Source organism: Ylistrum balloti, unplaced genomic scaffold (assembly GCF_031769215.1).
Source record: "Ylistrum balloti isolate Yb309-2 unplaced genomic scaffold, AGI_CSIRO_Ybal_v1 Utg371448, whole genome shotgun sequence".
Lineage (NCBI taxonomy): Eukaryota > Metazoa > Mollusca > Bivalvia > Pectinida > Pectinidae > Ylistrum > Ylistrum balloti.
The window spans coordinates 168,226-240,314 of record NW_026782759.1 but is presented as its reverse complement, the minus strand read 5'-3'; the positions used below and the strand labels follow the sequence as shown (position 1 = coordinate 240,314).

Genomic DNA, 72,089 nt, shown 5'->3' with positions numbered 1-72,089 from the left:
TGTACATTGTAATATCTTCCGGGTTTCAAATGAAAAACTAAGGGAAAAATGGACGAGATTAAAAAGTTCAGAGGTAAGTAAAATTTGTTTGACTAATAAAAAAAGATGATGTTGCCTAGAAATATACTTTCCAACCGAATAATGCGTAAAAATAATTAAAATTTAATTGTTTGTTTATTAGTTGTTTTTTTTTAAAACTATATCGTTACGCTCAGGATATTTGTAAAATAATTGTTGAAGTAGATACAATAGGTGTTGCTTTCGTTTCATCTATTTAGTATAATATTCTTTTGCTTTAGATTTACATGAAGAGCAAGTCAAAATTCTGCTAATAACATTAATGTTATGAAACGGGATGAGGTAACAGAAAAAATACAATGGGTGTTATAAGGAGTATTGGTGGACTAGTTTGTTCAAATTCGATACTGGGCATTTCTGCCATTAATCTCGACTTTTTGGTTTTGTTTCGGAGATTAAGAAACATAAACATACCAACAAGTCAACATAATCATAATTCAAACTCACATTCAATAAAATTAGGGTAAGATATGAACAAATGAAAGATTTACACGAAGACCCATGAAAACGTACAAGGAGAAAAAGTGTAAACATTTGTTAATCCACAGGAGCAATGTCACGTTCTCAAATGAGAACATAGTACATGGCAACGGACCAGAAGAACCAACTAGCAAACATCAAACACGTCTAGCTTCATATCACACAAAGAAATAGACTATTTCTTACTGTGATCACTATGACCGTAAAACTTCCCCGTGTTTTTAATTCTTGTAAATATTGTGTTATGTAATGAATGACGACTGTGAGGAAATGTATATGAATTATAAGTTAATTATCGTATCATCTGTAATCATGAAAAATCAGGATTACGGACGGATATGTCTAAAAATTACTGTCACCAGAGACATGTATGACACATATGTGATATATACTTCTCTACTGTCGCGTAATATGTTTGTGTCGTTATAGTTGCATGATAATCTGCGGTGGTGCTTGTTGGCTGTGCATATATGCCCCTCATACCTGTCCGACTATATTGTGTCACAAGACACTGCGGCTTGGCTCAGACAGTATGTGTGCGATTTAAGCGATCACGCAGTTAATTTCTTTCCGAAATGGTAATAGAAAATCTCAGTGACATTTAAAGTACTTATTATAGCCCTGTCATGTGAAACGCCAAATGATATATCGGACATTTAATTGAGATCTGTTTACATTTGTAACCGGTAACCATGTTTGATAATTAACGTTACAACAAAAACACACACACAAAAAAAAAAAAAAACTTAAAATTGATTATAATAAACGATCAAGAGTATCAATGTTAGGCTACAAACAGAGCACACGAGTGAAACAGTGGATGGAAAACAAGGAGAGACGACGGATCGAAATCATAAATAAAACCAAAGTGAAACGTAATTTCAAAAGTAATTTTTTAAGTTAAAAGAAGTTTGACATTATCTGTAACATATTTGGCCATCGCTGTTAATAAAGGAAATATAGAAACAGAGGAAACACATCTAAAGTTGTTATTTTTATATATAAAAAATGTCCGTGAATTTCAGAGATAATGCATGTTTAATGGAGAATAAAGAAAGATTAGGATTTGCTGTTGGACGTTTAGTCACCTAGTTTTGTAGTAACCTGTACGTCACAATTAATTTGAAAAGTGACATTTGTCAGAATATACATATGTATTTGATGAAGATTACGAAAAAAATGTTGAAATATGGAGCTAATGTTCTTCCCTCTCTCTCTATATATATATGTATATTTATATTTAATTCTTTCGAGCAATTTTGGTTTTCTGACTTTTCGTTATTTACTTGGATTGATTTACATAGTGGGTGTCGCCGATGAAGCAGAAAACGCTTTCTCTTCCAGAACAACTGGTCTTATTTTCCTTTTACTTTTTCAGAAGTCTCAATGTAAGTCTGTCTTTTGTTCGTATTTTGTCCTAGTGAGTTTTAGATTTTGATTATATAGAAATGTTGGTATTTTCTTGATTTTTTGTCTTGGTTTTCTTTTATCAGTAGATACATAAAATAAGTACATCATTTCATTAATATCTGCATACTTTCAGACCCCGAGCTAGACCAAATCAGACGAAAGACCGGGTCGAAGAACAAAGGAACATTAAAACTGGTATCGTACTCTCGTGGAGAAGGACAAGGACGTCCCTCTACATTTGCGTACGACAACTACAGTATAAATGAAGACATTTCTGATGGAAAGGACAACTGGAACTTAACGGCAATTAATCCAAAACAGCATTGGACTAAGGCAAAATGGCTGCGGGTAATTTTCATTACATCATGTTGTGATATTTATATAGAGTCCGGATAATATATCAGGAATTAGGGGGTGGGGTGAGGGTTGCATAAAACACATAATTCAAACTAAAATTGTATTTGGTAAATTATTTATTACATTTTTGTCACTGAAATACACGAACGGTTTTGTCTTATGTCAAGTCTAAAACCATTTTTGCAAGCGATTCTCACTAGATAAGGGTATAAAGTAGTAAAAATCCTTTAACAAGATGCCTATTCACAACGATCCTATTTTGATTTCAAGCGTAACTCCAAGGGACGTGCTTATATCTCCCAAGTTAATTGTGTTTGAATCGGATCTTATCTCCCTTAAAAACGAAATTAAAACAAAATTTAATTGTTTTCCGTTACATGTCATGTACATTTAAGGAGTAGACATAAAAAAATGTTGCGTACAATATTCAAGAAGAAAGTGCCACAACTGATAAGAAGTTGCATGTTGCATGCTTATTAACGGTAAACACTAAATAAACCAGAATGTTCCATCATATCTTATATCGAAACTCACCACATAACACCAAACATACGACACAGAAACAAAGGAAAAGTCAAAATATCAATGCATTCTGAAGGACAAACGCCTTCTGCTTCATTCACGATACCAGCGGATCTTTATCAATCTCAGCAAGTAATGTCACATTCCCAAATGGGAATAAGGTTAACAGCATCGGAACCATAAAACACTCTGACAGACATCGATTACTTACAACGTCACATCACATGAGAGAATAAAATCATTTACCGAAGAGATCGTTGTGTCGGCTTTAAACATATCCCCATCATCTTTATCAACCTACATCTCACAAACCTTTTGTTGTGGGATTATATGTCAGCTGCCATCTTACAAGGAATCGTGATGTTGGGAACATGTCTTTGAATAAAAGATAACATGTGAACACAATAGGTCGGGGAAGCCGGCATACTACAATCTAGGAATGAAATGTTACAATAAAGAAATCAGAATGATTCTGTCTACAATATAACTTGGTTGGAAAGTTGATTTTTTGGAAAGGGTCGTTATAAGAGGTTATAGAACAATCCGTTATCACATTGATTTCCAATTGGAATTACAATAATTACAAGCATTACATTTTGGTAGATATGACGGGAATAGGAACAGTATACGTTGAAAGTATAACTGGCTATCAGCAGTGACGAATCACTGATTATTTCAAAATGCAGAATGGCTGTCAGTTTAAACTAGGTATGTGCATGGTATGAACGTCTAAGTGAGCTTGACATGGATATCTTGCCTTGAATTTACAACAATTGTAGAAAGAAACATAATCAGGTTTACTTTTTTATAGAAATTTAGGTGGCCAAGCAGACATTCCGATGACAATAACGACGATGAACACAAAGAACAAGTTTGTCATTGTCCTCGTCAAACGTGCAATGGACAACGGAGTATAATAGTTTTGGCCCTTGTACTATGTATAATAGCCGTGGCTGTAGCGACTCCACTTCTGATTGTCTTCCTCTCCAGAAAAGGTATTGTTACACCTCGGTTGTGTACCTGTCTCCATGTAAACCTAATATATAAATCTAATTAGCAGCCATAACATTAACATCACTTCGCTGAAAAAAAAACTATAGATTATTTGATTGCAAGTGTTCTTTTGTCAAATCCCGAGAAAATCTCTGGTTGATAAGTTGTTTGTGAAAAGGTCGAATGCAATCGTACGAGTAATTATCTCATTTACAATAATCCTTTCTTCGTCTATATTTACAATCATCCTTTCTTCGTCTATATTTACAATCATCATTTCCTTGTTTATGTTTACTATAATCCTTTCATCGTCTATATTTACAATAATCCTTTCCTTGTTTATATTTACAATAATCCTTTCATCGTCTATATTTACAATCATCCTTTCCTTGTTTATATTTACAATCATCCTTTCTTCGTCTATATTTACAATCATCCTTTCATCGTCTATATTTACAATCATCCTTTCTTCGTCCATATTTACAACAATCCTTTCCTTGTTTATATTTACAATCATCCTTTCATTGTCTGTATTTACAATCATCCTTTCTTTGTTTATATTTACAATAATCCTTTCCTTGTTTATATTTACAATAATCCTTTCATTGTTTATATTTACAATAATCATTTCTTCGTCTGTATTTACAATCATCCTTTCCTTGTTTATATTTACAATCATCCTTTCCTTGTTTATATTACAATCATCCTTTCCTTGTTTATATTTACAATCATCATTTTTTTGTTTATATTTACAATCATCCTTTCCTTGTTTATATTTACAATAATCCTTTCATCTTTCATCATTTCTTCGTCTGTATTTGCAATAATCCTTTCCTTGTTTATATTTACAATAATCCTTTCATCGTCTGTATTTACAATAATCATTTCTTCGTCTGTATTTACAATCATCCTTTCCTTGTTTATATTTACAATCATCCTTTCTTTGTTTATATTTACAATCATCCTTTCCTTGTTTATATTTACAATAATCCTTTCCTTGTTTATATTTACAATCATCCTTTCATCGTCTGTATTTACAATAATCGTTTCTTCGTCTGTATTTACAATCATCCTTTCCTTGTTTATATTACAATCATCCTTTCTTTGTTTATATTTACAATCATCATTTCCTTGTTTATATTTACAATCATCCTTTCCTTGTTTATATTTAAAATCATCCTTTCCTTGTTTATATTTACAATCATCCTTTCCTTGTTTATATTTACAATCATCCTTTCCTTGTTTATATTTACAATCATCCTTTCATCGTCAGTATTTACAATCATCCTTTCCTTGTTTATATTTACAATCATCCTTTCATCGTCTGTATTTCCAATCATCCTTTCCTTGTTTATATTTACAATCATCCTTTCCTTGTTTATATTTACAATCATCCTTTGCTTGTTTATATTTACAATAATCCTTTCATCGTCTGTATTTACAATCATCCTTTTATCGTTTGTATTTACAATAATCATTTCTTCGTCTGTATTTACAATCATCCTTTCCTTGTTTATATTTACAATCATCCTTTCATCGTCTGTATTTACAATAATCCTTTCATCGTCTGTATTTACAATCATCCTTTCATCGTTTGTATTTACAATAATCCTTTCATCGTCTGTATTTACAATCATCCTTTCATCGTTTGTATTTACAATCATCCTTTCAATCATCTTGTTTATATTTACAATCATCCTTTCATCGTTTTTATTTACAATAATCATTTCATCGTCTTTATTTACAATCATCCTTTCCTTGTTTATATTTACAATAATCCTTTCATCGTCTGTATTTACAATCATCCTTTCTTTGTTTATATTTACAATCATCCTTTCCTTGTTTATATTTACAATCATCCTTTGCTTGTTTATATTTACAATAATCCTTTCATCGTCTGTATTTACAATCATCCTTTTATCGTTTATATTTACAATAATCATTTCTTCGTTTATATTTACAATCATCCTTTCCTTGTTTATATTTACAATCATCCTTTCATCGTTTGTATTTACAATAATCCTTTCATCGTCTGTATTTACAATCATCCTTTCATCGTTTGTATTTACAATAATCATTTCTTCGTCTGTATTTACAATCATCCTTTCCTTGTTTATATTTACAATCATCCTTTTATCGTTTATATTTACAATAATCCTTTCATCGTCTGTATTTACAATCATCCTTTCCTTGTTTATATTTACAATAATCCTTTCATCGTCTGTATTTACAATCATCCTTTCCTTGTTTATATTTACAACAATCCTTTCCTTGTTTATATTTACAATAATCCTTTCCATGTTTATATTTACAATAATCCTTTCATCGTCTGTATTTACAATAATCCTTTCATCGTTTGTATTTACAATAATCATCCTTTTTTATCATCCTGTATTTACAATAATCCTTTCATCGTCTGTATTTACAATAATCCTTTCATCGTCTGTATTATATTTTCACATTTATAAATCCTTTCATTGTCTGTATTTACAATCATCCTTTCCTTGTTTATATTTACAACAATCCTTTCCTTGTTTATATTACAATCATCCTTTCTTTGTTTATATTTACAATCATCCTTTCTTTGTTTATATGTACAATCATCATTTCCTTGTTTATATTTGCAATAATCCTTTCCTTGTTTATATTTACAATCATCCTTTCCTTGTTTATATTTACAATAATCCTTTCCATGTTTATATTTAAAATCATCCTTTCTTTGTTTGTAGCGAGCGCAACGAGCGCTTTTTGGTATTTTGTGTGTGTGATAATTCAACTCCAACAACCTGCCCAACTTTAAACGGAAGTGTGGCTGGAACCTCATTACCCACTAAACACTTGCCGCAGCACGCAATGAAAACTGCCGACCCGTTGAATGGAGTAAAATTATTTTGACCAACAAAATGTCTTTTTAAGTTTCCATATGGAAGTAAAATCATGCTAAAAAACTTAAATAATTCAAATGAATTTAACAAACATATACATTAATGGTTTGAAAACATATAACAAACTTCTCCGCCTTTACAAATTCAATTAAAACTTTAATATATTGTCGTTCACCATATTTTGACTACAAAATCCAAAGATGATAGATAGTCCTCTCTGCAATATCTGTAACTCTAAAAGAGAAACTCTAGTGCATTTATTTTGAAGATCTTTTTATCAATTTTTATCAGGTATGTTGTCAAAGCCTTTATTAATACATTATTATTACCATTGAAACCTATAACCATCACAAGTGTTTTGAGTCAATACTATGGCAAGGTAATTGCTCAAAACTTTTTACACTTATTAAGCTAGTAATATCTGTTGCTATGGTGAAGTTCTCCATTTAAATAATTTTTTATGTTACCAAGGAAACAGATAGGCCAAATCACAAAGTTCAGTTTTCTGACCAGTTCCCTTAAACTATTCAAGGTAATTACCTGTTACTCAAAGCCTTGTACAGGCATCAACCTAGTACTCTTGCAGAAGTTCTCAATTTCAATACTTTGTATGGAACAATCAGAAACAACAAATAGAAATTAACTTGTTATAATATTTACATATATATATTTATGTATATATGTGAGATTGTGTGCCTTTCTTTCAAACAGTTGAGCAAAGGGAAAATGTCATGTTTTGCGTTATCTTGTCGTCATTTGTTATGTTCTTATTTGTCTGCCATCATGGTGTATGATTGTATGTGCATGACCTACTTACGTATGGAAACTTTATTGTTTCAACTTATAAAAATCACACTTGTAAGCATAAGAAGGTTCTAACTCTGGGAGGAAATCGAACCCCGAACGGCTAGGTGAAAGACAAGTGTGTTACTACTGTTGTCCAACTTGTGCTCGCTTTTAGGCAGTGCCTATTTCATATTATTTATATTAATTCTTTCTTTGTTTTTATTTACAAATAAATCCTTTCTTTGTTAATATTTACAATCATCATTTCTTTGTATTAACAATCATCATTATTGCTTTATATACTTGTTATTATACATCATTATCTTCTATGGACTCATTCTATCATACTTGAATGTGCAATTGCCACTAAGAACACTATTTTTATTTCAGAAAACAAGGTCACAGTAGGTGAGTTCCTTATGAAATATTCGAAAAAGAATATTTGATATGTGTCGATATAAATTAATACATAAGGATTCGCATCCATGTACAACGAAATAATGACATAAGATTTTAATCTGAATGTATTTAATAAGATTTTGTGAAAATCCCAATTTTTGGCGTTTCTTACATGCTTTACATGAACTATAAAACTATTGTTGAAAATCAGGAAGAATAAAACTGGAGTTAACACTGGCTAACCGGTATCAACCAGGCATGGAGAATTCTACGTCCACCATGTTCCAGTCGACCGAAACGGAGCTCTGTACGGAGGTAATGTAACGTACACACACCAGGAAACGAATAATATTCTTAGAATACTATCACATGAAAACGAATTTTCTAGATGTCCTAGATTTCTTCCATTCTAATTTTTGTTTTGTTAAATTATAGTTACAACCGATATTGCCAACACGTCATCATAATACATTTGTTTATAGATACTTGTATAAGGAACATTTTGAGACACAATATTGTATAAATGAAGAGATCTTCTCTTGTGGTTTTAGACCGATTTATTTCCATTGTGTTTGTTTGTGATTCCCAAATAATATTTTTATTGAAAAATCTTATTCTGGAATTTGCATGTTCATTTCGTGCCCATTTCGTTGGATCTCTAAAAGCTTCATCATCACCAACATCATCATCAGAATCATCAATATAATCACCACTACCACCACCATCATCATCATCATCATCATCATCATCATCACTAAAACTACCACCACCACCATCATCATCATTATCATCATCACTACCACCACCATAATCATTATCATTTTCATCATCATTATCATCATCACTACCACCACCACCACCACCACCATCATCGTCGTCGTCGTCGTCGTCGTCGTCGTCGTCATCATCATCTGTAGTACGTTATATTACCCATTATAATGTAAACATGACGAAAGTTCCTAGTATTAAGAATGATACCTCTACAGGACAAATCTTGTTCCTATCATTATGTACAAAACCGTTCATCACCATAACCTCATCCCATGCTACATTGATACTGACCAGAAAATGAACATATGTTGCTTATCTAATGTCAATTCATGATTTATATATATATATATATATATCAGACAATTTGTACAAAAACAGGTGGAGCAGGCATTCACCACATCAGGGTACTTTCCAGATGATACCATCCTCAGTTGCAGCCTTGAATCACTCAAGTAAGCAACCATTATATTTTACTCTTGTAAAATGGCAGTACATGTATGAGTCGCTTGTATGCATGTATGCAATGATCAAACGTAAGTGTCAAGAAACCGAGAGTCGGACTTGATTGTGCTTTTCGTTATGAACAAAGCGTGATTTGATTTTAGCCGTTGTACGTTTTGCATCAGTCAGTTAAACAGATAACAGAATTGTAAACAAAGTAATTAATGGACATTTTACAACTTAATTCGTAAATCTTAACACAGAACAAATGTTTGTATCCAGTGTTCATCTATGCCAATACAACGAAGAAACAATGCTGTCGTTTTAAAAACTAAAACATTTAATGATTCCGTTGATTTTTGTTCTTCTAGAAATGGCAGCATCATCGCTGAGCTTGGATTCAATATTTCCAGTCAACACACTATACCAGACGACGACAAGTCTGTCCAGGCAATCATGTTCTTTGTCGGAGATTCTGGGAAGCTTGGTTCATTTACTCTTGCAAGTATAAGAGTTGTCAGCGCTTCTGCAACAGAAGAGGTTGAATTGATGAGTACTGTAGAAACAAACTTAGAACCAAATCTTACACAATCCAACAACCAGACAAATCCAGAACGCATAACTACGTCAGTCACTCTTGGATCAGCAGCAACGCCAACAGCTGTAGTGTCAAAAGCAGCCACAACGACTTCTCCAGCGTCAACATCAACAACCCAAATGCAAACCACGACCATAACCAATCCAGATAAAGCGATAGTTGACCCAGCGCGTACTCCACCGACAACCATAACGCTTTCCAAGCAAGCTCCAAACACGACCACCCATACAACATCCACAACCATTCCGGTGCCAACGACTCCAGTGCCAACTAAACCGATAACCACTCCAGCGACCACCACCATAATCACCCCAGAGCCAATCACAACTACAACCAACACAGCGCCGACCACCACGACAACCATCCAAGCGCCAACCACTACGACAAAATCCCCATCATCGACCACAACGACAACGACCCAAGCGACCACAACCACGACAACCAAACCAGCGCCAACCACAACTACAACCACCCCAGCGCAGACCACAACTACAACCACCCTAGTGCCGACCACAACTATAACCACTCCATCGCCGACCATCACGACACCCACCCCTACGCCAACCACAACTACAACCACCCAAGCGCCGAGAACCACAACAACCACCGCGACAACCACTCCAGCGCCAACCATAACTACAACCACCCTAGCACCGACCACCACGACAACCACCTTAGCGCTAACCACAACTACATCCACCCCAGCGCCGACCACAACTACAACCACCCAAACGCCGACCACCACGACAACCACCCCAGCGCCATCCACCACGACAACCGCCCCAGTGCCAACCTCAACTACAACCACCCCAGTGCCAACCCCAACTACAACCACCCCAGTGCCAACCACAACTACTACCACCCCAGCGCCGACCACAAGTACAACCACCCCAGCGCCGATCGCCACGACAACCACCACAGCGCCGACCACCACGACAACCACCACAGCGCCAACCACCACGACAACAACCACAGCGCCAACCACAACTACAACCACCCCAGCGCTGACCACAACTACAACCATCCTAGCACCGACCACCACGACAACCACCTTAGCTCTAACTACAACTACAACCACCCCTACGCCAACCACAACTACAACCACTCCAGCGCCGACCACCACTACCACCACCCCAGCGCCAACCACAACTACAACCACCCCAGCGCCGACCACAACTACAACCACTCCAGCGCCGACCACCAAGACAACCACCACAGCGCCGACCACAATTACAACCACCCCAGCGCCGACCACCACGACAACCACCCTAGCGCCAACCACAATGACAACCATCTCAACGCATACCACCAATATTTCCGGCTTTTCCCCGCATGGTAAATATGATCTTACTTTTGAGTTAATTCGGTCTGCTATATTAAATCGTTTAACTGGTGCTGTTTCTATTTCTTTTTATTCTGTGAATTATTCACGCCGAACTACATACGCAACGTAAAATAAGTTACGTCAACTTAAAAATGCATATTGACAATCATGTCGAAGCAAAGATATATGATTATTTCAGCGACAAATATAATTCTTTGTTGATATAAAAAAAACAATCATGAAGTTGAAAGAAATAAAAACGTGCAGATGAGCAGTAAATCAAAACACAAACTAATATATGCTAAGTGTATATTTAGTGGGAAGTATGCATGTTATTGCTATTCTACATTAACTGGGAATGTTATGATGAAATTTGGTTTTAAAATGAAATCTAGTCAAAGATTAAAACGAACAAATAATAGTGTTGTCATTGAGATTGTCTCCCCTCCCCAATTTCGCTTAGTAGTACATGTCGTCCATGGACAGGTTAAAGATGTAGCCTCGTCCTGCTGTTTTTTCTGTGGGTGGATCTCTTTTAATTGTCAGATATATTACTGATATTGAATACTGTCATGATCCGTATTTTGATTAGTAATGTTGTAATGATAACGGAGAGGCTACAATGTTTTTTTTTCTGGCTAGGTCATACAAATGTCAATAATACACTATTTGTCTAGTCTACAGTCCATTGATGTATTTTTGTGTTGGTTTTTGCAGACTGCAACGAAAAAGTTGATGTTATATTTCTGCTTGACGTATCTGGAAGTATAGGAACTGCTAATCTTATATTTATGAAGTATCTCATCAAAAATTTTACGGAAAATATTCCACTGGGTCCTAACACTACCCAGATTGGTATTACAACATTTTCAACAACTCCCAGCACTGAATTTTGGCTTAACGAACACTACGGAATTTTAACACTTCACCAAGCACTAGAGAATATCGTTTACAAAAGCGGAGGATCATACATAGCCAGAAGCTTGGAATATGTAAGGGCGTATTCGTTTGCAGCTGTTAATGGCGCAAGACAGGACTCTAAAAAGGTTTTGATTCTTATGACAGATGGAATATCGCATGATAACTCGACAACAATCGCCACTACACTGAAGAATGATGGCGTTCTTGTAGCATGTGTCGGAATAGGCAGACACGAAATAGACATGGACGAGTTAAACGATATTGCTTACAACTCCTCGTATATTTTTTCCGCGTCTGATATTGATTTATTAAACCATATCCAAGATATTGTGAAAAGCTCGCCATGCGAACTCGCCGACAACACTTAGAATATGTGTTGGAGATTGGCTTTTACATCATGCGAAACTTAAAAATAAAGAAATATTTTTTTATTATGAAAAACAACGCCCAGTCTAGATTCTAAAATCTACATTCCTTTTGATTTCCTTTCATTTGATTTCCTCAGTCACCTTCTAGATTCCAAAACTGTAGACCCTCGCATACACCCGCTTTCAAGATGGCGGCTTACTTTATGTTTATCAAATCGGCAGAGGAGAGCACATATTACGTCCTATACAGACATCAATTACTTATGGTGAAACGTTTTCAACTTTCAGCTACCTACATTATAGTTGATGCTTTATCGATAAACTTGTAAAACATTGAATTTGACCGATCATTAATCACAAAAGGAGGCACGTTTAAACAAACTGAATGGTTACATTACCTTTTCATACCTTATGAATAGCGTCCTTGCAATGAATGTAGATTGAAAATTAATTAGGCACTCTCTGTTAATGATGTTCTAAAAGGCGATCAAAATGGCGAATGATGGTAGACACAACAGCGAGTGTCAGTTAGTGGTAATTTGAAGATAATATGTGTTAATACATTGTCTTTCTCAAAAAGTAATATAATTTTGTGAATACTGTAATCATAGGTATTACAACGCTTGACTGAAATCAAATTCACGGATATACCTAGTCTTAAACGTATATAAAATATAGTGTGATTTTTTGTATTATCTCTTATTAAAATGTGGTATATATATAAGTATATAGTATATACATGTGGTTTTTTTTTGTTTTTAACTAAATATCAAAAACGTCTTTGTAAGTGTAATAATATACAATATCGGACATAACTAACCAGGAATACGACATTTCGCTAGCAGCAGCAGTTGTAGTTGTAGCGTAACGGGAAGAGATATATCGAGAGTTGTGTTCCCGTATGCAGACAAAGTATATCTGTATATTCATACCTAGTGTTCAAAATATAAGTAAACTGTTTAATGTTAGATTGTATATTATTTGTCAAGAATAGAATGTGTGGCATATGTAGTTTGAGAGCATTTTTGTATTTTAGAAGCATTGTGAGTAAAAGTATTTAGGTTGTATGTGTTGTGAAAACGATTTGTACTTATCTATATGTGCCATTGTTTTGAATGTGTGATTGTATAGATGTGAAGATGTGCTGACAACTGTGGAGGAGCCGAGGGAATTGGGAAACTGTACTGAAGACTGGTATATCCTCATGTTATATGTATGCTGGTACTCCCTTGTTATCTAGTTACACTGAATACATAACAAGTAGGAGTTGTGTGCCTCCAGTGTTGCGTATGTCTGTAGAAGAAAAAAAATGACCAATCACAGGCTGATAAGCTCCTTTTGAATAACAAAAGAGCGACATCTAACTTCAAATCCATTACAATATACCGTTATGCGATCTCGAGATTCGTTTGATGCACAACAAGTTATTCTTTTCGTCTTGTCTCATATGGAACCGTCAATTTTGCCATGACATGTTCCAGGGGTGCAGAGAGCGAAAAGGATCGTAACCCCTGGAGTATCGAGGATGGTTTTTTTATGTAGGCCTCGATGGGGCGGTCAACATAGGACGTGTCTTTTTAGTTCAAGATCACCGCCTCGAGACAATAAAACATCCCTGGTCTGATGTAAGTGTTCCACAGATGACTTATAATTTGTGGGTTCACTGCACTGTAACCATGTAGACCTGTCTCATTACCCTGTTCCCCTAGCAAGGTGAACCCTTTCTTCTGAATATTCATGACAAAATACTTGTTTTTTGTGTGATTGGTTTATCTACAGGTATTTGTAGTTTGGAACAATATACAGGCTCATGTTGTTGATGTCCAGCTTGGGTAGTCACTGCCGTACATATATGGCAAAGTGTAGCCGAATCGACTACTGTACATATTTACCGTCTTGTGCTTTTGTATTCTGTTATCGGTTTACCATCTCGTCACATTATTTTCGGCCTAGGTGTAAATACGTTAGTGCTAATACGCTTCACAATGTTCATTTTTCTTATCATGTGACAGTGTAGTCATCGAAACGTCATACTTATAGGTCATCTATATATCGATTGGTTCAATTGGGAAGTATTCTCTCGGAAAGCATGCTTGAATTTCCATTTCGTATCTGATCTGATATGTAAAAAATATTTTCAGAATCTTTCGTTTATTTCTAACCTTTGGGCGAGGAAAAAAAAACATGTGACAAGCTAGTTTCGTATATCTTATAAGAATTAAATCAAATGTAAGTTTAAGTGCATTTCATAGTTTATATGCTTTAGTAAGCGTTTGGCTTAAAACGTTTATTTAATATATCTATGGTAAAAACAATTCAGGAGATGGTTTTACATAAGCTTCAAGCTTGTTACTAAATCCCCTTGATTAAGTTTTGAATTATATGTATATTTCAATACTAACGTTTATTTTTTTTAACTGATACAACATTTATTATCCACTCCATTTCTCATTCTTTGCTGACGTCATGCATGTGACTCCATCAAAGTATGTCGTCAGAATTGCAACAGAGGAAGCCGTCAGCCAGTCACAACTTTGCTAAATGTACACATGTGATCACGGCACTTACTCTATGGATATTTGATGATAAAAAATGAAAATAACTACACGTGTTTGTACGTGGCAAATACGATTTTATTAGCGTTATGAAAATATAAATGAAGTTCAATAGAAAGATGAATAACATACCACGTGGATTCGGAAAACTATAATCAAACTAACAACTTACTACAACTAGCGACATTCACACTTCAAATGGCTTTTCGAGTTTATTTTTGAAAAGACATCATAATGACGTTATAACTGACTTGATTTCACTATATACCTAATATAGAAAATTGAATTAACGCATTTACTATGGCTTGTCAAGTTCATAAAAAGTAGATATATACTTTTTTCTCTTTTGTTTTATTTTTTTAAAAAAATCTGTAATCTCATCGAAGTGTATTACATTGGTTCGGTAACTACATAATGTTTGTAGAGCGAAAAGATCATGTTAGACCAGAGACATATATAGCACATATATGTGATATATACGTCTCTAGTTAGACTGAAATACGAAATTATGAAAACCGGATTTAAGTTAATTGAGTTCAAGAAAAAAGTCAAGAGTCATTTCTGTCGTTCTTTTCTCTTCCCCCCCCCCCCCCCCCCCCCCCCCCCCCCCCCCTCCCTTACAATATAAAACTGATCACACAGAGGTACCTCGCTTTATTTCATGTTATTAGTATTTATAAAATGAAAGCTTAAGCCGATGGGTGAAGGGGGAAGTTGGGAGTAGGCGAAACCGGGACACCCATTGTAATGATCATAAAATTGGTAAAGTGCGCCCTTAAATTGCCACTTGGAGCTCCTCTAACGTTTTCGTTATCGATACCGAGAGACTCGAGTCTTCCGGGTTTGTTGACAAACGAAAACAAAATGCCTGCTGTGAAACTGTGGTACGTATACGTTTGATCGGGAATTAAATCTGTCTACCTCATGATATTGTAGAATAAGGGGATGCATGGTAAAGTTTCAACCTCACTACATCTGATCGTTTTATGTCAACGCGCAATCAATATTTTGTAGAAATGTATATCAGTATCAAACTCCAATCACGGGTGCACGAGGATCATCAGTAATCTTTTCTGGTGAGTCGGGTAGGTTAACAAAATTGGGGCGAGCCCCAAGATAAGCAAGAAGTCCAAGGGTATCACTCCCCCCGGGACACCCATTAGGTATACCGGGAGTCCAGGACTCAAATGTTTGACAGTTTTGTCAAAAAAAATCACTGAGCATGCAAAAAATTAGAACGCTCACAACTACATAATACACGCTAGCGTGATACTGATAGCTTGATATAATTTTCAATGCTGTTGTACATATTGATGACAGCCTACATGAAGTGTGCGTATACACTAACATATTAAGGTTTAGACCGAAAATTTCTGTGTCTTGATTAACAACTTATTGCCTATATTAACTTTTGTTATGCTGTTACTGATGTTTACATTTTTAGTGACTTAAATGAGCATCGTTAGTAAAAATGTAAAGAAAATAAATATGGACACTGGAATTAAATTATCATTTTAGAGACAAAAGTGTTTGGTCTAATCAAGCTTTTATCAGTGGAAATCATTGTTAGGCCATATGTACTTGTCCTAAGTTATGGTGCAACGCAAATGTCCAATTCCTGTGCTGTAACACACCTCCTCAATTCAGATTTTTAATATATGTATATATTATATGAAAAAAACCAGTTCATGTTCATACAACTGTAAACGTGTATAATTATATATTATGCTAATTATGCTGAAATTTGACATTTTGTATACAATTATTGACATATATTTTAACAACACAGAACACATCTAGTCAACAGGGTTATGTTTTCCGTGTGACAAGGTGTCATTAAATTGTACTGTTGACAAGCTTAAGCTTGGGTGTGTTTGGATATATTTTAACTTTATTCACTTGTTAAGCTGAGTTGCTCACAGTGTTACTATTTTGGACCAAGAAATGATTTAAACACAGCTTGTCAAGACACTTATGTAAAGGTTGTACGTTGTATATGTTTTCAGACCTAGAGAGTGCACAACGTGTATATTTGAGTTCATCTTGCGGGCTATTCAGTTCTTTATGTGACATTGGTCAAGATTAATTTTCCAGTTCACTTTCACAATATGCGATTGAATTGTTTTTAAAGTTACAAAGACTGTGTTCATGTTAATCATACAAATCCTAAATTTTATCTGTAAAAAGACAATTGAATTCAAATGCAAAAGAAATGAAAATATGCATGTATATTTTGTATAGATATTGAGTCTGTACTTGCCTAACCAATAAAAGGGAAAAACACTTTGTATCTACAGAATCCTTTGATTTACTTCCCCCAATCATTAAAAGGAAGGAAGAACTGCACTGCCATCTGTGTCAACGAGTGTGCAGTAATGAGTCTACATTTAAGTCCTGAGTCCTGTACTCATAGATGAAACTCATAGAATGTCTTGAAAATACTTAAATTTTATACTTTGGGACCCATTGTTTGTAGTAATTAAGTTGAAAAGGACTCATGAAAACAAAGATTGATCACTGAGAGTGGAGAAGCTGATATAACAGTATAACAATCTCTCTGGGGGTAAAATGTTCATGTAGAATGTAAAACGATCATCAGGTACACATTTATAGATACCCTGATAGATTAAACAATAAATGTGTACCTGATGATCCTAGTTATTTCGGGAACTTTATGTTACAGTTACCCGACACTGCCAAGAGTTGTGCAGAAATTACGGCTGCTGAAGATATATCCATGTCCTAATGTGTCTTCTGTACATCTGTGCTCATACAACCATCCACAAGGATATACAACCATAAAAGAGGGTAAATACTAAGGCAGAGAAGAAAGCAATGTCTTCTAAGCTGGAAGTTGTGACACAATAAAATTATGACTTTTGCTTGCTTAATATACTTAAACATCAGTTTTTTGCTTATACAAAAAAAATTGTCTTTCAACGGCCTTAATTTGCACTGAAACTTCGAAGCAATTCCGTCATTATATAATGAAAGAAACTTACAATCTCTCGAATCAGACAAACTAGTACAAGTAAGTGTGTAAGAAGTCTTTTAGAAAAAAACCAGATAAAATGGTATTTTCTCTTTTGCTGGCTGCAATATTGATATCATACGTAAAACTATTTATCAGCAAACACAATATTTTGGAATATGTTGTCTAGCTTTTATACCACTGTCTTAGCACTTTATAAATCCTAATGTCAGATGAAAAACAGGTCTATTAGAAGGTTTTACTTCCAAATGTAGATATACACCTAGAAGTCAGAGCGATATTTGTGTCGTTATGTACAAGCAGTGCTTCATTACTTACCTCAGCCTAGCCTGAACACCAGAGTTTCAGTGTTCAGAAGATTTTATTCTGTGAAATGAGAGGATGTATTTTCTCAAATCCTAGGATGTTTCCACCCTGTATACAAGTAAAAGATCAAACCAAATTTGTATAAGTCTTAATCGGATCCAATGATAATCGTGGCAGATAATAGGGTACATATATCTGTGAATCGTCCCTATAAGATTGCTGATTGGGTTATACGTATTTATGTTTACAAGATATTGCAATTGGTTCATCTCTTAATGGGTTTTATCATACACTCCTACAATATACACAATGCAGTGAAACATTGACATCTGATGAGTTGTATATGTTTGATATCATACTCTATGTCACCTAAATATTTAGACCACAAAGTACTGAATATCTTACTGTCAACTTTCTAAACTAGAAATGTCGGATGAAGTAATGTATGTTGAAAAAAAACCATATTTAATCTTTAAATTCAACAGCTCTTATATTAATAGGTCATAAGTCGTGCTCTATAATTGACAAATTAGTTGATAGTGGTGCAATATTACTGCTTTGATTTTTGTAACATGCATATTTAAACTCAATATTGCTGCAAGGTTTAAGAATTATAACGCAACCAAGTACACATACAAGAATACAGATCAGACAGATTTCTGTGGAAATAGATAGGGTTGCCAGGTGTTCTAACTACATGAACCTGGAAAAAACATATCAAGTGAAATATCTTATTCACCTCTCTGTTTTCTAGCAAGAGAAAAGCTGAAAGATCTAGTAGGAGCTCAAAAGATATGGGGGTAAGTAACAATGGCTTGATATTTTTTCTGTATTTGTTATGATGCAACATATTTTAAACTCTTGAAAGGCATCCATTCCTCTGTTGATGTTTTCCCTGACCTGGTTTGCTATGAGTATCCTTTGCTATATACAGAACACAGACAGAAGTTTCTGGCCGGCCTCAGATATCCTTCACACAAGAGGACTTGCCAACGAGAACAATGAAAGACAGCTACCAAGAAGCAGTTATCCCCCTTGGATCAAATCCAACTACCAGAGAGAAATATATCAATTTCTATGATGGGATACGTTTTGGTAGAATTTTGGAGGATCTTGATACTTTTGCAGGTACCAGATATAAATGCTTTGTAACATTTTCTCTTGGAAACAGCTCAGAGAAAAACAAAAACATGATTGCCCAAACTTGCATTTGGTAGTACATCTGTAATGTTGTGTCTTGATTTTCCACTTTAAAAACCCTATGTATGTCATGGCCTAGCAGATAAGCAAAATAGAATATAATGCATAGGGTGATGTTCTATTGTTGTAATTATTAGCAGAATGATATTAGATGTACTTTTTGTAGTTACAAGGAATTTACGACAACATCAAATTATCTAAGTCACCACTCACTCACTGACTTATAGACAGAAAAACTGAAAGAGTTCTAATCTATTTCATGGATTACAAAATAATACCTACAATATGATTATTTAGTGAATTAGTGTTTAAAACATCTAAGTGATCTTGTTTGTGTTTTTTTTTAAAGTTTTTATCAGTTACACGCACACCACACATGATGATGAGACGTCGGACCACAAGTCTCCAATCGCCATTGTGACTGCCTTGGTGGACAGAATTGGTAACATCTCGGAGCTTACTATAAAACATAGTTATATTATTCATAAAACAATTATAAGCTTATATAAACATTATCAGTCTTCAAGAAATTATGTGTAAAGATACAGAAATGTGTGTTACTATACTTGCTATATACAAGAAAGAATAAATTGAGGTAATGAACATTGTTGTCAGACATACATGTGCAAAACCTTTGGTTTTATTGTAATATTAATGTCATCATGCACACATTTTACTCGGTGAAGACGGGAAGTTGTAAAATCTCCTTAAACCCGGATATATAAAATGTACAAAATAATGTTATTCTTTTGTTCATTCATAATGTATACTGTAAAATTATTTTCATGTTGATCAATTTTCTTAGCTTTTAAAATAAATAGTTTTATGAATATGTGGTTCATGGATAAAAAAATCCACTTGTTTTGATTTTAAAAGATGATGGACATATGAATTACGGATTAAGAGTGTCCTTAAAATTATCAAAAATAAATTTGCAACAAAAAATTATAATTTTATTACAGTAGTTTACATTTTATGATACAGCTGTAACATTTTCTTGTTGTCCTTGGTAGATAGCAGAGACATAGATACTTATTAATTCTATATAGGTCTGGTAAAGGATTTGAAATATCAAGGATTGATCATGAAGAGCCAATTTCCCCAGACATTTTGTGAATAACATTGACTAATAAAAAGTTTCAAATCAAATATCATTCCTGAGAGAAAGTGGTTATGATTTATTTTCAGGAGTCTTTTTTTCAACTAAATTACTAAAATGTATGGGGTTTTCATGTAAAGTTAAATTCTTTCATAAATTATATGAGTCTCATCATCTAATGATAAATGATTACTTTGTCATGCCATGTCCATTCCTTGTTATCTGCCATCTTCAGTGGTGAGTGTTTGTGTTTCTGTGGATCTTTGATTTTTTTTATTTTGTAGAGTTGGAGGAACATCCTATTGCAGCAGACAAAGACATTCTAATGACTGGTCATGTGACCTGGGCTGGGAGTAGCTCTCTAGAAGTCACTATGAAGCTGAGACAGGTAATTATCTCCCTGTCTATTACAGATATATCAGAAATAACACACACTTTAGATTAAAAAATGTATTCATTGTCGCACTTTCCTATAAACTTACTTGTGATATAACACACTGATAATGGAATGATTGATGTATTATAACACATTTATTGTAATTGATTAATGGAACGAGTATGTATATTGACACACTGATAATGGAATGATTGATTTATTATTACACATTTATTGTAATTAATAAATGGAACGAGTATGTATATTGACTTGTGCATGTCACACTAGAAACTATCTTGCATTTTCAACACAAATAACATTGTCTTTTAATGTGATCACCCTATTTCCTGTTATAATATAATTACATTCGTCACTGACTTCACTAAAAACTGACTCCACAATTTACTTTTTATTCCCTTCATAATTTATTTAATTTTGTATTGTTATGTTAGAAATGAAATTCATATGAAATTGAATTGGTATATTTTGTTACAAATTGTAAATATCATATACAATGTACGAGTCATCATCATATAAAATATTTGAGTCAGTATCATGTAAAATATATGAGTCAGTAACATATAAAATATTTGAGTTAGTTGTAACGAGAACCGATCGGCGTTTTAAAGACTCTGCTTCAATACAGAACCCAACAACTACTTACAATATATGCAATTTATTCACACTATTTTACATAAACAATGCTATCACTCTCTCTCTCTCTCAAATTACATCCACCTCCATGATTCATACCCTGAAAATATCTACAAATCTACAATTAAATTCATATTTCCTATACCTTTACACAATACACTACACAAATCTACAGTCTTTGTAGCAAGGGGTAGAACATTCAATGTCCTCCTTATTCCCTGTAAACTGGCACGTGTACAGTTCTAACACAAAAACTCCCGTCGATCCAGGCAGGAAATAGCTTATGGCACCAAATACATGATCTCACAGATCTACACAAAAAAACTCAGAACTATGGATAGTTTACATCCAGGCTGATGTACTTTGACAACAGCCAGTCAAATGTCGTTGTAATTCCAGTGTAGATATCAATCACCATCACTGTACCAGGTAAGTGAATGGCTTCCTTGCAATGGAATATGCAGAGATTGTCACCATCAATTTCATCAGAGCTTCAGCTTTATGCCCTGTGTCAGGTGGTCAGCGTTGCTTGTTGGTCGTCAGCCTATTAAGCTACAATATATAATAACTATAACCTAACATCTATCGTTAATTAATATTTACAAAACAAAACATATCTTATGGATAGGTTTTATATTAAATATCACGTACGTTTACGTACTTAGATAATCATAATCAATCACATTTACTATTAACGATCTATACCCATATTATGTAACTACTAATACATGCTAACTGATGATATCTATATTTCAGAACATATTATAATTCTATAGAAATATTCACAACTAGAGTATTCGAGCGGCGCCTATACACACCATAACACACCACTAGCACATGCATTACTCCCCGAACATATGAGTTTGTTTACATAGTACTGACTACACCTGAACAGTAGCGATAACCAGCATTATATAATATACCTCATGTACGCCCTATAACCACCCATATTGGTGATGAATATGTATACGTCCCAATTATAAATTAAAGTATTAATTTAAAATGTGAGTTAACTTACTGTAATCTGTGTTTTACACTCTGAAAATGGAATGAATACAGCCCACTCTCATGTCTGTCAAACCACCCACCTATTCTCTTGGTCGCGAATGCGTTACTTATCGGAACAGTGACTTAATAAGTTTATGGCGCGATATTCAAAACTTACATTTATTTATTCTGGTTTAAATGGCATGTGACATTAGTATCATATAAAATATATGAGTCAGTATCATATCAAATATAGGAGTCGGTATAATATAAAATATATGAGTCGGTATCATGTAAAACATATGAGTTAGTATCTTAAAAAATATATGAGTCAGTATCATGTAAAACATATGAGTCAGTATCATGTAAAACATATGAGTTAGTATCTTGTAAAATATATGAGTCAGTATCATGTAATACATATGAGTCAGTATCATATAAAATATTTGAGTCAGTATCATATAAAATATTTGAGTCAGTATTATTTGAAATACCTGAGTTAGTATCATATAAAATATACATGTCATTATCATATAGAATATATAATATGAGTCTGTGTTTAATACAAAATGTACAGTAAACATGTTTACTGCAAAATGATCAGCAGATGTTTTGTTCTATCTTGTAAAGTACTGTAATAAGTGACCAGTTGATGTTTATTGTAGGATGGTGAGTAAACAAACATCTCGCTGTGTTTTACCAAAGTATACGGCTAAATAGACATTTAACCTAATAAGGTGAACCTCGTAAATATTGTAACACAAACTTTCTTTTAGATACAGGTTGATTTTTTTTAATATAGAATTATATTTCAATTGTACTAAAACACTGGACCATGTTGTTTACATTCTTAAGTTATATTAATAATTAATATGATAAAATGAATCATAAAATTATATTGGCAAGAATTTTCAAGTTTCGGAAAATATTAAGGACATGGATAGAAAATGGTGACATAGATAATAGGTAGAGAAGAACTATTTGTTAATGTCCAAACATTTGTCAAAAGTTATTTTCACCCAGTGAGTGGGATAGTGATTGGCCGACTAATATTGCCTCTGATGTGGATTAGAGGTAAAACTAGGCAGTCAATAGATATCCCACTCGCTGGTGACAATTAGTGTGTGTTGCGATTGAAACATACGGATTAATTTTGATATTTTATTTCTTTTCGGTTTCACACCTAAAGCACAGCGCCTCACTTATCAATCAGCTCACTCAGAACTGACTTTGGTTCTATATTTTTTTTGTTAAGTTATTTACGCTTAAAAAATTAACTTTGACACTTTTATTTGTAACAAATGTTTATTTAATGTTGTCATCTAGACAGATGCTGAAGCCTGTTTCTACACTTGTATTTTACAGGAATACGAGGGATCAATGCGACAATTACTTGAAGCTAGGTTTGTGATGGTGTCCAGGAACCCAGTCACACAAAAGTAAGCGAATACAAGCGTAGCATGAATCATGTATATATAAAGTTGTTATATTTACTGTAAAATCATAAATTTTTTGTGGAGCTCAATTTTCATGGTTTTCAAAAATCAGTATTTCCCGACCATTTGTTTTTGTTGATAATATAGCTGTATAAAATTAATGTATTTAATATACTAATTATGTCAATTTGTGGAGTATGGAGATTAATGATTATTTTGATGGTTGCAGGCAAATTTTGTTCTGTACATATACCAGAATGATTTAAACAATCTTGAAGATATTGGGTAGATACTTAATATCAATTAGTGATTTGTTTTATCGTATCATTTTCTAAATCAAGTCTGATAAATGTTAGGTATTCTCTAGTTAGTTAGTTCATATGTAGCATAAGTATATTGGAGTTCAATTTTTTGTTGCAAGTAGAAGTTAAAATCTTGACTGAGGAAATTTCTGATCAATTCATTGATACATATCTTTGCCAAGAACAATTATACAACAGGATGTTCGTGGTAGGCTTTATATGTGAAACCTACCATACAGGGAGTGTTTTTGGTACTGTAGATAAGGCTACTGGGTAAATTTGAATCCAGCTTAACAGGAATCAGTCTTCAAACTGCCAATGCACTGTAAACCAACTTAGTTTTGCGCAATCAAATTTTCGTCCATGACCACTTTTTGGCAAATTGGCACAATGCTAAATTCACGCATCCACAATAATTACTATTAGAGCAGTATAGAGATATTGGATTTTGTACAATCATATTTTGGCACAATATTTTCAACATGAAAAATATTATAATAATATTACTGCTGAAATACATGTATGTACATTTACAGAATTGCATTTTGTTTCTCTTTCAACCAATAGTCCTTTATAGAAAATAAGATGTTTACCTTTTACGGAAAAAACAAAATATTTAACATGCAAGTACTGACTTTAATTGCCAAGGTCTGCACCTGTGAATAAACTTCAACCAGTTGGCCCTGAAGAGGAGAAATTGTTTAAGTTGGGAGAGAGTAAGTTTCCATTGGTTCATATTTCTTACAATCTTCCCTATAGCAACTGACTGATATTGTGCTGTAATTCAAGATAGAGGTCATTTTTCTATAGCCAGCTTGATGCAGATATGTGTCAATGTTCAAGATATTTAAAAGCATTGTTGTGGAATTACAAATCTGAATTTGATGAGTGTTGAGGTAAATTAGGCTGATGTAACTCACAGGATTATATAGTGTTAAATGCATGTAATTTAAAAGCAGTTTGAACCCAGCAAGATGAAAGTAGTAGATGAAAGGACGTTATGAGAAGGATTTGAAAACATTATATGAAATGTCTTTTAGCTAACAAGGTAAAGAGGCAGCTAGAAGGGGAGAGAACTCTTCTGAAGACAGCGCCCTCAGAAGAAGAACGTGAACTGATACATAAACTTTTCCTTCAGACTTTAGACTCAAGGTACAGAAATAAAGTTTCCTGTATTTGTTTTGTGACCATGGAAAAATATTAGCTGCAAAATAACGCATGGCTAGATAGAATTTTTCTATATCTCAGTCAGTTGAATTTTTGAATAATAAGCCAGTAGTCCTGCTTTGATTCCTAGTGAAGATGTCTGTATTAACAAATAACTTATGTTACAAAGTCATGGTAGAAACTGAAGTTTTACCACACAGTAATATGAATGAATATTATATCTAATCACAAAAATTGCTATTGTATGATACATCTTCTACCAGCTGGCTTTTGTATGATACATCTTCTACCAGCTGGCTTTTGTATGGCACATCTTCTTCCAGCTGGTTTTTGTATGGCACATCTTCTACCAGCTGGCTTTTGTATGGCACATCTTCTACCAGCTGGCTTTTGTATGGCACCTCTTCTACCAGCTGGCTTTTGTATGGCACATCTTCTACCAGCTGGCTTTTGTATGGCACATCTTCTACCAGCTGGCTTTTGTATGATAAATCTTCTACCAGCTGGTTTTTGTATGGCACATCTTCTACCAGCTGGCTTTTGTATGGCACATCTTCTACCGGCTGGCTTTTGTATGGCACATCTTCTACCGGCTGGCTTTTGTATGGCACATCTTCTACCAGCTGGCTTTTGTATGATAAATCTTCTACCAGCTGGCTTTTGTATGGCACATCTTCTACCAGCTGGTTTTTGTATGGCACATCTTCTACCAGCTGGCTTTTGTATGGCACATCTTCTGCCAGCTGGCTTTTGTATGGCACCTTTCTACCAGCCTTTTGTATGGCACATCTTCTACCAGCTTGCTTTTGTATGGCACATCTTCTACCAGCTGGCTTTTGTATGATAAATCTTCTACCAGCTGGTTTTTGTATGGCACATCTTCTACCAGCTGGCTTTTGTATGGCACATCTTCTACCGGCTGGCTTTTGTATGGCACATCTTCTACCGGCTGGCTTTTGTATGGCACATCTTCTACCAGCTGGCTTTTGTATGATAAATCTTCTACCAGCTGGCTTTTATATAGTAAATCTTCTATCAGCTGAATATTTCACCGTAAATCTTCTAATCTTCTACCATCTGGCTATTGTATGGTAAATGTTTATTTCTAGAGACAATTAAAATGATAAAGTGTAGGACAATCACTGTGATTACGAATCTTTATATTTTGTAAAAGTTTTGCCTTCAAAATTGTCCAGGTGTTGATGTCATAATTTTGCTCAAATGTTTTGTTCTCTTTTAAACTTATTCAAAATTGTCAAATTTATAATTTCAGCACAGCAAGTTTCCGAGTCCGTGTAAAACCAGACAATAGTGAATGGATGGAAAAAACATTACTGAAGAATCTTACGATCTGTTTCCCAGAAGTATGTTTAAACCAAAGCAGTGATTGCATACTCTGTTTGAATTAAGAACAATATATTAAGAATTCAAGAGTACTGTATTTGTGGGATCGACTTTATTCAATCTTAGGAAATCCACAAAACATATTTCATAAAACTTAGCACTAACATGTGTGATAATACAGTGTCAGGAGTGATAGTACCATCAGCAGCTGTCCACCAAAATGTGTAAGCATGATGATTTGGATTTCAAAAAATATTCAAAAATTTGTTCCCAATATCACAATTTTTGCGCAAGGTATCAATAGCTAATAAATAAACTCACAACACAGGTAACAGGTCGCTTTCAGGAGAACCAGGTTTGACTCTTTTAAGAAATAATTTATTTCCTTATGGTTTATCAAGTTGAACACAATGGCTCGTTGGTATGTCTGGCAATTTAATTGTTTTTCCTGTTCTCATTTCGCAACGTAATCTGCACATCAGGAACATCTGGTCTTATTATCCTTGTATTTATTTCAGAGGTCTCCATGTAAATCAAAATTTCTTTTGTTCTTCATCTGAATCTGAGTTTGAAGGACGGTTATGTTCCCTTGTCAGTATTTTTGTGCTTGTTGTCATATTGTTGGTAAGAATTGTACTACTTTTGATATGGATACTCTGAGTCTATGATTTTGATACGCTGCAGGAGGCAGGCGTATATTGGTGTCATCTTCTCCGTCTGTATGTCTGTACGTCCCTCCGTACGTCTATTTCTTGTGAGTGCAACTCTTCCTAAACTAATCATCAGATTTTCATGAAACTTGCTCAATGTCACTACTACAATGGGTAGATGTGCATGAATAATCAAAAGGACCAATCTTGATCTTTATATTTTGTGGTGGTGTATATTGTGTCCACGACACTCTTGTAACAATATATTCTTGTTTTTTTTTTACAGCAAAGAAATTTATATAACAAGATATTTGGTGGCTATTTGATGAGAAAGGCATTTGAGCTGGCCTGGACAAATGCTGCTATGTATTGGTAGGTCCACTATCTATTTCACATTCTCAGTGCTAGAGCAGTCATAATCAAACTCTTTACTTTGATAAACTTGAGACACTCTACCATTTACACCACACATGTTTTATACAGATAAATAGACTATTTTAATGATTTTAACATCACCTCTTAAGTTGTGTTCATTGCGACTAGGTTCACGTTCTTGTAACCAGGTTTAAACAGTCTGGTAGCTTTGAGTTATTCCACATTAAATGAATTTAAGGAACCTGAACCATATTATAACATTTCTGGAAATATTTGATTGCACAGAACTTTTGTTTTTCATATATTTTGAAAACAAGGGATATTCAGTGAGTTAAATATAAACTTTATTTATTTTACAACAATTGCAAAACAAGTTATTTCAACTTGTACTAATCACTCTTGTTGGCCTGGATGTAAGCGTATGAGGGATGTTATTTTGGGAGAAACCAGGGTACCCGGGGAAAACCCACTTGGTCCGGCAGGTGACCACTTACCTTTTCACGTCCGTGTCGGGAATTGAACCCTGGTTGGCCCGGTGAAAGGCGAGTGTATTACCACTGTGCCATCTGACAATCCAGCCTCAGTCTGATCAGTACCTGGTGTTTTTCATGAAGTTTCATGAAACAGCAAAACTGTTTCATCCTTTCTTGTGAAAGTGACTATGTATATCCCTCTAAAATCAGCATTGTTTATATCACTTAGCATTGACAAGTTAAAACAAGGTGAAGTGGTTAAAATTTCTGATTAAATGCTCTTAAATATTTCTGAGGTGATAATTATTATCATTAACAGTACTGCAGGGATTTATAGAAATGTATTTTGTCAGTATCATTCAACTCCTGTACACAAAGTCATGGACCATCAAATAAAGATAAATTCAATGACCCTACTATTATTTTGGGGTGTATTAAGTGTATGCATTTCACATCCAAACACGATCTTTTCTCTCTCAACTGGCAACTTCATTTCTGAAGGAATTTTAAGCAAGCTTTATACTAATGGTCAGCACTGACGTAACATTTCATTTGTGAAGTTCAGAGTTCATGGTCACTTGAGTGACTTTATTTCTCAAGAGATTTTGATTACAGCTTTTCACAAAGGTCATTACATTTGATGAGATTTAATATATAAGTTTGTAAGTGTCCTCCACGAAAGTTAAGGACACTGTTACTATTTATAGAAAATCATCAACCGTTTCAGAAACATCACTGTCTTAAACTTATTGATAAATTTTGTAAAAGTCAAAGCTCAAAGTAGATTATGAGAATACCTCCCATGAATTTGTGTTTCAAGGTCACTGTTACTATTTCTGGAACTCTGCCAAACAATGATATGTATATGGGTGGGTAATGAGTCTTTTTGTCTGGTAAGAAATCTCTTTTCATGTTTATTTTGATTCTACAATACTGCTAGCCCCATATCCATATATCTAATTACTCACTAGTTACAGAATATACTTCTTAAGGCATAGGCATACCATATGATAAGACATGTAGGCTTCTTAACTAGCTTTTTGTTTCACCAACTTCTGGTACCTCGTAAATGTTCCATTTCAATCAGTGTCCTCCGTAATGGGACAATTTATTTAGAAACATTCTCCAACTTTTAGAATTTATCTAATATCTACATTGTCAGACATATTTGTTTTATTTTTTCAGTAAAACTCGACCCTATGTAAAGGCAGTTGATGATATTTTGTTTATGAAACCTGTAGAAGTTGGATCTGTTTTGTTTTTATCTTCACAGGTGAGTAGTCAGGTTACACAGAGAAACTATAGATTATAGAATAAGTAGAAGTCGAGAAAAACTTTATATTGCAACAAGGTTGTACGATTAACTTATGTTTATTAACATAGACTGTCATAGATTGTAGTATTAATTGATTTGTAACAGTTATGTACAAACACCAGGTGTAAACATTTGTAGTCCTTATGATAAAATAATCATGGTAACTTTTTAGCCCACCATCATCAGAATGATTCAAATTGCCCTGTGTCCGTGGTCCGTCCGTCCATCCGTAAACAATTCTTGTTACCGCTATTTCTGGAAAAGTACTGGATGGATCTTTCTCAGATTCCAAATACAGGTTCCCCTTGTTTAAGGTAACATTTCTTACAGGTTGTATATACTTATGGGTCCCAGCTACAAATGAAGGTTCACGCTGAAGTGGTAAATGTTGTGGACTGTACCCGAGCCACTACGAACAACTTCTACTTCACTTTCGACACACGCAAGGACCAGGATGTTCCCAGGGTTTTGCCTAAGAGTTACGCAGGTATATCATTGTCCATCTTCGCAATAAATTTGCCTGGTTTTGCCCAAATACTTGGCAAAGTAGATGTTATTTTTCATGCAAGTATTTGTCATGTTTTATGGGAATTGGACAAAGCCTATAGCTATACAAGTTCTCACCATGATATAACTTTAATGCATTATCTGTCTGCGATACAGAGTTTAAATGTAAACAAAATGAATTTGACTTACATTACAGTAGTATAATGATAATTAAGGCCAGTAATTATCATGGATTGGTAATTTGTACAACACAATGTTGATAATACAAAAATAGACAGTTATACAGACTGGTGTTCACATCCAGTGTTAATTTGAACTGTGATCTTTATCAGGAAAAAAAAAAAAAGAGATTTTCATTCATTAATTAATGTGAATATTAACAGGTGATCTTTTATGTTGCAGAATCCATGCTTTACCTGGATGGAAAGAGACATTTTCAAAGCTGATGATGTGATGACTGTAGTTATAAAATTGTGATATATTATAAGTTATATTAGAGGTCTAGATCAGTAAGCATTTCCATCCAAACAAAAAGATTAGCATATCGGTAGATTGTCTCATCTCACGAGATAATTGAGAACAGAGCTAATCCAGAACACGGAAGCCATTAAACTCTTATTGTGTATTTATATTTCATTCTTTAAATAGTGAGTATCTAAGAGATATATTTAGTAAAACATCTATTCTACCACAGGAATCTCAAGTTCTGTTTACGGGTGCCACCCATAGATTTTAATTAATGATATGCATATAAGTAGTAGACTGGACACTAAGGTTGTTTGTTCAAATGGTAGAGGTAATCTGGAATTATACACTATACACGAACGCACATGTACTGGATGTTGGAACTTATAATATGTAAAGCTCAAAATGCACAACATCAGAATTTCTTGTCAAGCATAAAACAATTATCTAAAATTAAGATACCGTCCATTTAACCCATACCTGGAAATATATGCATGCACCGTCCCTGCATTATAGTGAAATTCTGAAAACTAATGATATTCATGAAGCTAGTTTCGGACATGTATGAGTGTTCCCCTCAAGCTGCATGTGCCAAATATTTCACAGTCCAGCCCTGTTCCATTCTGTGTTGGCGTTATTCTTGCAGGTTCAACTGGTCCAACCATTTCAGCCATTTATGTGAAAGCAACCCAAGTCATATGGATGGAAATTATATGTGTTTATTTTCTGGTCTTGGTGTCTAGCAGATGTTTTACTGGAATAGTTCCAAGTCTGAAATAAAGCTATCAGTATCTCGCCCCTATTACATCTCGGCAATTAGTTATACATTTATGAATAGATATACATGTATATGGTATTAATATCACCCTAATCAAATCTTTAAAAACCAACAATGCATTGAAATATTCTTTTGTTATATTTGTCTCTAATTAATGTCTTGCTTCAAAACATTTCATGTGAACAATTAACACATTCAGTTTTTTTTTTTTTTGAAAAGCTGAGAACAAAATGTGGATAGAATTTTGCAAATACCTCAAGTATATTGTTTTTCTTTGTGAATCATGTATGTATTGAGATCCCAACCATCCTTTTGCAAGACAAATCTTAAGTGTGATTGTGATGTTACATCATCATGGATTTCCTTCTCTTGTTATCCAATCATGTACCTGGTAAGGAATATTCCAGTAAAACATCTACTGGTACAGGGGATTCCAGTCATAGCAAACATTGACCAACGCTGGTAATTTTAGGAACAGTGTAATCTGTCAACATTACCATGTATAAACTTTACAACTCACCTTGGTGAGAGATATCTTGGGGTTTATCCAGTAAAACACTATAATTTAGTACCAGGACTCTCAAAATAAATCCTCATTATTCCATGGTTAATAACTTCTATCTGTGGTTAGATTTCCTACCTGTTACTTTTAAACAAATAATCATTTTTTTAAGTTTTAGGTTAGAACCACTAATACAACAAAGCCTGGTTTACGAGGATGGGATAGATGTTTTACTGGAATATAGATGTGATGTTTTTCATGTTATTTTGCAACAACCAAAAATATAACTGTAAATAAACTCAGGATGACCTACAAAGCAATTTATTTTCAAATTACAAGCATTTATTATTGACATGTAAACTTTAGTGACCTATAGAAACCTGTTTTTTATATTACTGTACGGTTATATATTTTTTGTACTAGGTCGCAGAAAACTGATGACTGCTTCAAAGTACTTATCTTTATCCTATTTATTATGTTTATCTCCTCCAATTTTTTTTAAATATTTGTAGTTTTAGAATTTTGGACATTATGGAATTTATTTCAATTTATTTATTTTTACAATAATGTCAGTATATCAAGGTATTATTTTTTGTCTCTATGCAGTTTTAGTATTTATTGTTACACCTTGCAGGTTTCTAGTATAGTTTCATTAACATATTTCTGTATGTTATCTTTTACCAATGACTGCATTCATTTAAGTATTAAAATTGACATTGATTATGAATAAAATTATCACCAATGTGAGAATGATGTCGTACTTTTATTTCTTCTATTGATATAGTAGTTGTAAATCAATTAAATCATGAATACGAAGATAGAGTCAACGCCGTTATTGTAAGAAGATTGTGGTCAAGCCCTTATATCCCTTGCCTGGACACCGAACAGTTTGCAGGTTGATTAGAGTTAAGGGACAAACTAAGAATTAGAAAGCAATCACATCAAGCCAGGCATAAGGTTTTTTATTTTTGTTTTTTGGTTTGTTGATTCTAATTTATACCCCAGTGTTTTGTAATACCAGTACAGTAGGACCAATTAGCTCGAATCTCAGACCACTGATGATCGACTTAGCACTTGAAGCCCAGAAGGAGGGTTTAGCTTCATCTGACAGTGATGAACATTCACAGAACAAAAAACACTGGGGTGGAAATCATAATACACCTCTACATTCTGCATGGATGAGAATGAATCTTTTTTAATCATAATGTAACGTGTACAATTGAAATAAGTATGATGTAGTATAATGATATTGTATTTATCAAGTAAATAACAGTTAAGGATACGATAAGATAGGGGAGCCATGTGACATTGTTGAACTCACCTGACATTATTGTATAACATCACTATCAAGCGTTAATAGGTGCATAGGTAAGTATAAGTAATTCATGTCTAAATTTCTCCTACGTTGTTGTCCTGATGATGCCCAAACGTTTGGGTGAAACTGGTCGATATACCAATAAATAAGAAAAACTATATCCTTGGCTTGTTGTGATTGATTTCTAATTCTCAATGAAATCATATACAGCTATCAAGTTTGTATATGTACATGAAATACACCGTTTAGTTGTGTCAAGGAAATTATATTATTAAAAAAAATCACAGATAATGATATGTCCTGTTTGTCCCCAATCGCTCATATAATCAAGAAAATATTTTTAGCCCACCATCATGAGATCCGTCTCTCTGTTAACAACTTTTGTTATCGCTATTTCTCAAATTGCAGGTATAGGTTTCCTTTTTTCCCTAATTGTGCCAAATTAATTTTGAGACTGATGAGACAAACGAAATCACTGACAGCCGACTATCTTAGATTTTTACTTTGCGAGATTTTTATCACTATTTCTTGAAAACTGCATAATAAATCTTTCCCAAATTTTATGTGTATGTTTCCCTTGATCCCTAGTTGTGCCTGTTATATTTTGGTACTGACCAGATTAGTTGAATTTGGGACTGATTTCTGCAAAGGAATGTTCAAATGTCTTATCATTAAGTACAAAAATTGAGAGGAGAGGAGAAGAGAAAAGAAGGGAAAAGATCCAATTTCAAAGAGCAAATTAAGATCAAACAATGTGGGTGCCAAGAACCCTCTGGGATCACTTGTTCTCCACTTGGGACCAAAGTTATGTGTTTTGTCTATTCATCCTTTTGCTACCTTCCTGGCTCTGTCAACTACACTACCTGTCACTCTATTTTTATACTTTGGATATTGGTTCACCTTGATGGTGTGGTGTGTCATGTATCAAAAGTAGATCAATCTGACCTACATTTTGACCTTTGACCAACATCAAAGAGAAAGGTTGTCTGTGCTCTTTATCTCACACTACTTTCACTGGAACTTAATACTTCGGTTATGAGTTCATTTGATATCTTCACAACTAAAATGAAAAAAACACAAGCTATGCAGAACAAAATCTTTTATTTTCTCTTGCTTTTAATAGCAAAACTTGAACAAATTATGACCTTATCTTTATCTTTACATTCTGTGATCAGCTAACTGCAACACTCTGTCAGTCTACAGTGTCACAAATACCTTAACTGCTGTGGTATTGTTGTAATATCACAGAACGCTTAATGGTGCAAGAATCTCGGACCTCAACCTAGGAATATATATAACAGTGTTCAAATTTAAGCTAGATTTGAAAAATTAAAAGTTCTAAACAGAAAAGCCTTGTCACTGGACACTCAAATTTAAACGTGCTGCACAACAGTGTAGCTCGCCAATTGATAGTGTGTAACATATAAATACAAGTTTAGCCCTTTCTGACCACATAAATATGAAAAATATGGTTAACATATTGCTAATAATTCATATCAATAGTTGAACTTTTCAATAATCAATTTGTGATCAAGAAATGCATTAAAGACCTGCTAAAGAATTTTAATGTAGGACTTGCTCCTGCAATTCACAAATAAAATTACCTCAGAATTATGGTTTCAACATATTGATAGTTATCCATATACATCCTTGAACAATTAAATATCTAACAGTCCTTTGATATTTGTGATCCAGTACTGCTTGATAATTTTTCCAAGGATAGTGCCAATGCCAGGGTGATTACATCCCCCTCATCACTGTTCAAATAGGCGAGCTGAAAAGGCACTGCTGACCAGAAATTCCTCATGAAATTTCTGTGACTGAATAATGTGAAATGTGGGCGTTAAACCATGACTTTGAAGTGAATTTTACAATACAAGTTTACATTGTAGTTACGTTATTCTATAATTGTGGACTTTGATATGTGTCTTGAGGGCTGGCATGGTAGAGAACTCTTTTCTACATACATGGCACCTATAAAACAAACACATAGAATTTAAAGCATACATAATGTATGAACACCATAAACATTCTTTAAAGTTTGTTGGTCAGTCCTAAATTGTCAAATTAAATTTAAATAAAATAACTGAAAGATATTTCATGGTTTCATTTGTGTATGGGAAATTACACAATGTACCAAAAATAGAAAAGGTACATATACTGATGACTTTACCTGAGATTCCTTTTGAGCATTTCTTGAAATTTTGAACTGTCAAGCTGAACCTTTCCTTCATCTTTCAACATATTTATTATATCTGAAACAATAAAACATTTCATTGATATTTTTTCACATTGGTATTTGACAGTTCAAGAAGTCACATATTTTACGTTACAATTTAAAAGTCACAATTGCACATTTTTCAATACAAGTATACATCATCACTGTCAGGCATTGGACAGTGTACATGTATGTTCATGCATTTGTAAGACATATTGACAATACATTTTCTAAAAAAAGTCTCAAAGTCTGTTATGATTTTGAGTCTTTGTGAGTATAATATCAATATATGACTGTCTATTTCTAACACACACTGTTGATTTTGAATTTCATCTAAAGTCACTTTTATATTGTTTTCAGTAAATGTATTTAAGATGTTTTTTAAGACAGCTCAAGTCTCATTACCTTTAGAATCAAAAAAATACTCTGTTGTGAAAGAATTCCAGTGCTTTTTATTTTTCAAACATGGACTATCAAAGTCCTGGCTGATGACATGTAAATGCAGATGGCTGCAAAATGAAAAAAAAAACAAAGAAGTACAAGTCACAACACAAATTTTCTAAATCAAATTACTCATCATCCTTAATTTTGAAAAATGAAATACAATTCAAAAATGTAAATACTAGAGAAATGGTCCATGGAAGGACTTTTTTCTGTTCCGATCAATTTTTTAAACAAAATGTCTAAAATTATAGAAATCTGAAACAATAAAAATAGTATATCAATATGATAGCATCAATCTAACCTCATACTTGGAATGGCATGGTAACCCAGTCTGAACTTTAAGGTTTCATCAGTTCTGAAAAAATAAATCACTTTCATTCAAATTTGTGTATATGTACCAGAAATAATCACTTTAATATGACTTTTTATAATTCTCATTTGAGTCATTATTGAACATTATGACAATATTTTTCATCTTGTATATCAATTTGTTTAAGCATATATATACATATCCCCATTACAATTGTACTACTAGTGTAGAATGTCTTTCTTTGTCTGAACATGCCTCTGGGGAATGAATCAACAAGCCAATTATTTATATGTATTTAGGAGTGAAGATCAGGTGATTTTACAAATTCTTCATCACAAAACAGATAGCCAAGTTTTTTATTTGAGGAACAAATCAGGTATGCAATTCTTTACCAGGAAAAACAATTGTTTATCTGAGAGAACAAAGTAGAAATAGCCACAAGCTTTATCAGGGTAATCAAACCAAAGTTTGCTGGTTCTTTACCCAATTCACACAACCTAGATGAATCTTCTATTGGGGAAATAAGCATTATCTGATTCTTTGGAGCATATGCTGTATGCAAAACAATAAGTGTACCTAAATATACTTTAACAGACTGACTATTGTATTCCAAAGAAATATTATTTATCTCGATCTATAAAAACAAGCTCATTACCTTGATTAAGGCTTGGTGAAAATATATCAAGAAGAGATAATACAATTTTGAATATCAAACAAGCTGATGTTGAACAGAAACTTAATCTGTATTTTGCAGTATTGGAAAGCTATAATCTAACTTTCAGCCTAGTTTCTTTAGGCTAAAGGGAAAACCTGAAACATGGGTGGACGCTGACAGATAAAACAGAAGGGAGGAAGATGAGGAAACATGTCTTTCCTTTTCACTGAGACATCAATCAGTGTTTGAAAAGACAATTACAGTATCTGATCACATAAAAACTGCAGTGTGTGAGTGGAAAGTCTATATACATAGATGTCTTACCTGTGAATGATTTCTTTGCCCTTTTTGTGCAGATATTTTAAAAGATCAAGATGACTAGGTTTCAGGCTCTTTAGATTAGGAATGTTTTCTTTGGGCAATACAAGGAAATGGTGCTTTGCCTGCATAAAAATATGCTGGTATATATTAAAAAAGACTAGTTTCTTCATTTTTGAAAATATTTCCTATTTCACTTGTTTTTATTATAATCTTGGTTGGTCAACAACACAAATATTGCCAAATCAAAGTGGTGCTCAGGACAAAAGCATAATTTTATATCATAATCATAAACCCTGACAAATCTGAAATGGAAAATTGGAACTCTCAAGGTAAATAATAATGTTAAAACACAAAATGTTCCGATGGTGATTAAGTATACTAACTTTGAAAAATCATCAGAAGAAATCAATATCCAGCCTACCCCTTTCCTTTGCTGGATATTTAAGCAGGCGTATCATCGTACCAGAGCACAGACAGAGTGAATCAATCACTCATGTTTTTTTTTTCCCATGATACATAAATATTTGCATAATGGTAAATGAATTAAACTTATGACAGAATTGCAACATCAATGTAAACTAAGTCTCTTTATTTCTTTCCAAATCTAAGCAGAACTCTGCTTGAAATGTAAATTATTCAAATTTTTTTCCTATCAGAACTAAAATGTTGCAGCTAGAAGGAGACCAACTTGACTAATAAAACTTTGATGCACAGACCAAATATAAAGTACATATATACCATAATACTCTGGTCAATATATATGACAGACACATAAAAAATAACAAAAATGTTGATAGTTTATCTATAGAAACAGGCCCATAAAATCATTCAGTTTACTGAAATCTATCTGTTGCAAAATAAACATCAGGCAATGTACCAAGCAAATTACCATCAAGTTAAGATTACTAATTAAAAAATAATAAAATTCCTACAGCTGTACTATATACCGTGTACAGATATGTATGTAACATATAGAATTCCAGTATTAAGTTTTAAGAGTATTACATTAAGAAAATACAACTTAAACTGAAGCTTGTATTCTATAAAATCATGTTTATCACTGAAAGATGTAGCCACTTGAAATTAAAGAGAAACTTGAATTCTACAGAAACATGATTATTTAAACAGTTGAAAAGATACAAGACACCATGACAATAGGCGGGCACATATTTTCATTTCAATTATTTACTTTTGACATTATATGTACATTATATGATATTAAGCGAAAATTGCGATTTTGATAATGCTGACTTCAGCACTCCTAGTCATGGTCAACGGTCTCTTTTTGAGCTTAACCAAATCGCAAACTTACCTTTGGATATTTGTCTTTAATGATAACGACTCTCTCATCTACATATTCCTGCAATTCTGGGTCATCCATTGATGCAAGTAAACCTTTATTCCAGGCGAAGGCAGGCTTCTTGTTAGAACTAGATCCTTCCACAGAACTCTCATTTTTGCGTTTAGAACCACACGGACCGGAGGCAGCCATATTTATTAATTTGTCATAACGAAAATGTAAGCTCCTACTTCATTGGTACTTTTGTACATATTGACCAATCGAAATACGTCTTGCATAAAAAGGAAGAACATTGCAGCTGATCGATGTAAACTTCCGGTGCAGTCTATTTAAAGCTGAGAGTGGTGGATTTAACATCTTAATAGACTTGTGTGATTCTGCATAGGTAGGTCTTCTAATTTTGGCTCTGACTGAAATAAGTAAGCTCTAGTAAACTTATTGATATGACATTTCAAACGTTGCATAATTCAGTTATTGTGTTTTCATTCTTGTAATGTACAATCTGATTAAAATACAGATTGATAAATATTCCATTTGTATTCCATAATTGTAAATTCATTTTGATATTTGTGTTCTTTCTTTCAGCATTCCTATTTTATCTGTGTTATTTGTATTTTATTATTTATATTCTTTTGTCATATGTAAGTTCCATCGTTGATTTATTTGTATTGAACTGCTTTGGAAAACAAATAAGATTGATATACAAACACAATTTATAATTATATACAAATTTACAATTATGGAAAATATAGAGTATAGTTGAATATGGTCTCTGTCACTCAGACGGAGCATGCTTCTTTGGCTAAGTTTGTAGAGCTGATCAATTATGCTGGAGACCCAGGTCTGATTCCTGGTCAGGGCACCTGCCAGGATGTTTTTTTCCCCCTGATCTTTCACATATACATGTATACCATAGATTCAGAACCAATAGACTCAATATTATAATGTAAAACAGCTCTAGTAAATTCCATATTCATACATAGGCCTAGCAATAAGTGATTGGATTATAAGTATTGTGATACTACTATTTTAATTATGATGTTCAATTGTAATATTATAATATGTGATATTACTTCTTTATTTGATTTTGTTCTTATAATTATCTCATATGTACAATTTGTACTGTTGCTACATGTGCAAGTGTTAGTTCTTATCAGTTATTAAGTATGATGGTCAAGGGAAGAACAATTGTAGCTTATCCATAGTGGTTTGTACTGCAAATTTCAAAAACTACTTGATTAATGAAGTGGTAAATCATAGTAATTAATGCACTTTAATTGAAAAAACTGAGAAATCACTTAGAAATATTCTTACTAGTCGAGGTACACTGTATGGGCTAATAAATTTGCAGGTTAAAAAAAATAGCTTTTATAAGAAACAGGTCACATTCAGTTACATGAATTTATCCTGGACTTCAGTGGAATCAAAGTGACTGACCCAATTAATGTCTGATGATTTTTCTGATATTGTCTAGCCATAAGCAGGTACTTTTATTTATTCTTGATGGCAGCATCGATAAATATAATGGCTGCAACTGTTGTATTGCTTTTGGTGTCAATGTCAAGATTCTTGAAAGATTTGCAAAACCAGCTTGCAATTGTGTTACTTTCACATGCATCAACGTTTCCCTTTAAAAACTTGTTCAAGTTCATTCCTATTAAGTCATCATGGTAGGTAGGATATACTGTCTGATTCCTATACCACCTCTGTTAAAGTGGGGGAATATTTTTTTATCAATATTAGAGGGAAGGGATAGTAAACCAGAAATCTTTGGTTCAATCCCTAGCAAAGGCTTTAGCATAGATTAACCGTCAAAAATAGATATGAATGTTTCATTCCAAAATCTACACTTAAGCTCTACATGTAATTAAAAGTACTTTTGACTTTTAACTGTTACAAATTCAGCCAATGATTACTACACTGAATGTTTTTCATTTTGATTACTTATTGCTTTTTAAGGATGAGGAATAATTTGGAACAGCCAGCTTAAGGTGTTACAACCAGTAGGGTAGATGTAATGGATGCCAACAAATGGCCCATCTTTAGTATTCTGAACACAGCCGATCTATTGAAGGTGAAAAAACTCTGTGTATTTGGAAGTTCTGGCAATGAAGCTATTTACATCACAGACGATGATGAAGTGTTTGCACTTGGAGCTAATTGCAGTGCCTGCCTAGGACTAGGTATACTACTTAAACATATCATTGATAATTGTATATATGTAGATATGTGTTTGTACATAAGTATCAAGATGCATGTTTTGACTTCCTTTTAGATGAACCGAAGTTTGTCATTTTATCTGTCTATATCTTGTGTAAATAAGTATAATTGTGTAAGTTAAGATGAGTTCTTTTGCCATTCATCAGATATCTAATATGTCCTTGTGACATGCAAGCATCAATTTACCATGTCTAGTTGAAGACTGATCATAATGTTTAGTAAATAAGTAAAAGGTTCACATGAATATTGACATGTAAACATTTCTAATATTTCTAATTTGTTTTTCTAACATGTTAAAAACTATTTAGGTTTTGGTTTTGTTGTGACAGCTAGTTAGTGTTGAATAACATTTCAATTATGAATAAACCTTGTACATATTTAGTATGACTGAAATTATTGTAATGTATTTTATAACTGATTTTCAAACCCAATTGTAAAAGGTGATGCTGGCAGCAGTTTTGAGCCAAAGAAAATAGAAGTTTTATGTAAGAAGAAAGTAATTGATATAGCCTTTGGAAGTGGACCCCATGTTCTAGCTGTTACAGCTGGTAAGGATTATGAAATATCAAAATTTAAACCAATATCCATTCTCATATACTAAAATATATGAGGAATTAATTATGTGTGTTCAATCATTTTTGTATAATATTTTCAGTAAAAGAAAGGAACTTGCTTGCAAACATTTTAGGTAGAATGTGGACAATATACATAATTATGTAGTATTAGAACAGGTCAGCAGATCGTGAAAAAATCTTAAACTTAAGTTTTTGTTTAAGTAATAATATCCCTCTCATTTTATTTTAAGGATAGGGCACATACATGTAAAGTGTTACTCTGGCCAATCACTCCTTATGTTCTGTTGATCTCATCCCATCACATTCAGAATCAATGTCATATCTTGAGAGTCCCTCTCAAGTTTTGGTTTATGTATACCCTATATTATCATAATATCTACTTTTACACCAGATCAGAATCTGGTTTGGAGGACCAAGGACTTTCATATCTTATAATGTATAAATGAAGCATTGTGTGGTTTTAATTGAACAGCACAGGAATGTAAACAGCAGTGAAACTTCAGTTTTGGTCCTCACCATTGAATACCCAAATATTATCCCAGAAAATTCATATCTTTGATGAACTCACTTTTGTAATTGTGTAAATCTTGTAAATTTGTGAAGTATAAGTGACACAATATTTAGGAACATTTTCTTCAGGTTTATAATGTCACAAGACTAGAGGTTCTAATAACACAATCCAATAGAAGATTAAAGTGCAGATTTAAATTTCTACTTGTGTTGTTATAAGGGCTTTTATTCTATATCAGACACAAAATTTCTCTAACCTCAAAGTTTGTGTTATCACAAAGATTTGCATTCTCAGAAATACTTATATTTCCAGAGTTCATTTGTAAAACTGAATTTGTGAGTTATGTTTTTAAAAGTGAACTATTTGTTATATTTTGTAAAACTCATTTAAAGCTAGGAATTACAACAGAATGTGTTTGTGAACCTAAAAATAGACATTGATTTATAACTGGTGGTATCCTGTTATAGGTGGTGAAGTCTACAGCTGGGGCCACAATGGTTACTGTCAGTTGGGGAATGGAGGTTCAATGCAGGGACTTATTCCCTTCCTTGTCAGTACTAACCTTCAGGGCAAGAAGGTCACCAAGGTCGCATGCGGAAGTCATCATTCTGTCGCCCTTACTCTGGAAGGGGAGGTAATTACAGCTTTAACATATAGACATGAAAAATGTTGTCACAACTTATTGAAATTTGAGAAATAAGCCAGATTCCTAACTAAGGAAGGAATAATGCAGATGTTTTCGTCATATCATATAAACATTTCTTGATTTACATTATGAATATTTGATATTTATTATTTCTTCTCAGTTTGAATCTATTCCAAAATCGATTCTATTTCCCAAACTGAAACAAGGTGCTCTGCCATAAAACCTGTATGAATATCACTGTGTGAAATATACAGACTTCTGTCTCTTCAAGAAAATTCTACGATGCATATAGTAAAATGAGGTATGCTGAGGTTGGTTTTGTATCCACTACATGTAATGTGTTATATTCTTTGTTTACCTTTTCTAGGTTAAAGGAATTTTTGAATTAAGTATTTATTTATAGATAAATGAATAAGCTAAGTACTGTACATAAAGTTAGGTTGACTTCTATTTTTCAGATTTATGCGTGGGGACAGAACAACTGTGGTCAGGTAGGGTCAGGCACAACTACCAACCAGCCAACACCTAGGAAGGTCATGGCAGTGATAGGTATGTACAACTTGTTAAGGAGGTTATTTTCTGGTTGTAAATATGATTATTACCTGATATAATGGAAATGCAGGTTTTGATACAATTTCTTTATTTGTACAAAAACTTGTTCAGATCTGTCAATCACAACTTTATATTTAATACTTTGTTATTGATTTGGTACCATAATGAACATTACTTGTGTATCATTGTGTGAAATGTTTCTGCTGTAAGAATATAGTGGTGTATCATTGTGAAATGTTTCTGCTGTAAGAATATAGTGGTGTATCATTGTGTGAAATGTTTCTGCTGTAAGAACATAGTGGTGTATCATTGTGTGAAATGTTTCTGCTGTAAGAATATAGTGGTGTATCACTGTGTGAAATGTTTCTGCTGTAAGAATATAGTGGTGTATCATTGTGAAATGTTTCTGCTGTAAGAACATAGTGGTGTACCATTGTGTGAAATGTTTCTGCTGTAAGAACATAGTGGTGTATCATTGTGTGAAATGTTTCTGCTGTAAGAATATAGTGGTGTATCATTGTGTGAAATGTTTCTGCTGTAAGAATATAGTGGTGTATCATTGTGAGATGTTTCTGCTGTAAGAACATAGTGGTGTATCATTGTGTGAAATGTTTCTGCTGTAAGAACATAGTGGTGTATCATTGTGTGAAATGTTTCTGCTGTAAGAATATAGTGGTGTATCATTGTGTGAAATGTTTCTGCTGTAAACCTAACCCTAACTATGCGTGATTGCTAACAGGAACAAAGACTGTGATATCTATCGCCTGTGGTCAAACATCTACAATGGCTCTAATGGATAGTGGGGAGGTAAGTCTGTCAAATCTTTCACACTGGCAAGGTGTCTATGCCTCATTTTAACACTCACCTTTTCAATAAAGTCTTCCCTTGTAATAACACCTTGTCAAAAATTCTTCTCTCTAAATGTCTTCAAAAATAAATGCTGATCATGTGATACAAGTAAAATTATTTGATTTTGGAGATGGCTTAATATAATATTGATAATCTTGTTGCCGGATCCATTTTCAATTTTATAATTTGTGTATGTATATGTTGTAAATGAAAATCTGAAAATAAAATATTGTTTAAACAAAATGATTTGATTCTTGGTCATGTACCGTTTGTGAAGCTGGTCACGGGTTTTTCATTTTAGCTCCTGAGGCTAAGACTGATTTCATAAATTGCATATGAAGTGGAACATTATGCATGATCCTCTATCTTATACAGTTGGAAATTGAATATTTATCTGTCCAGTTACAATATAATATCATTTGATTTCAAATGATGAAATGAATACCATTAACAGAAATAAATATGTACCTGTGATAACGAACTTGCTATCGGGCAACTGCAAGTTGTGTCTAAGTTTATTATGAATATGAAGTAAATCTTTATTTCAGGTGTTTGGCTGGGGATATAACGGAAATGGTCAACTTGGTCTAGGAAACAATGTCAACCAACCTAATCCTTGTAAGGTACAAGGGTTACAGAACGTCATTATATCTCAGGTGTGTTAACATCTCATACAGGTAAGGTACACAGCATGATCATCTCACAGGTGTGTTAACATCTCATACACAGGTACACAGCATGATCATCTCACAGGTGTGTTAACATCTCATACAGGTAAGGTACACAGCATGATCATCTCACAGGTGTGCTAACATTTCATTTACGGGTACACAGCAGGATAATCTCACAGGTGTGTTAACATCTCATACAGGTAAGGTACACAGCATGATCATCTCACAGGTGTGTTAAGATCTCATACAGGTAAGGTACACAGCATGATCATTTCACAAGTGTGTTAACATTTCATGAGGTAATATATAATTAGCCCTTTGTATCTCAGAGGTGAGTTACCATGTCCTTCAATGTATTGGTAAAGCATTGCCTTTATAGTCTTACTTCTACATTTAAATTTGTTATCATTTTATACATAGTAATATATTTCAGGTATTCACCTCGAAGGTGTGTTAACATTTCATACAGGGCATAATTATCTCACAGACGCAAAACATTCAAATAAGTCATTTCTGAATCACAGTGGAATTAGTATTGTAATATTAAGAAAAGTTTTCAATGAAATGTGGGTTTATTTTCAGGTGGTTTGTGGGTATGCCCACACCCTAGCTTTGTCTGATGAGGGTGCCCTCTACACATGGGGAGCAAACTCTTATGGACAACTTGGAACTGGGAACAAAGCCAACCAGGTGGCACCTACCAAGGTGGAAACCAATGGGGAAAGGTGGGTAATGTTTAAAATGATCTACATACATTTATGATAACATTGTATATGTACTATGCAGTTTAACTGTCCATTCTAGATAAACTTACGTATGTATGTGTGTATGTGCGTGCGTGCGTGCGTATGTATGTATGTTTCTATGTATGTAAGTATGTATGTGTGTGTGTGTGTGACTGTGTGTGTGTGTGTGTGTGTGCGCGTGCGTGCGTGCATGCGTTTAAATACTTATAAATTAGTTTTAAAATGTAAATCACAGGCTATTTATCATTCATAAAACACTTAAATGATGATATCTAAGGAATTCATGATTACTTTTACAATAATGTTTTTTTGTGGAGATCAATTTTCATGGCTTCTGAAGGAATTTGTGTACTTACGATTTTATTGATAGAAGTACTCACTAAATTCACTGGTACTAAAACTTTGATATCTAAATCAGTGTGTGAACTTGAATATTTGGATTAATCATACCAAAAAAAATCAAGGAAAATAAAATACCTACAAAAATGAACGATTTTACAGTATTTAAAAAAGGATAGAGGATAGGTTTCAGTACATGTAGTATGGAGTTGTATGATTTTATATTTCAAAAATTCATTTGCATAGTTATGAGTTATCTACCCTGTTTTAGGATGGTTGAGGTTGCAGCAAGCCACTATGCTCATGTATCAGCATCACTGACAGAGACAGGGAACATATATATGTGGGGACAGTGTCGAGGTCAGTCCATTACATCAGCTATTATCACAAGGTTCCACTGTACTGACGATGTTCTGGCTGCATTTGCTTCCCCTCCCGTCACATGGCGAATGTACTCAGTAGGTAGGTTATCTCAGCTGCCCCTGTCGGTCTCGTCAGGGCTATTCCAGTAAAATATCTACCTCTCCTGGGGACTTGAGTGTTCGTTTAAGATATAGAATCTAATTAATACATTATATCAAGGAAAATGAAGGAAACAGAACCATAGATAGAAATGGCTTATTTTGGAGTTTTGGGGCCAGAAGAGATTTTACTGGAATTCCTGATATTTAACCCAAGAAAAGGATTCGTTAAATTGTTACAAATTAATATAAATAAACAAAGTTTATTTTTTGTTGAAAATATTGATTATCTGTTTGGTGAATAATGAATGTGATCATCTCTTTATGGAAAGAGAGAAATGTATTCCCTGGTGCAATCTTACCAAGGGTTCTTCAATCCTAGCAAACCATACCACTGAACAGTAGCTGAGTGATGACTACAGAAAATTATATAACTGTACTGAGGTGCTGTTTTACTGAGAGCTCTAGCAACCCACCTTATAGTATTTGATTCTTGACTACAGAAAATTTTGTACATGTAGCTAGGTGCTGCTTTACTGAGGAACTTTCATATATAGGAAACCACCGAACAGTAATTGATTTTTGACTACAAAAAATTCATACATGTAGCAAGGAGCTGTTTTAATGTGGACTCTTCAATCATAGCAACCATAGTCACAGTAGCTGATTAATGACTACAGAAAATTGTCAGTTCGATTACATTGGATGTGACTGTTGTAACCTGGTGACTAGCAAACAGTTGATCAATATGTATTACTATACTATCGATACATTAGATTGATTATCTGTGATTAGTCGGTTATTTTATGAGTGTTTGAAATTGCTTAATTCTTTACTTGTAAATTGCAGATCAAATGCGTGGAAGTAAGATTGCAGAAAACGTTTCTAAGAGTTTCGATGATCCGGTGAGTGTGAACCCTTAAAAATACCAAAAAAAAAAAAAAAATGTTATAGGTTTTTCGGAATAGTGCCGGACAGATCATGATATTGGGAATGTTTGAATAAATTGTGTGAAGATTGTATGAAATTGAAAATAACATTTGACAACGAATTAGAAAACAACACACTTTGGTGACAAAATCTTACTCAGAGATACAAGAGTTATTCAAGATATGCTTTGAATCTGAGTTAGATGGTATCAACACTGTTATTTGATGTAGTATATTTTTATCGACAGACAACAGCTGACATGAAGTTTATTGTGGAAGGGAAGACAATTCATGTCCATAAAGCTTTACTGAAAATAAGGTAAATGCTTCAGAATTTTTCACAGATAAAGTACTGCTTGTTTTGAGCAAGAACAATCTTGACTATTCTCTAGAAAACCTCCTGTTTTATAAGAGAATGCCATTCTCATCCCTACTCTGGATTATCTTTTACTTCAATTTCAGGAAAATGTTTCTCTAGGAAATTGTACAGATAAATGTTCTTAAATTGTATTGTGTATATTGTGGAATAAGGCTGATGATTTGTTTCTAGTTTCTAGTAATTTTAATTAAAGCTAGTATTTATTTCATTTTAGTATTTCTAATTCATTGAGGGTAGATTTAAGATTGAACTTAAAAGTATTATCAATCAGTTTGCATTGTTTTATCTTTGGTTATATTCACAAGTTAAAGAACTTATTTCAAAATTTCATATAACAGGTGTGAACATTTTAAAACCATGTTCCAGTCTTGCTGGGAGGAGGATGAAAAAGAGTAAGTAATTGGATTCTGGATTATCTGATTAAAAATGAGTGAATATATCTTACTTCACTAAAAGTGTCACTAAGTGAGTGTATTATCAGATGATTGGCATATATAAATATTTAGATGATCACACAAGGAGTATCATTTCAAAGTTATTGTCTACAGTATGGAAAAAATGAAAAAAGGCAGATATGTATAAAAGTTACCGTTCAGAGAAAAAGAGAAAAGATATATAAATAAATCTTATAGATGATTACATTGTGATTGAGTGTAAAAGAGCTTATACTCTATAAATATACACCCCATCCCCCCCCCATCCACTTCCCACACACCCTTCCCCCTCCCACCCTCCAACTTGTCACGACTCTTGCACACATTATTATGAAAAGTCTCAGCAGTTTTACTATGATTACCTGATGAGGATTAATAATAACTGGTCACTTTTTGACAGTACCATTGAGATCAGCCAGTTTAACTACACAGTTTACCGAGCATTCCTCAGATACCTATATACAGATGTGGTGGACCTCAAACCAGAAGAAGCCATAGGTAAGGAAAAAGAAATATCTACAGGATAGTATAACTAGCTAGCTCCACGCTAAATTGAACCAAAAAACCGATTCTCTGGCACATCACACATGGTGTTAATAATTTTTGGATGATTAGAAATTTTACTAAAATAACAAAAATCTATTATGCAATTCTACATGAAGTCAATTATTATTGATTTCAGGCCAGTGATATGGTCATTGTTGTTTAGTTATGTCTTGTCTATCAAAGTTGCTACAGAGTTGACCATGTTTACAAATCAAGCTATTGGTCTCAACAGGTCTCCTGGACCTTTCGAACTCCTACTGTGAATGTTTGCTGAAGAAACACTGTGAGAAAATCATAAAGAAAGGAATCACTGTGGAAAATGTTGCCATGTTGTATGCAGCCGCAATCAAGTTTGAGGCAAAGGTAACACTACCATTATGTAATATTTTTTTGTTTTTGTGGGCGTATACTCTATTTTCTTTTTTTATTAAGGTTTGAAGAATTTTAGTTCATTTTCTTGTCAATAACCAAATAGCCATGAATCAAATATTAAATTTTTTGCAATTTGTGAACAACGCATTGATTTGTGTTCTGAATTTAATTTTACAATGTTTCCTGACTTTTGAGAGCAATATTAGTTATTTTAAGTTATATAGATGAAATAGTGTCATAAACTTATCCTCATTACTAGTCTACATGATCCTGTAATCTTTCATTGTAACCAGGAGCTGGAAGATTTCTGTTTCCGTTTTGCCCTGAATCACATGACAGGCGTGACACAAACAGAGGCTTTTGGTCAGTTAGATGAAGCCGTCGTCAAAGGATTTATACGCAAAGCTGCGTCTTGTGGGGCCTTCAAATACTGAAGTTCCTGAAGCACCAACATACTTAAGATGTACTTATAGACACACCAGTCAGGATATCTTTGTGTTTGATTTAAATTTATTATTGTAAGCTTTTTAATATCACTGTCGTGTTGGTGTTCAAAGCAGTAAGGCCTTTCATGTTTTATAATTCAGGATACATGTTGTGTATGAAGGTGTTCCTCGCACTAATTCTCATAGGGTGAAAATTATATTATTTTTCATAGTGAAACTGTCAAGTATATTTTCATATCTCTGTCATGAGATATTTCAACAAAGATATAGTACTTTTGCAAGTTTAAGCAAATAATTCGGTAGAAGCTTTTATTTCAGTTAGTCAGTTTGGGATCGCAAATAATTCGGTAGAAGCTTTTATTTCAGTTAGTCAGTTTGGGATCGCAAATAATTCGGTAGAAACTTTTATTTCAGTTAGTCAGTTTGGGATCGCCAAATAATTCGGTAGAAATAGAAAAATTTATTTCAATTAGTCAGTCTGGAATGTGATTCCATCAGTATTTGTTACTTTTCGATTTGATTTTTCAAGCATTAGTTATATTTTAAACACTTTTTTTAACAAAACCAGTGGATAGCATTGGCTGATAGATTATTGAAAAAGTCTTAGTATTTTTTCCGTTTTAAACTTAATCAGTCCATTTCCAGATTAGAATTTTAAGATTTTTGAACACTAAGTATCAACATGTAGTCAGAATATAAACTAATTTAAACAAATTAACACATAATTGCTAGAATCTTCCACATTCATAAGATCACCATAAAACATTACGTCATAGACAAGAAATCATTGACTCTTTACACGTTCATTGACAATTTGGCCAAATATGTGTCCCTACAAAAGTCATGATGCTGTTAAATGATGAAGCAAGCTCTTGTTTTATGTCACTAGCCACGGGCAGTGTGCAAAAGAAAGTGGAAAATTATCAGTAGGTCTGTTATTGGTCAATATTCACACAAGATAGTCGAGTCAGCTGCTTTAGTGTTTGTAGATTGACAAGTCGTTGTGTTCAGTGAAAAATTGCCATTTAACATCTCGTCTTATGAGGGTAGAATACGTATCTATTGTCTTAAACACAAAAAGTTTCCAAAGAAATGCCTTCTGTAGCTTTATTTGTTTAGTAACAGTGACATTATAGTAATTGCTCTATGGACCAAACTGAAATTGGTCTGCTGTCAAGACATCAGCAGAATGTGAACAACAACATCTGTCTGCATATGACACTGACAACAAAGGACATCTTCAACACTAGTAAAGTCATTGTGACGTCTTTTCTTGTCAGTTTTTCCCGTTTTAACATTAATTAAAATGTTTGAAGTGACTTTGGATGGAAATCAGGAGCATACCAATTTTAATTTTCTTCCTAACTCAATTTGTTACGATATAACAAGGAGTAAAACTACATTCATTTTTACAAAGACTTTGCAACCTCAAGTGGGTTTTATCTCGTGCATCGCTTCAAGATAAAGAGTGAATCTTGTGGAGTTTAGATGCTGTCCTCTTGTATGTAGCTTCGTGATAAAATTTGAAATCTGACTGTTACTATTCCTGGACATGATGGTGACTTGATATTTATAAAGAATTTGTTATTTATGGAGATGCATTTTTAAAGTCTGTTTGTTCGTATTTTAATTATGGTTAAATTCTTCAATTTTTAACAACGATCTCTCCTGAGTACAGATTAGAGGTTATTTGTTGGCTCGAAGGATTTATTGCAGAATAGATCTCTCCTTACTTGTATTCGGCAGAGGTTATGTGTCGGGATAAGTGTGTGTATGTATATGAGAAGTTATGTTTACAGTACAGGGCATCATATCAGCTTCGTCATATCATGCTTAACAATTTATATGGAAATCACATAGAGCATCAATTGTCTGTTTCATTGTCTTAATGTTTGTTGGCAGATATTTTTCAAAAAAGGAAAAAAAATATTAATCATTCCATTGTGATTTCACTGTTATGAAATACCCTTAATGGAAAGTAGTACAATTGATATGAATATATGTTGTGACAAGAGTTACTATAAATGTGCCATTAGTTGGTATGTCACTGGTGCTGGCTGTTTTGTCCTCGTCATAGTTATCAGGCTGCATTATACACAAGTCTTGTATTCTTGAAATATTATAACCTTATAAAAAATCTATCATGTTTTGTTTGCTTTTCACCCAATGAATCGTCTTATTTCCGCATTTATTTAATACAATATATTTAATATCTTAATGTATTGTGTAGTAATATTTTTATTTAAAAACATCCAAAAATTATGAATTGCTTAGTATGGTTTTATAGGAACACATTTCCTATTTTCATTTGTCATATTTTTGTTAATCATGATATTTTATCAATGCCAACACCAAACCCTTATCAAGATATGTAATTTTTATATGTGTATTTTAATATTATGTAAATTTAATTGACTGATTTTATTATGAACATTTGTGATAGTTTTGTTTTTAAGCAGTTTATTTTTACTGACAGAGAGAAGAAGCTCTCAATTTGGATACAGTACACACCTGTTATTAGAATTCCATGATCTGGTTTTTCTTGTTATTAACTTGCTATTTATAGTAGAACTGTGTCCTTCAGTTTACCGAGTCGTAGAAATAAAATCTACCAATGAAGATAGTTCATATGTTCATTTTCCTTGTAACAATTAATAAATATATTTTAATGGATGTTTATTATAAATATCCAGAGTAAATGTGTTTTAATGGGTTTAGCCGTTGGAGGAGGTGATTACAGCCATTGAGCTGTTACCTTGATCGAGAAAACATAGTTATTTTAATTGCTGATTCAGCAGTACTTGATTTAAACATGTGATAGACTTGTCAGAATGTGTTACGTCATAATTTTTAGTTTAAATCAATTTTATTAAATAAAAAGACAAAAAATTTAAACATGTGACGGACTTGTCAGAATGTGTTATGTCATAAATTTTAGTTTTAATCAATTTTATTTAAAAAAAAAAAGACAAAAAATTTAAACATGTGATGGACATTTCAGAATGTGTTGTGTCATAAATTTTAGTTCAAATCAAGTTCATTGCAAACCAAAAGACAAAAAATTTAAACATGTGATGGACATGTCAGAATGTGTTACGTCATAAATTTTAGTTTAAGTCAATTCTATTGCAAACAAAAGACAGAAAAATTAAACATGTGATTGACATTTCAGAATGTTTTACGTCATAAATTTTAATTTGAATCGATTTTATTGCGAACAAAAGACAAGTTATTACAACTTATTTACCTTCTTTCCATAACAAATAAATACATGTGAAATTGATTCATTTATGTATTCTTGGAAGAATTTTGAGGTTAAGGTGCAGTTACAGCAAAGTTGGAAAGAAAAGGATAAGGGATATGAACAGATACTAGAAATATGTGTGCGAATAAATTATTGCAGATTAGATGTGTGTTTTTCCTCCTCTTGTCATCATCAGAATAAAACTATTCCATACACACAAATATAACTTTGTAGGAGACTATTTTTATTATCTGTACAGGGAATAAGGATCTCGCTGTAGGCAATATTATCTCATGGATAGACAATCTGATTACATACAATGTGATAAGGTGTTTGTGTTCCGATTGAACGTGTGTTTTAAAGGATTCAGAAATCCGTTACAAAACGTGTGCAGGAAGTTGTCTTTACTGGTCATCATTGTGTTATATTGTGCTGTTTGTTGAGTTTTTATTGTGTTATCAAAATGAAAAACCATGAAATGGTAAACAGAGCCAAAACATTAAATTGATATTCATGAATTGCCGTGGTTTTGTGTTTGTTTAAGGTAAACATTGGGCAAGAGTAAACACTAGAAACATACAAGGGGATGACGTCATGTATAAGTTACCGTACATCTGACTTAAGTCGATCAACGAAGTGAAAAGAACCAGAATATAAACAGATACAAACCGTTATGTTTTTTTCTTTGGAGAGATTCTTTCTGTCATTATTTTCGCATCTTCAGCTACAATGGGAAATCTCACGATTGCTTTATTTACCTTTAAATAATAATGTGATTTTCATTTGAGACTAAGGATGGTATTTTCATCTTAGGCAGATAATGATATTTTAGAGGATGGATTGAAATCTCGAAAAAAAAAAAGATTGCAGAAAACACAGACCATAATCTGTTTCATAGCTCAGGGAAAAATCCTTTTTTCTTCAAGCTTTGATGAATTTGGCACCTTAAACAGTATATAGAATCCTTTAAAAAGAATAGAAAGTCTAAGAATTCAAGACAGGTTGCTCCTATCGTCCATCATCGACACGTTATGAGTATCTAGCTTCAATCCAAGTAGTGAAACGTTATCATGAGAAATGCCAGGTATACGTCGGTGAAACAGCCAGGCAAACTAACGAGTTCGCTTAAACCAATCTAGCCTCAAGTCAGCAGCACATGTTGACTATGTTAGTTTTTACTGTTATCCTCACATACATCCGTGTGATAATGTTTACTGTTACGTACCTCTGGAAAGGATTGTCGTCGTAGGTGTTGTTGACGGCCCTGATATCGTCTTCTACGATTCACCGTTTCACGTTTCAGTTGTGTGTGTGTGTCTTTTTTTAATTACTCTTCTATTTGTAAGTGTAAGGTAAAGAAGATTTAGTAATGTATTTTTGTGTTATCTTTATTTTCTCATGTTCATGAGAACATGTATATCGTGACGTTTGAGAATGATGTTCCTTAAATTAAGTTAACCATAATTTGTTCGGTTTTTGTTCTACTTCTCGCAATGTCCATGCTTAACTTAATCACAAATGTAAATGATACATATGCATATATGCTATTTATCATATAGCCCATACAAAATGATCAGCTGTTTTCGTTTTGGTACTTTTAATTTGGAGGATTCTGTCATCTGGCATACTGAATACTATAGTTATAATGATTTTGTACCTGGACACGGTTGTCCATCATGTCCATCCAACTGTCTATTACGGTTACTACAATGTTTTAAATTCTTGGTTAGACGGTTTTTTCATTATTCACTCACAGGAATAGCTTATTGGCAATGATCTCATAATTGTCTTTCTCATAACGGAACACTTCAAAAAAATCTTACCGTGAAATTTGAATGCTCATTATTCTGACAATGGTAGTCAACGTTACTCGCTTATATCGTACTGTAAATAATTAATCCATTATACATTTTTGGTTTGAGATTATTTAAAACCATTAAGCATAGGCCATATTTTTTTCTGTTATCAAAAGAAATACGGTTCGTACTTAAATCCCAACAACTTCAAAACCATTTGCTACTGCGACATTCTACTTGGTTAGTAACTATTTTGTTTGGATCGCTGGTAAACAATTTTGAAATGATAAGTAAAATCTACTGTTATACACGTGCTTGCTTCTGTTCTTGAACAGAAATTGCCATTTATCCTACAGTGTTGTTTGAGTATTTTTTGTTATAATGAAACGTATTTAAACGCAGTTTCTTGAAATATCTGGAACAAAGTATCAATGTTTGTTACGGGAAAGCACCCAACGATCTCTGATTGTCTGATTTACCAGACGAAAACACTCGATCAGTGCTCTATCAACTAATCCATTTGTGTCTGTAAACACAGGTCTTAATCTTCCAAGTATCAAAAAGTTCGCGCGAATCGGTAGATTGTGGCAAAGGATTGGCCAGTAAAGGACAAAGCACGTCCGATTCAATTTTGTCTTGATGAAAGAAAAATTAACAAGGAACGACGCAAACAATTGAATATATAATGTGCTTCATATGAACAACATGTAACACGGATCGAGTTAGTATTTCCAGTCTTTTTTCCCGATGTTAAACGGCGTTTATGATACAAGGTAGATATAGTATATTCAAAGCCAACATTGGAGACAGATTTCCCGTTTTGAAGTTTGACTCCACTCTATACATAATGTTTAGTCTCAAAGCAAGATTTTTTTCGTGGCGTACAATTTTTATCATTTTATTGCCTAATTCTATTGTTTTATAGGAGGGACAAAGAGAGCCCTGGATTTTCGGTCTAGATGCGCATAATCCGGAATTCTGTTAGATAGACAGGATCTTCATCTTCTATGGTATCTTCATCAGTACCATATCATTTATTGTCTTTAATCTTGCTGATCTCCAAACAACCACGTGAAATTGCCCAAATTCTGACAAGAAAAAAAAAATTGAAACCAGCTTTCATTTTACTTGAACAATGCAGTATAGAACTGAAATTTTGAATCTAAGCACTTTAAGGTTGTAAAACAATGTTTGTATTTTTCTGTCAATATGAACGTTTTTTATCCTCAATCGGAAATGTCAAATGGGAAATGTTTGGCAGGTTGACGAGTCGTCCATTTCTTTAATACACATGTATTGATGATGTGTCAGTATGGTGTTTATGTGATCTAACTATCTGGAATGGAAATAACAGAATCATTTGTCCTCCTCCCTCAAGAAAGACGAATTTTATCTTGATTACTTATGTATCTTTTGTTATTGTGGAAGTTCACATTTCCTTTACTTAAGATCGTTCTGCATTAGCAGATCCGGTAAATCACAGCTATATGCACAGCGTATATCTAATTCTATTGTCGACCAATCATCGGATTTTTTTTTCTTTCGATATTTCAATACTACCTCCATCCCATACATTTCTTACCTTTGTGTTGACACCAGACTTGTAATATTGTTTTTTTATTTAAGTGGATGAAGGGTTACCGATTTGTTTAAATAGTTGACCTAGACCTATATTCAAGATCTCTTGGATTAAGTGAGTTGAGGTCTTAAAATTTCTTTTTCAACAAGCACTAGGTTCGAGGCAGTGGCATTTGTGTAGTAGCATGTAAAATTAATATGATTTCAACTTTGAAGAAAATGTTTTTATGTACCAACCAATGTCTCCTATTCAAGCTATAGTGTAGCTGAACAACTTCTTTTAGGCCTATTTGGCCTCTTTCATATATAGGTCTTTACAGTCCAATGACAGTTAAGGCCCGTGGGTCTCTTGTTTTCCTTCAGTGATAGAACCTGTACATAACCCAATATGTTGCCCTATTCGATACGGTTTCTACTTATATAAAGAGGCTGTCTGTATGATATCATGATTCGTTTGGTTTAAATTTTCTAAAACAACATAATATATATATATTTGCTGGTATGACCTTCATCAAGTATGGTATGTAAACGAATGTGTATAAATAACACACGTTTTGAATAGAGCAAAGCGATATACCTGAATGAACAAGCTCGCCTGCAGTCACATGATGACCTGTTAGGGACGAGAATACCAGCTGCTCAACAACTGTGGTTACACTTAAGTAGCAAGAGACATGTGTAATTGTTTACAAAACTTACTGTTCTTCATCTGTATTATGTTAAAGACGGCACATGGGCAAGCCAAATCACCACACATACTTTTCATAGTAGCAGACGACTTTGGTAAGTAAACTCACGGGTGTTAACCCTCGTACATGATATGCATAATATCTGCACAAACCACAACAACAGTCTAAATATAGAACAGTAAAATATGAATCAGATCCAATCAATAAGCATTTACAGTGTATAGCTAGATGAGTTGGGTCTACTACACAAATCAATAAACTAGAATGTAGATATAAACTTACTACAGAATACATCATTATTTAATGTCGCGTTTATATATCGCTGGCTATAAGGTCCAATATCAACTGACGCATCATAATTATGTTATACCCCACAAACAACCAATAGAAAACCATGTATTAAAAACAAAGGGAAAATATTCTTGATAAGATCAATTCTCTGACACTATTTCTTGTTATCTCAAATGACGAGAATGACCTGTTTTATTTGCATATCTCATATGGTGCTGATGAAAACAAGCAGGATAAATCTTGTTATGGTCCTATTCTACAATAGTTGGGAACTTTTTTCGAATTCTTTTTTTTTTAGTTTAATGTACTAGATTCTAGTTGGGTTTTCCCATTTTTTCACAATCCCTGGACGTAATTTAACATAATTTTGAAATTATTAGATATATAAAAATCACGAAATCTATAAAGTTTTACCGTCGTCATCACAAGTTGTCACTTAGGTTTCAAACTTTAGGACATTATTGTACTGTACTGGCGTTACTGTATATAACTTCCCACCTTCCATTGTTACAACACAGCTTTCAACAGACAGTGTTTAAGGTTTCAATATGTTTAACTGACAAACACGGGGATGTTAAATAGTTGGAGTCATGATATATTTCTGGGAAATATTCTGTTTTCTCGTACGATAGGAAGTTCGTCGTGTTCAATTTGTGTGTGAAACAAAAGTCATTTATCAGTAGCTTCATCGCCGTACCCAGTATATATTTCGTATGAAGTACACAAATATTGTCATGATAAGACAATAATATTAATCAAGATAAACAATGCTTACAATTTTTAATATTTATCATTCAACTTCAAATAAGTATCGTATATCTATTTATTGATCCGTTTCCGTATATTGCTTAATTGTTGATAAAAAAACAGACCCAAAAAACAATAGTAATTAATTTTCCCTGTACTGTAATATAGTTGTTAAAAGCAGCTACTGGCGCTATGTATAATCATAAACAGAACAGACGAAAACAATAACCAGACGAATGTACATGAAGAATAATATCGGTGAAAAGAATGATATATTTTCAATTCAATCAACTTAATGTTGTGTATTTTAGGATGGAATGATGTGGGATTCCGTAATCCAAACATCTCCACTCCAAACATCGACAAATTGGCAAAGGAGGGAATCATACTGGACCAGGCATATGTACAGCCTGTATGTTCTCCGTAAGTATGTTACACGTGTGTGATACATGTTTGTTCGCCATATGCATTTTTAAAATGTATTTTTTTTACACATATATATGTGTTCATCGTATTTATTTTTACACGTGTGTGATATATTTTTGTTCTCCGTAAGTATTTTTCACGTCTGTGATGTACATTTGCCATCGGTATTTTACAAGTGTATTGATGTGTTTGTTCGCCGGATATATTTTTACACGTGTGTTATATATCTTTGTTCACCGTGTGTAATTTTACACGTGTGTGATATATGTTTGTTCACTAGCTAGCTATTGTAATAATGGAAAAATGCATTTTGTATACAGATGTTACAATATTCGAAATGAAAACATAATTCCTCAAACGAATCTGTTTCTATTCCACAACACATCTATAGTTTTCATTAAATAGTATCCTTTTACAGCATATCACTATAAATGAATTTTGCCATTAACATCAATTTCCTTTGGTTTTTTTGCTATTGCCTTCCAGCAGAAATTTACATTGATTTACTTGCTGGTTTTTGTAATATGTGTTTTTTGTATAAGATGTTGTGCATATTACCACAAACACCTAATTGTCATGTAATATCGGTCATTCAACAGATATATTGATATTCTTGAATATGTACAGGTACATTATTAGGTATTCAAACCTATTCTGGCGTTCTGTTGCCTTTTTGTATATTGGTCTGGAGTCAATGAACCCCTGACCTATATAAAACAAGTTGATAGATCGCCATACAATGCTTTCGGTTAATTAGGTAACAGAGAAACGTAACTTTCTACAAACACATTGCATACTACAGCAAAGCATTCTGGTATCGGCGATAATCTAAATGATATTTTTTGTTTATAGTAATATGAATATTTTTGTATCGTAGATCCCGGAGTGCTTTCATGACAGGGATGTATCCTTTCAAAACGGGACTACAGGTAATCTCTCATTGCTGCATTTATACTATCTTAAAGTCAAATCTACAAAATTCTTTCATGACGACTAGTCAAATGAGCATTAGTTTGGAATGTAGGACATTAAAACAATGTAAAACAACACATGACAAATTAAAAATATTTAGTATATATTTATAACATTCTAACAATAATAGCAAAGTAAAGTTTCAGTCAATGTTTCGAATGATACTAAAGGATTATAACACTGAATCTATTCTATTTCTGTTTTAATTACGTTTTGCTTAACATTTGCAGCATTTGGTGGTTTGGCCTGACCAGAAGGTGTGCGCGCCAACTAATCTTACATTCCTACCACAACACCTGAAAAAACTTGGATATGCAACGCATATGATAGGAAAGTAAGTATTTAAGCAACGGCAATCTACTACTCTATCAATAAGTAACATGACCAATGTATTTTAACTCATGTTATTTGATCATAGGCGAAAAATAGTAATTACCACATTAATTTGAATGCGTGAACAGATGTCTTTTCATTAACTGTCACGCCTTGGTGTTTTATGTAATTTACAAAGTTGTCATAGAATTTTCTTAATAAAATATATGATAAAAATTGTACATTACGTTACCATACTGTGTATCTAGAACCGGATTAACACACTAGATGAAAACTTGACTACAAAACTGAAGCATATGATAGACAGTAAAACGGAAATCGCCAATGCGAGAACGGAAATGGAATATATGATAAGGAGAGACACAAGTCAGATAAACATAGAAATGAACGTGAAGGTCTGATGGCTGACATATACACTTCAGGGACACTCAGGAATTACACACTGGAGACAAACACACAAAATATTGTAATAAAACACTTGAGTTCAAAGACAAATTAAGAGACACTGAAAACAATTCTGCCACATCTAAAACCACGTGTCGATCTTAAATCCCAGATGTAATTTCCTTTTCAAAAGATTACATAGAATCGATTGGATATGAGAACGAGTTTTAAAATGATAAACCCATTTTGCTCCATAGTATTAGATAATATCAGATACATATACATGTGCTATTTACCAGTATGTCGCTGCTTGTACTGCATTTATAAAATCTAACTCAAAGTCATAATTGGTCTTTTCAACCGATGCATGGGCTACCTTATCATGTATATAATATACATGACGATGTTACTATTGTAGATGGCACCTTGGATTCTGTAAGTGGCAGTGTACACCCACCTACCGCGGATTTGATTCTTTCTATGGTTATTACACCAGTCACGAGGATTACTACAGAAAAAGTAACAGTATGTATCAACACGGGTTAAAATATGAACGTGTATGATGTCTTATAATTGCAAGGGAAAAGTGGAGAATAAATCTGAAATGGGTCCCCGGCCATATCTGAGTCAATTTTGATTGTTTTAGCAAGATTTTTAATGTTGTAGTATGAAAGTAATAGCCATATATATACGTGTGTTTAAGCAGCCTTTTCAATGTTGTGGTATGAAAGTAATATTATATATATTATATATACGTGTATAGATTTTGCTATGTAGATGCTTTTAGTTTGCCTTAAATAATAATCTGTCTGCAATATCTAATGATTTTATCTTTAAAGATGATAATAGAGAAACACAAATGTATAGAACTTTTAAATACAAATGTTCGACAGAATTACAAAGCTTTAGTGTTGGCAGCTCATGTAGTAGTTTCTGTTATGTTTGAGCATTGAAAGCATGATGATAATTCATGCAACTACGAAAGGAAAGAAGAATTGTCAACTGTGTAAATACGCGTAGCGCATTCATAATACATTTTGTAATTGGTTTTTTTCCCAAGTGCAAATTTCGCAAGAGCAGAACTAGCTTGTCGGCTCCGGGTCAGCTGAAGTTGATTGTTAGGTGTTGAACCAGACGAGAATGAAAGCGTACTGCTAATATAAGCTTTTTGTGTGGATATTTAAATTTATTTGAAATACTTATCGAATGTAAAGTTTGCTATCTGTGACTGGGTACATCGTAGTAAAGTTGTATATCAAGAATTCCATTCACGAAAAAAAAGTAGTTTTGTCAGGTCTCCTGCGTTTATTCGAAGAACCAATCAGAATCAAGGGGCGTGCTTTATTCATTTTTGTACGCCACTGTCAAAGAAATTTCGCACGACATTGAATTCCATGTAGTATTTACCGTACAAACAACTAAAACTAAATAATATTCCAGAATTGTTAACATATTAATCGAGACAATAAATATCGCCATTTATTAGTAAGAATAGGTAGCATTTACTGACAACAATAATTATTCCATCTCAAATTGTAGGTCATGATAAACTTCTTGGATTTGACTTCAGGAAGAACATGGAAACTAATGAAGAAGCGATTGGCACGTACTCTACGGTGAGATAAAATATTTTCACAATGTGGTAATTTTATCTAAAGTATCTATGTAAAGAGAATAGTCAACATGTATATTAAAACACTTACGTGACTTGATTAACACAATATTTCAATCCTAACTAACCGTTTCACTACTTCTAGAATTGGTTGGTTAATTTATCTCTTATTCAAAATTCTACAAATTATTCATAGTACTAATAAATCAGCGTGTAGTACTAATATATACACCAGCAAAGCTTTAACGGATTAAGAATTACTTGGAAATGTTATGTTTCCGCTCTTAAATTACCGTATCTCATGTCAAAATGTATATAAATCTGTCTTGTGTTCACATACCGCCCTTGCTTGATCGCTTTTCAGTTAGCATAAGAAAATAACATAGTTGATTAAAATATCATGAATTCATCTCGTGTCTGTATCTGACCTGTCTGGTTCAATTGTTTAACGTTTTTGAAAGGATCTATGCATCCACCATTTAAACATCTTCCGTCATCGTCATTAGTACAGAGGAATCCACTAAGATGTGTACGTAACACTTTACTGGTGTTATCTACGGGGAACATATCCGCATATCTACTGCTGTTCACATTAGATCCATCTATTAATTTCATTAAGTTAAATGGAGACCCATTTAGATATAAATTATTAAAGTTTTCAAAACAGTGTATTTATAGTAAATTATTTTATATCAATGTTGTTTCCAATCTAACATTCTTTTTCAGTTTCAGTATACTACCAGAGCGCTGAATTTGATTTCACAACACAACAAGAGTCAACCATTTTTCATGTATATGCCTCTACAATCCGTTCACGCGCCGATTCAGGTAACGGAAAAACTAATTTGTTCTACACAAAACCGAAAAGTTTGCTTTTTTACCTGATATAACTTTAATCTCCATCTATATACAATGTAATAGTATTTTAAAAGGTCATTATCTATTTGACGACAAAATGCGTGTACAGATTATGTGATGACCGGATTTGAAGAAATAGTATAACGAGTAGTTGTTAACTTCATAGGTTACATCAGACTGTTAAAAAAATGATTGGAATTCTAAGAAATCGACAATAGCCGACAACAGCCTGACAAATATATATAATAATATATATAATATATATATATACCATGGTACATCGAGATGCTAAAATTTTAATCTTTGTGTATCATAGAGCACCACGATAGAAAAAAATATAAAAATTTACATTATTTTGTCAGGCTCTTGGTGGCCAGCGTAGAAATCAGATTAAAATATGAATACATGAAAAAGGAGAATTAGAGCAGAAAGAAGACACATTATACATAATGTGGAAACCAATTAGTATTGCTTACTACTATGATTGTATAATATGATACTAACCTCTAAATTCTGCTTACGTGAGTCACCTTCTGGAAAGACAATTTGATGAATAGAGTAATTGTATTTCAGGTGCCCATTGAGTATGAAAATATGTACAACCATATACGTAATGAAGGCAGAAGAAAATTTTCTGGTGAGACTCAATTTATTTTCTTGATGGAATATAGGTAAAGAACAGAACTTTATAAGATGATGTGTTAATTATCAGTATCAGATTGTGATATGATGACTATGTCCCTTTCCTGAAAGAAATGTTTCGGGATAATTTCCATGGTGAGATGCTGCAGATCATTGTGTATATACAACCTAAGCAAACTTAAGGATATCGTCGTTCAATGAAATTAATGTGTGGTTATCATTTATCTCTAGGAATGGTGACAGCAATGGATGACGTCATCGGTAATGTCACAGAGGCTCTGAAGGCAAACGACATGTATGACGACACACTTATTATCTTTTCGTCAGATGTGAGTTCAACTGTTTAGGAAACATATCGAAATTTTTAATGTTCAACGTTTAGAATATAAATTGGAACATGAATTAAATAATTTGAAATTACCATCGAAAGTCTACCAACAACATATTTTACATGATATGCTTCTTTCCGTCTCTTCTCACTATACCCGCCGTGTGTGATCTGTGAACATTGTGTCTAGAACTAGCTGTTTTTAAATCAGGACCTCTCTCGAAAATGTCAATATTCAAATATCGTTACTTTTAAAATATTCTGGATAACATATTTACGTTTTTATGTCGTCGCAGAATTGACCTAAGGATTTCATTTGATAAACTAGATTTCCTTTAATGTGAAACATGTTATATAACCATTGTAATTTGTGACGATATATTAACATTTTGGTTATCTGTAAACCTGTATTTTGAGAAAGTATAATCTTGTCAGGTTTCGATATTTGTTTTAGGCTTACAATTTCTAAATCATGGGCATTTGACCAAAACAACATGTTTGTTCATTTGTACGACTGTTTAATAATTTGAATGAGTCTTGTTATCACCATTTGTTTTTCTTTTGATTCCAAGAATGGCGGCTGGCCTGCCGAATATGGAAACAATTTCCCACTACGAGGCTCTAAGATTACGGTATACGAGGGTGGTACCAGAGTGACGTCATTTGTTCATGGGACCGGACTTAAAAAGACAGGATACACTTATCGTGGGTATGTTCAAATTTGCACTTCTGGATTCGATTTACAAAGGCGATATGAAATTACCTGAGATGTATTGTTCACTAGTTAAATCGGTAAAGCAATTATTCAAAAGTTTCAGAAAAATAAAAGATGATGTTTTGAATATTGTAGAAAACCACTGGAGTGGGAACCACCTTTCTATACATTTAGAGTTCGATGAAATAGATGAGAACAATGAATAAACTGTACGATATAGCTGTTTTGTTCTCCTAGGACTCATCATTGATGTTGAATATTAAACTTTGAAGCCTGGGAAGCGCCTGATAGTGATAGAAAGAAAAGCCAAGATTAAAGATGTGGACATGCAATGTCATCATAATGCACTTTTTTGTAATGATTGTAGCTCTGGTAATTCTAGCATGTATGTGTATATTCTAAACCGTGCTGAGTTAGATGGCGGGTGTCGTTGATGAAGCCGAAGACGCTTACCCTTCCGGAACACCTAATCTAATTGTCCTTGTACTTTGCAAGGTTTGCAAATTTTGCTTGTGCAGTAAATAACACATAAAAAACAAAATGGTTTACATTATGCAAGCTATTGGCAAAGCAGAAAGCGAGTATTATGCACCTGAGAGATTGGTTGTAGTGCTTAAAAATCATTGTTTTCTATTTGTCCACGTGAACATTGATCACATATCCTCTATCCGTTATCGTCGTCAATTGAAACTGTCGATCATGATAAAAACGTCCCATGGCAATAAGATCGTTTTACATTCCTTTTTATTGACCTTGGCATATTCAATAGTTACAACATATTCTATTAAGTAATCTCATTCAATTCAGGCGGATGCACACGTGACTATTCAGTTAAATATGTAAAAGCAGCTTGTGTTTTAAATGATACGACTTACAACCAACTGAAAATATGACAGAAAAAGAGAGACAATACCATACACTATTTGTAAGCGCATATGTAAAGAAAGTATACAAGGAGGCAGTATCAATAAACAGGGTATGTAGGGGAATTAAAGGTCATAATACATCTGCAATCTATATGTGTTTCAGGATGATTCACGCCGTTGATTGGAGTCCAACGATAGTAGCGGCTGCCGGTGGAGTTCCTGGTACTACAGTTGTATCTTTGAGACATAACGTTATATTGAATCTATTTATACTATATGTGTTGAGAAGCCTTAAATCATATAATCATTATTTTTATTTGTTAAAATTGTTATCTTCTGTAAACAAGCCACACCTTCAGGTTTTAAAATCTTATGGATTTAGCGATGGTGAATTATTATCAGTAGAATGAATGATTGTTGAATGTTGAACATGTACAAAAACAATTTCACGATCAATGACTTTTCATTATAACATATAACAATTATTATAATTCTGCTAAATTAGAAAGGGAATCAGTGGTAATACCTATATTTGTGTATTTTAGATAAGAACATTGACGGCATAAGCCAGTGGGATAATATTAGGACGGGAGGTCAGTCAAGCCGGACAGAATTTATATACAACCTTGATGATCTGCCTCCGTATCAGACAGGTCACGCAGCTATCCGGTGAGAGTACATTTAGAAGATCTAAAGATATTTCTCTTTTTCAGTCAAAAGTCGTCTCTTTTTTCATTGATACATATGGTTAAAACAACTATGCAACATTATAGGAAATGGAGCATATCACTGCGGTTTGGTAGTAAAACAAAGGCATTCCATAACATGCTGGACTAGTCGTCAGTCAATTTATATAAGTTTATTATTTCAAATAAGAGCACATAATTTATAATTGCTATAAAACGTTTCCGATAATTATTTAGGAGTTGGCATTTTATAAGATTTGGTATTCATCCAGAAATTAAATTAAAATCATTACTAGATTGCGCGGATGGTATATTGAATAGTATAGTCACACATGGAGAACAGAAACTCGCACATTGTGTCGAGTTGTTGAGTATTGAATATTAGGAAAGTCGGGCAACTCACGCATTTTGTTGTATAATTTAGTTACATTACGACAGTTCACGTGTGGACAGAGTTGAATCAAATATCAAATCTTTCAAATGTGCTCCTGATAAGGGATAACACTTTCAATAGATTATCACTGAGCACAGTTTTACATGTAGATATAATACAAATATGTAAATGAACCAATTTATGGTTTGCATGAACGTCCATGATTATGTGCATTAATGTACGGGTATATATGGTAACTACATATTTACTACAATAACCAATAAGGCGATAGTTTAGCTTCTTTCTTAATATCCCCTTAAAGATTTTTTTTTTTTCAAAATTTCGCTGGATGATTCATCAGGTATGTTTTAAGAACAACGTCGTTTTTGTGGTATGTCAAGTATGTTTCGTAACATATCAAATACACAAGGATGTCATGGTTCTACAGTTTTTTCAATTTGCTATTTATCGACAGTATGGGAGATTACAAGCTGATTGTCGGTTACCCGGGATTGTACCCTAACTGGTATCCCCCTCCCACATACACGGATGATAATTACATCAAGGAAGTGCCCTACGACGCCAGCCAGAATAACAAAACACAGTTGTTCAATCTAAAAGGTGATTCTTTTTTCTTTCATATCTATCTTAATTAACTACACTTACTATCGCTGGATTTGATCTATTTTTATTGACGTAAATTATGTTTATATTGTTACTCTATATGTCTTGAAAAATACATGTTTATTTCATATATTATTACGTCAAAAGTAAATAATTCTATTCAATTAACATAACCAGCTCGTCAAAATAGTTGTATAGTGTAACAATATGGGATATCCATCCCTCTACTAAAATTTAAGTAGTTTTTTTTTTCGATTGAGCTTATGCGTTTAATAATTTCTTAGGGACGAACTTGTTATAAAATCTTTTTATCTTATTTACGAAAGAAAAAAATCTTTGCTACAGAAATGAAAACATAATAAGTGAAAAAACGAAAAAGGAATAAAGTAACACTCATAGACGGCAAGACGTCTGGACGTAAAATTCATGCCAAAAATTTATATCACTATTTGTTTTGACATATTTCTGACATTTCTTTATTACAATTCTGCTAAAAATAGAATTGCATATCCAGAAAAATCTAAAAGTCTATTGTATCTTTAACTCCATAGCAACCTGTTTTTATTTTTGAATTTTTATTATTTTGAATGGAAAGATATGAAAATTACGCTTAAAACATCCAAATCCACATTTGATCCCTTGTCTTACAGATGATCCAAACGAACACGATGATCTATCGACGAAACTTCCTGACTTGGTGGAGAAACTTCGGACAAGGATGGCGGAGTATCACAAACAGATGGTTCCGGCTAACTACCCAGCGGGTACGTCAACGGCCGACCCGAAGAACTATAATGGCTTCTGGACCCCTGGATGGTGCTAACTTTCTTTTCTGACAACGGAATAAGAGTACAATCTAACTCATGTAATCATAAGCCCCACACAATATATTTCAATGAAGTCAAACACATATCTTATACAACATTAAAATGTAAGAGAATACAAAATATGTCACAATGGATAAAAAAAGTCCAATTTGCTCTTTCGACATGGTGAAACGAAAGTAGTACTTTTCTAGTTGCGACAATTCTTACGGAATAACTGAGTACAGGTTGTTATGACATTCGAGTTTACAGACACTATAAGATCTTCCTTCAGTGGTTTCAACATCCATGGACACTGTTTGCAAACGACATAAGATTTTGTAAAAATATATAACTTAGATATTTGATGGTCTTCTAGAAATCGGTGACGATTAGGGAAATCGATTGCTTTGGTAAGAGCCTCGTCCCTTCTTTTATAAGATTCCTGTTTAGGACCAGTGGATGTTTAATATGAACAAAAGAAAGATTTACAGGGAGAATCGTACATGGTGAATAATACCAGGTGTTCCGAAAGTGTAAGCTCTTCTGCTTCATCGACGACACGCGCCATGTAAGCCTTTGTCAATCCAAGTAATATCATATTCTCCAACAAGAACAAGGTATACCACAATTAAACCAACAGGCAAAGGCAAGAGCATTGAAAGTCCATTTATGACAGCGGTCATAAACTGAGAATCCGGGAATCGAGGAACCAGATAAATAACAAATTTCAGAACTGTTTCATTTAATGTTATGAAACGATTTTCTTTGCGTTTTTTCGTCTTAGCAAAAATTCTGAGATCATTATTATTTATTGTATTGTCTGTTCCGTCATATTTTTTGTTGATACTAATTGTGTTCAGATATAATGAATACATGTTATGATAGTATCAATATATAAAACAATTGAAGTGTTTAATACTCTCTAATTGCTTGTAACGTTCCATTGTGTAACAAGTGCGAGAGAAGGGTTTGCTTGATGTGAAAATGCAGTTGTTTATGAAAAATAGTCGGTTGGGCTTTTCTATGATTACATCAAAATGAAATAATATTCATTTCCTTTCTTCAAAACTTTGCCTGAAATTATTTTGTCTTATTACATTAATGATATTAGAAAATGGCCAAAAAACGTAGTTGGTTGGTATGGATCGTATGTAAACATATTTATACTACTATACTTCTGTGACTGCTATAAGTATGTACTATAAGGTTGTGTTGTGCCTTGTTTTCATTGGATAAAATATGTCGATTTGATAATAAGCATTTTGTTTTTGATTTAGAAATATATTTTTGTCATCGCGATAACAATTTATACAAATAAAACTCTGAAAAATATAGTAAAGTTTTAAGTGTTATTTCTTGAAAAATGCACAACACCAGCAAATAATATAGAAAGTGTTGCTGTCTTGCTGAGAAACAAAACAAAACAACGTTGTAAACTAGCTAAACAAAAAAAAAAAAAAAGAAACAAAAACACACTGTCAGGGACAGACTGCTACAAAACCTGTAGATGTAGTCTGCATTTCATATAATGTAACTGTATTATTAACACAACTAAAATTATTTGTTAATAATACTTAGATATCCTGTTGTCAAATGAGCGCACTTGTTAGTTTATATATGGAGGAAAAATATTTCAGCTTCTCACTATTATGTGAAATTTAATGATGAGCTGCTTAACTATTTGGTTCTTGGTCATGGCAGGTTCGTTTTGATTTTGTATGATGTAATATTTGTACATACAATTTTACCGTACATGTATTGGAACATATTTGCCTCTTCATGTGTAGATTAATCACCACCCCTTTTCATGAGGTCATTACCAGTTTTACCTTTAGAAGAGCCCAAGCTTATAGAATCTGGAGGTCTTCATCATTAGATGTAACATTAAATACATTAATAACATATCTCACTAGAATATTTCTTATACAAAACGGAAACACTAACCTGGGTACTATTAAAACACTGGTCACCATATTTTTGAAGTTTTAATCTAATTATATATTATAATCTAATTCAAATAATTCGTGTGTATTTCTTAGAGTATCTTTTTTTCTTTAATCAATTCATCTCCTCAACAATGTATTCAAGAGATAAAAAGAAACGCAACTTCGGTTTTTGTTATATAACTTTTAGATACGTGGACGAAATTTCATTAAATTTGACACTGAGCTACCTCTATGCACTGTGCATGACCCCGGTCGAGACTGCATGCTTTCAACAGATTTACCAAGATAATGTGCATCCGGGTTCCCCTTCATCATATGCTGGTAAATGAATACAAATCGAACATTGGAACAGTACAGATCAGTCACACGACCATTGCTTTCCGGAACGACTGTAGAGCGAAATTGTCGCGATTGAGAGCGGTAAATATGGTGTCATTGCTCTAATAAAATAGGGGCATTCACAACGTCATGTAACCCAGAAAAATGGTTACATGAGACAACCATATCCCGATTAGTTGGGTGTCTCCGGGCAACAGGGAGCTTGTGTGACTTTCACAAAAGCGAACGACCGTGCATTACGTCCCGACGTCAAGATATAGGCATACGTCTCTGGCACTTCCTTAACCAATCTCATACGGAGACGGCACGCCAAGTTGTTGACTATCATGGTCGGCAATTGTGTCAAAGACAGCAAGGAATCTGTAGCGGGAGTTTTATTTAAGGCCACGACGTCCCTTTGTTGGTCCGCCACTTACGCTGAGGCGACGCCAATGTCGAATGCAATGGCTGCTTTCTAATGCACTCAGTTAATCATTGGATGGACGACATCGTGTCGTCGACGTCGTGGTGAGCGATATTTTGACGCTTGTGAATGGAAAGCGACCGATTCGAGAGAGTGTCTTATGGTATTGGTCGAGATATCTCTCGTGGTTATTCATGTTTTTTTGGGTTTTTTTTTTATTTCCTTTCAAATTTATTTATTTATTATTATTTTTACATTCTTTTCATTCAATGATAAACAAATAGATACAGAAATATCCTCTCGCAGGAGGGCTCACATTCTTCACTCGCCTTTCACATAACCATTCATCCTAAATACATGTAGCTGTAGCCTGACATATAGCTATTTGTTTACAGTAGATAAAATAGATATCACATTCATTCCAACAAAGAATTTCGATTTGTTTATAAGTATATAAACATATTAAAATATTAAGACAATAAAAAGACGTATTAATTATTCATAACTATTTGTTGTATGCGCGTCGCTTGAGTCGAACGCGCCCACGATTATTCCATGCACTAGTATAGGCGCCAACGGTACTTTAACCATTCATGGAAATCTTACAGCACTAACATATCGGGATCAAGTCTTGAAACCAAACCTCCCTCCTCTTATCCATCAGTGTAACCTCAAGTTGTAGCAGGACAACGCGAGACCCCATTTTGCTTCGGTTTGTCGTGCCTTTCTGGCTCAGAACAAAGCCCCAGTCCAGAATTATCCCCAATCAAGCATCTGTGGAATGAAATGGAGGATGGGGAAGCACGTCAACGTCCTATATAATGTCGCTCAACTCACGCAGGCCATTATTCAGGACTGGCATACTATCTCTCAAGGTACAATACACACCCTGCAGGGGTCAATTTTAGACAATGAGCAGCGAGTGAAGCTAGAGGTGGGCACACAAACTATAGATTTTGATCAGGAAACGACGTAGACAGATTACCTTTGTTTTGTTTTTTGTGTTAGGACAACAAAAATCAACAAAATGTATTCAGTAATGACGAAATAATCGAAAAACCCCAAACGATGAACTAATCATGTAAAATAATAACTATCGAATAGCTAGTATGTAATATATACAATGTCAAATCTCTCCTGAAAAAAAGTGTCTTTTTTCAAATATAGTTATTATTGTACAAATGTGGCTCTTTCACTGAATACATTCAATAACATGTATTGGGGAGGGATAACTCCATCAGAAGTTTCTGCTCTATTACAACATGCGTTTACCTGTATGTTTCGTGAACTACTAATTACACCTGATGTATTTCTTGTATATTTAGTTTGCATAGTCGTCTGCACACAATTTTAACAGCTTGTTCGTCTGCACTCAATTCTAACAGCATGTTCGTTTGCACTCAACTGTAACAGCTTGTCTAGATATAAATTGACAAAATTAGCGTACAGTCTATTCGAGAAAACAAGGCATGCCAGCAAAAATATATCGTAAACGAAACTAGACATTGATATCAATTTTATCTGAGATTGCTATAACTCTTTACGAATATTCCTTGCCAGAGACAGGGTATAATGAACAAAAATATTTAGACTCGTGTAATCAATCTCATATAAATCCATGTTCGTGTAAGATCTTGTATGCATAATACATAGGTATCGGAAAACTGCCATTTTTTGCCAGCTATCAGATACATTTACTCCAGACACTTTGCCAAACAATATTGGCTGAACATTTAGCATGGTGTATAACAGAATGCCTATATATGTTGTGTATTTCTATATGATTTCAAACAGAAGGAAATATCTTCAAACCCCCAAATACTGGATTCAATGGAGACAGAGGATTCCTATCCAGACAACTGACGAACTACTACCGCAGTAGTACTCTGGCGCTGTGCGTGCCACACAAAATCTCAAGCAGAGTAGAGCTCACAGTTATAGATGCCATATCTGTACCGCTATGCTCCTCGGAACGTGTACCCCAATGCCAAACCTGTAGTTCCCGTGATTGGCTGACCTTACTGTCTGCTAAGGCCCTGGTGCCGACTCTCACTGATAAAACCGTCGTGGCCTTGATAAGGTAGCTGGTGTCGTTGTGACCGGTTGGAAAAGCTTAAAAGAATAGTAACGAAGATTGACTCGCATACAACACTTGCACATTATTATGACACAATCAACTACTATTATAAATGAAATTATCCCCAGAAATACTCCTAAATTACACAGTTCATGATACATTTCGAAGAGATATAAAGGTAATAACATAACGAACGACTAATGCGGGCTCAGAATAACATAACGACCATCTAGAAAACAATGTATGAGACATTATACGGCAACTCACGGCTTCCATACTTTTTCAAACACGCATACGTT

General features: G+C 33.6%; 5 protein-coding genes across 5 annotated transcripts; 4 read left to right on the top strand and 1 right to left on the bottom strand.

The window, feature by feature from the left end:
- Positions 1 to 48: 48 nt before the first annotated feature.
- Positions 49 to 12,333, top strand: LOC132562568 (mucin-2-like). Its single transcript, XM_060227316.1, has 8 exons — positions 49 to 73; positions 2,102 to 2,316; positions 3,659 to 3,842; positions 7,902 to 7,919; positions 8,122 to 8,225; positions 9,060 to 9,133; positions 9,494 to 11,055; positions 11,762 to 12,333. Exons 1-8 carry the CDS (start codon positions 49 to 51, stop codon positions 12,331 to 12,333), a joined length of 2,754 nt encoding a protein of 917 aa, XP_060083299.1.
- Positions 12,334 to 15,738: 3,405 nt separating this feature from the next.
- On the top strand, positions 15,739 to 32,437 carry LOC132562575 (acyl-coenzyme A thioesterase 9, mitochondrial-like). Its single transcript, XM_060227322.1, has 14 exons — positions 15,739 to 15,772; positions 17,572 to 17,696; positions 18,941 to 18,986; positions 19,121 to 19,314; positions 19,736 to 19,828; positions 20,770 to 20,873; positions 23,868 to 23,941; positions 24,889 to 24,956; positions 25,281 to 25,392; positions 26,681 to 26,771; positions 27,688 to 27,773; positions 29,435 to 29,522; positions 29,895 to 30,051; positions 30,474 to 32,437. The coding sequence occupies exons 1-14, from the start codon at positions 15,753 to 15,755 to the stop codon at positions 30,515 to 30,517; spliced, it is 1,302 nt and encodes a 433-aa protein (XP_060083305.1). The 5' UTR covers positions 15,739 to 15,752; the 3' UTR covers positions 30,518 to 32,437.
- A 1,778-nt stretch (positions 32,438 to 34,215) lies between these two features.
- Positions 34,216 to 38,571, bottom strand: LOC132562567 (aprataxin-like). Its single transcript, XM_060227315.1, has 6 exons — positions 38,392 to 38,571; positions 37,083 to 37,201; positions 36,095 to 36,148; positions 35,755 to 35,858; positions 35,305 to 35,386; positions 34,216 to 35,105 (listed from the first exon to the last, which is right to left on the bottom strand). Exons 1-6 carry the CDS (start codon positions 38,569 to 38,571, stop codon positions 35,024 to 35,026), a joined length of 621 nt encoding a protein of 206 aa, XP_060083298.1. The 3' UTR covers positions 34,216 to 35,023.
- A 152-nt stretch (positions 38,572 to 38,723) lies between these two features.
- On the top strand, positions 38,724 to 51,330 carry LOC132562559 (RCC1 and BTB domain-containing protein 1-like). Its single transcript, XM_060227306.1, has 15 exons — positions 38,724 to 38,764; positions 40,339 to 40,562; positions 41,040 to 41,147; positions 42,153 to 42,319; positions 42,790 to 42,880; positions 43,623 to 43,690; positions 44,281 to 44,388; positions 44,986 to 45,128; positions 45,760 to 45,950; positions 46,799 to 46,854; positions 47,127 to 47,197; positions 47,596 to 47,649; positions 48,092 to 48,189; positions 48,470 to 48,600; positions 48,903 to 51,330. Exons 2-15 carry the CDS (start codon positions 40,397 to 40,399, stop codon positions 49,041 to 49,043), a joined length of 1,593 nt encoding a protein of 530 aa, XP_060083289.1. The 5' UTR covers positions 38,724 to 38,764; positions 40,339 to 40,396; the 3' UTR covers positions 49,044 to 51,330.
- Positions 51,331 to 56,347: 5,017 nt separating this feature from the next.
- Positions 56,348 to 67,514, top strand: LOC132562574 (arylsulfatase B-like). The gene is made up of 14 exons (XM_060227321.1): positions 56,348 to 56,456; positions 57,712 to 57,823; positions 58,704 to 58,755; positions 59,029 to 59,132; positions 59,934 to 60,040; positions 61,055 to 61,131; positions 61,854 to 61,955; positions 62,559 to 62,622; positions 62,859 to 62,956; positions 63,528 to 63,664; positions 64,700 to 64,758; positions 65,082 to 65,205; positions 66,071 to 66,216; positions 66,870 to 67,514. The coding sequence occupies exons 1-14, from the start codon at positions 56,348 to 56,350 to the stop codon at positions 67,040 to 67,042; spliced, it is 1,464 nt and encodes a 487-aa protein (XP_060083304.1). The 3' UTR covers positions 67,043 to 67,514.
- The last annotated feature ends 4,575 nt before the right edge of the window (positions 67,515 to 72,089 follow it).

What these genes read in the sequence shown, in the direction of transcription:
- LOC132562568 (XM_060227316.1), top strand. Translation starts at nt 49, where the DNA reads ATGGACGAGATTAAAAAGTTCAGAG. An exon ending in CGAGATTAAAAAGTTCAGAG is followed by an intron (nt 74 to 2,101) that starts GTAAGTAAAATT and finishes GCATACTTTCAG; the next exon opens with ACCCCGAGCTAGACCAAATC. An exon ending in CTAAGGCAAAATGGCTGCGG is followed by an intron (nt 2,317 to 3,658) that starts GTAATTTTCATT and finishes ACTTTTTTATAG; the next exon opens with AAATTTAGGTGGCCAAGCAG.
- LOC132562574 (XM_060227321.1), top strand. Translation starts at nt 56,348, where the DNA reads ATGTGTAATTGTTTACAAAACTTACTGTTCTTCATCTGTATTATGTTA. An exon ending in TTATTATCTTTTCGTCAGAT is followed by an intron (nt 62,957 to 63,527) that starts GTGAGTTCAACT and finishes TTTGATTCCAAG; the next exon opens with AATGGCGGCTGGCCTGCCGA. An exon ending in ACAGGTCACGCAGCTATCCG is followed by an intron (nt 65,206 to 66,070) that starts GTGAGAGTACAT and finishes ATTTATCGACAG; the next exon opens with TATGGGAGATTACAAGCTGA.
- LOC132562575 (XM_060227322.1), top strand. Translation starts at nt 15,753, where the DNA reads ATGCCTGCTGTGAAACTGTG. An exon ending in GGATCTTGATACTTTTGCAG is followed by an intron (nt 19,315 to 19,735) that starts GTACCAGATATA and finishes TTTTTTTTAAAG; the next exon opens with TTTTTATCAGTTACACGCAC. An exon ending in CTTCAGACTTTAGACTCAAG is followed by an intron (nt 25,393 to 26,680) that starts GTACAGAAATAA and finishes TTATAATTTCAG; the next exon opens with CACAGCAAGTTTCCGAGTCC.
- LOC132562559 (XM_060227306.1), top strand. Translation starts at nt 40,397, where the DNA reads ATGGATGCCAACAAATGGCCCATCTTTAGTATTCTGAACACAGCCGAT. An exon ending in GTGGAAACCAATGGGGAAAG is followed by an intron (nt 45,129 to 45,759) that starts GTGGGTAATGTT and finishes ACCCTGTTTTAG; the next exon opens with GATGGTTGAGGTTGCAGCAA. An exon ending in TGGGAGGAGGATGAAAAAGA is followed by an intron (nt 47,650 to 48,091) that starts GTAAGTAATTGG and finishes ACTTTTTGACAG; the next exon opens with TACCATTGAGATCAGCCAGT.
- LOC132562567 (XM_060227315.1), bottom strand. Translation starts at nt 38,571, where the DNA reads ATGGCTGCCTCCGGTCCGTGTGGTTCTAAACGCAAAAATGAGAGTTCT. An exon ending in TTAAAGACAAATATCCAAAG is followed by an intron (nt 37,202 to 38,391) that starts GTAAGTTTGCGA and finishes ATTTTTATGCAG; the next exon opens with GCAAAGCACCATTTCCTTGT. An exon ending in GTATTTTTTTGATTCTAAAG is followed by an intron (nt 35,387 to 35,754) that starts GTAATGAGACTT and finishes TTATTGTTTCAG; the next exon opens with ATATAATAAATATGTTGAAA.